Below are 72,089 nucleotides of genomic sequence, written 5' to 3' on the forward strand. Positions count from 1 at the left end.
CTGTAGTCCACACTTACCTTTGAACATGCAATTAGTTTTGCATTCCTTTTCTGAAAAAGCCTATTTCCCGGGTTAAAGACTCAGGGAAGAAAAAATAGTTTCTTCCTAGAAAAAGGCTAAGAAAAAAAGGGAGGGAAAGGATAGAAAAAAATCAGACAACAGATGTCTTCTGTTAGTTGCTCACACAAATTTTTTGTGTAGAGAGGAGACAGTGGAGAGAGAGACAGAAGAGACTGCACCTGAAATTCTGCATTTTTTGAGGAATTTTGTTTGAAAGACAGTATTATTTTTGATAAAAAATGGTTCATTATTCAGGTTTATACACTGCTGGTACGTGAACAATGGCAATGCCTATGCTGACATTTAAGGTTAACATGGAGGCTATTTGCTGCCATACTAAGCTGCATGAACTGCCTTTTCCTTCTTGTCACTGCAGCCATTTCCTCCTTGTCACTACCCCAAAACCATCCACTTTGCACTACTGATTTTTCAGCTTTGTTAGTGTTTTAAGGGATACACTGAAATTTGCATGATTCTATGATATCTGAATGTGATTTGTGAACCACTCATGTGAGGAGGGGGTATGTCAAAAGGCTGGCATCGGAATAGAGAATTTTGGGGTTGCAGCTGGTTGGCTTCCTGGGCAGGGAAGCCTAGGGCTTCTGGAGAGCAGTGCAGCTAAGGCAGTGACCCTGTGCAGTGGAGAGAAGTCTGAAGGAGGGGCTCTGGACCTTTTAATGAAGCTGGACTGAGTAGGAACGGTCAGGTGCAAAGACAGAGTGTACCAGAACTGATTTTTCATTTGACAAAGCATGCTTCTGTTGTACAGTATTTCTTCCATTAACCTCAAGGACTAGGTTGCCTGTTAGGCAGAAGCACACGAGCTTTCTACTCTCATGGATTACAGCAAGGAGCTGGGGGTTTATGTCACTTATTCTACTTGAGTTTTACACCCTGCTATTTGGATTAGAATATTTGTGCTTTTGGCTCTCAGTGGCTGTCTGTGACAACCACCAGCCATACTTCTGTTTACAGTCATTACCACAAGGCAATTGGAAACTGCAGCTCTGTGGACGAGATTATCTTCTCTCTCATGCTAGGTTTGTCTTTTACTGTTACACAGCAAAACAAACATTTGTACAGCTAATAAAACCCTTTTTTAGAGACAGACAGAAATGTTGCATCCTGGTTGGGTGAGCTTTTGATGTAGGACTCAGGTAAGACAGGTTTACCATTAATGTTGATACGGATGAGGTGATAAATGAGGGCTGTCCTCCCCCCCTTGCTGCCCACAGAGTGCTTTGCCCAGTGGTCTTTGGTTAGTCCTCTGTAATCAGACATGGAGGAGCCTCCTGGGTAATAGCAGTGAGATTTAGATAAGAATCCTGAAGCAAGAGGAGGCTGGCATCTTTGTCAGCTTCTAGGAAAGGAGAGCCTTGCGAAATGTTTAGTCAGAGGCTACAGCACTTGCCAAGGCTCTTAACTAAACAGCAATCTAGTTAGATTTCCTTCAGTTTGTGGATAAAAGTGATAAAACAATGCCTAATTTCTCAGGATCATACAATCCTTGTTTTATGAAATTGTCAATGAACAACTCCATTTTTGTCACTGAGAAATATAAAATTATAAATGAAAGAGATATATGTCTTTCAGTGTAAGGGACAGTTTTGAACATGTGCTATAACCTTGCCTGTCCCACAAGAATTAGTGTTTCATTGTAATTTTTTGGCTTGTAGAAGGAAAGAAAAGAAGAAAAAACCCACAAACTTACAATGTAGAAAATATGTGAAAAATAAAGAGCCAAAAAAAAGCTCATTTGATAAAATTGCCTTTTATTTTGAGCTTACATTTTTTATCTTAAAAAGATATTTTTGATGGCACACAGCTTCAGAAGAAGCACCCTTGCACTTACAATCTGCGGAGAATCCCCATTGATTTGTAGTTCTCTGATTCTGACTTAAATCACACAGAAAATCTTACTCTTCCTGTTTTCTAGGGAAGGCTTGACAGCACAGTGCTGCAACAAGATTGCATGTTATGAGGGCTCCATTCACGAAATAGATTTACAGAACATTAAATACAGCTTTAGTATTTCCATCATAACAAAAACTATGAGTATGCCTATATAAATACACAGTGCAGCTTTTGTGATGCGCTACCCTTTTCCTTCTTTTTTTTTTTTTTTTTTTTTTTTTTTTACACTCCAGTTCACAAGAGCATCAGTAGTGCAAATTAATGAGATTTTACTGTATACCTATCTTGTAACAAGCTCTTGGATGTATTTCAGCTGATGTGTTTGATGCCAGTGCAATGAGTTAATTTTCAATGTCTTTGTTGGTGAGGGATTTCTCAAGCTCTTCTGCAGGGTTGGATTTCTTCTGGCTTGGGATTGCAGGTAGGACACGGCTTGGTTTCAGAGGCTCTCCTGATAGACCAGGCAAGAAAGAATATAGCATATGACTCTGAGAATGTCCCCTCTTCTGGGATCTAGAGGTTGGGGCTGGTGGCAGAATGACAGCTCCAGTCCTTAAGGAATTTAAAGGCAGGGATTTAAACTTCTTATCACCCTGAGATGGTAGCTGAACTACAGAAAAAAAAAAAAAAGAAAAAAAAAAGAGAGAGAGAGAGAAAGAGTGTACAAGAATGAGAAGCATGAAATTTTTACAAATGATATGTTGTTGCTTTTTTTGAACTGTTATTTTTTGTTGTTGTTGTTGTTGTTGTTGTTGTTGTTGTTGTTGTTGTTGTTGTGTTGTATATAAATAAACCCACATTTGAAAGATGTGATAAATATATGGGTAAAAAGTCCCTGAAGTCTGTCAGGGCTAATCTTCAGCTGAAGAAAAGAATTCCAGTATCAAGAGATTTACTTCATGTTTGGTGATCCCTAAGACCCAACAAGGTCAAAGGTTTACTTTTGATAAGCACAGAATCTGTAGTTTGTCTGAAAGAGATTCGGTCTGTTCAGAGAGATTTCCAGAAGCCATTTTTTTCTTCAGAAAATGTAGGGTTGACTGAAACAGAAATATTCCATGGAAATATATTAATTTTAACACAACTTTTGTGTGTGGTAGGTGGTCTATAACCCTCTGGTAAAAACATTAGGAAGATGAAATGGAAGAGCTTGGGAAAATATCTTGGTTTCTCTAGGCACAGTCAGTCATGAAGGTAGGTACAAACATCTGCTCTGCGTGTCACAGGGCACAAGAGCAGCCCAATACAGCACACTTAAGACCGGTGCTGAGACACAAGAGCTGCAACTGTTGCATGTCTTGTGCTTGTCAACAGCCTTGTGAGAAACTGAGGATTTAGAGCATCCTTCACCTCCACCTCACATCCAGCAGTGTAACAGTGTTTGTGCTTTAGGGTTAGTACAGTTCTGTGCCTTCTCTAAAGAAGCTTGTCCTCAAGCTCTTTCAGTCAGGCAACTTGTTAACTAATCACACAAGTTTTTAAAAGGAGAATTCAAAACCTTAATGGTAGACCTCTTTATCTCTGCCTTAGACTTTGTTGTGGATTACATTAGACTCTATTCATTTTATTCACTGTTTAATTCACATGCTCTTTGCCTTGGCCATTCTTTTTTTTAAAATTTATTTATTATTATTTATTTATTTATTTATTTATTTATTTTCAGTCTAGCCATGTCAGAGATTCCCAACAAGAGTTAACACCTATTTTGGTTAGAGATCCTTCCTCACTATTCTTCACATTCGTTTTTCCTTGGTTGCAGTCTCAATCTACCTGCAATTTCCTTCCATCTGCACCTGTCATGATGAATATACAATATCAATGTTTGTGTCTGAAATGTTTCATGCTACTAGTCGTGGCAGCCTCCAGAAGGTTATCTGGATTTTCTGCCCATTTCGATAGCTTTTCCTTTGAAATTAGCCACAAATGCTTCCTAGTGGTTAGGTATTAAAAGCCATTCTCTGACTGGTATCATGTTGGTGTCCTGGTTCTTTGCATGCAGAAAGAGTTCTGCTATAAAGTACTCTGCTCAAAAGGTGACTTTCTCAGCCAGGTGTTATCATTTCATTTCCTAGTTAACCCCATTGAAAACCTGAGTATTCTTGTTTACATTTTTCCCAGCAGACCCTTTGATTATTCCTTTTTCATAGTGAGAAATTTTTCTGGTGCAAATTGAAAGCAATTCTACACAAATTAAGAACGGAGAAAAGTATCCTCTCTTAATCCTATGAAAATCGTGTGTAATTTCAGAAAAAAACATCTTAAGATAATCCAGACTTTTACTGTTTGAATAGAGAATAACATTGTAAATAAACTCTTTCTTATTAGAAATAACAGGCCAAATAATCAATTGGTATGAAGTGAATTGGTAAGTACTGCAGTCAATGTGTCTGTAAAAAGCTGGACCTTGTAAGTGAATTTTAATGTCAAAAAAAATATATATAAAAAAAATAAAAAAAATCCCCCCAGATAAACTAAATGTTAAACACATTTGAGGAACTTATAGACAGAATAGTGGGTAGAGTATCTTGAAGGCTGTAGATTAAAAAGACAGAAAAAAAGGGGTCTTCAGGATTTCAGATATATTAATCTAACTTTCATACATAATAACCTGTCTGTGCTGGTGTTTCTCAGAAGTGAGTCTTTGAAGATATAAAGTCAACCTTCTCACTGTTCATCAAACAACATCAAAAAGAGTTACTTGGGGTGTAATAATTTCCTGGACAACAGGTTTACGGTGCAAAATGACCTTGATAAATTGGAGAAATGGTAAGAAATTTAGATAATGAAATTCAGCAAAACAACATGCAAAGTACTATACTTAGGACAAAAAAAGAAAAAAAGAAAAAAAACACAATCCAAGCCACCAAAAGTACACATGAAAAATGGGAAATAGCTGGCTGGGTCAGCAACAGTAGTACAGCTAACTGGGGATACAGGCTGTGCCCAAGTCAGAAATAAAACTGCAAAGTTTCAAATAGAAACCCCGCAGCTTCTGTGCCACAGTAAAGCAGAAGCACAACAGTTTTGTCATGCAAGCACTTTTGTGCTAGTAGATTTACCTAGCGTATAATTAAGGAGTCAGAAATTTGTTCCGTTGAACACAAATGAACCTCTCTGATGTCTTTAGTGAGCACTAGAAGAGTTTTGCAGACATGGATTTTTTTTCACTATATACATGTACATTGTGACAAAGAGGCTGAAGTTCTCCTTGCCATCTTTCCCTGTACACATTACATCTTTTTTTATTTACTTATCAGGGGTGGTAATTGTCTAAGACTCACCAGATGTCTATCAGGGGCAAAGCAGAAGCTGTTTCACAGAGAGGATTTAAAAATTTGGAAGATTTTTTTTTCAGGCTAATTTCAGTACAATTCAAATTGTGATGGCCAGAGCAGGCAGTATTGTACTGGACCTCCTTGTCCCTTGTCAATTTAATGTAATTCACAGATTATGTTCAAGTTTCATTTCTGTTCAGAAGTTCAGGAAATGGCTTAGCTGTTGCTTCCAACATCAACAAAAAAGCACCATTAGTAATTTGCTTCAGTTTATATATTTATATATATTTGTGTGTGTGTGAGTACAATATAGTAGCCTGTATCTTTTCTGGCACATGATTAAAATGCTTTGGGTTCACAAAATTTTGGCATGAAAGCCAAATGCATGCTAAGAAGGCCAGTTATTTCTTTGGGGCATATGCATATGTTCATGCATTCAAAGTTTACACCTGTGTGAAACATCTCCAGAACACTTTATGTTCTTGATAAGCCTTAATGGTGGGTTTAAGTAGGGTGTAAGCAGTTTAGTTTGATTTCACCTCCATGCCTTCACAAACCCATACTCCTTGAAGAAAGGAAAAAACATCAGCCTAACGTCCATACTCTCCCCTAACATGGATCATGGATCCCTAATGCATGGATGATAGTGAAATTTCCAGTCATGATAAATAAAGGCAAAAGTAACTATTGATCCCCAGAAATTGTTGTTAAATGACCTGCAGAAATAGCTTTTTTTTTTTTTTCTTTTTTTCTTTCTTTTTTTTTTTTTTTTTTCCCTACAAGTAATAGCCCCAGTGTGGCTTTAGACTTTCTGTGCCACATGAAGAAGTGAGAACAGCAGAGAGTTCTCTTGAATTTCCATATTTGCTTGGAAAATGATTCTGGCACTGTGAGAGTGGTGTGTGATGGCTGTGAGTTTGCTATCCAGGGGTTCTTGGGAGAGTTGCAGGATGAGGTAGGAGGGGTGTTTGAGTGGAGGAGCAGCAGCATGCCGCGTAACAGTGATGCTAGGTCATGAAAAGGCTACTCATGAAGACATTTGATGTACCCCTTTGGCCCTGGAAATGTCTGGAGTGTGAGAGTTCATAAACTATATTTTAAAGTTATTGAAGTATTCTTTTCCTAAGCTACCATATAATTACTATTGTCTTCCTCCTAACCTGTATCTTTAAATATTTTTACTTGGAGGTTAAAGCATCTCTTCCCGTTTTTTTTTTTTTTTTTTTTCTTTTTTTTCTTTTTTTTTCCATTGCCCTTCCTTTTCTGGGAGATGTTTCTTCTTTTTGTTTATTTCTGAAAAGTTTCAGTTCTCTCTCTAATTTATGCTTATTTTATCTTTCCAACTCAGTGGCTTTTTTTTTTTTTTTTTTTTTTTTTTCCCTCCACTGGTTTTGTTGCATGTATTTAGCACACATCTAGTGTAACAAAAGAAAATACTAGAAAAACAAAAATGTTTGTACTCAAACTTCTTTGCTGGAACCATATGTCTGAGTAATGGCTGTGTCTGGAACAGTAATATTTTTAGGGCTGGATGGTGACTGAAATCTTGGCTCTGAAACAGTTACTTGGAAAGCTCCAGGATGAAATGTGTCATTTGTATTAACAAAGAAGAAACATAATCTATTTTGCAAATAACTTTCCTTTTCTTTTATTAGCTTGATCTGATGTTCAAGCAGTAATGACACCTGGATAAATGTGCTATGTTAGTTCATTACATGATGATTATGAACTATAATAGTTATATCTCATTTATAGAGCACTTTTTTTTTTTTTTTTTGGCATGAGACTAGAACTAAAATCCTTGTTGTCCGTGTGAATTTCTGCAAAAACACCACTGATTATGAAATCTTTTTTTTTTTTTTTTTTTTTTTTCCTTTTAGGATTTTGCTTACAACTATGTTAATTAGAAAACATAAAGAATGTTAATAAAAAGCTTGAAAACAAAAAGAAGACTTGGAGCTGGGGTTTTCAAAGCAGTTAGAAGATTTTCCTTCTCCTGAGGAGGCAGGCAATACCACCTCGGTATTCCGCATGTTATTCTTCTTCCTTTCTCACTTACTGTGCAGCAGCAGTGGAGGATTCTGCATTTCCCCTACCCAGTCTGATGTTCCCTATAAAGATACCTCTGCTGTTTCATTTTTAGTAATGTTGTCATAGCTGCAGCACGGCTTCAGAAGCTTACATCATAAGAGGCTTTAGCTTTGAAATTTCAATGCTTTCGGACCTAGCAGATCTGCAGAATGGCAAATAGCAAACTGCAAATCCTTGTTCAAAATACATGGAGGGATTTGGACTTAGTGGAGCACAAGAGTGTGAGGGCAGGACACTGCTGGGAGTAGTGTTTGTATGTGAAATTTATATGTGCATCCTGCCTGGGACACTCACTAAGTCTTGGCACTCCTCCTGTGCTGTTGGAGCAGGGTGAGGCTTTCCCTACCCTTTGGGATCTTTCTTCTTACTTCCTTGAGGATGAAGACCTGGCTGATAGTGCAGAAGAAAAAGGCTGATGCTCTCTCAGTCCCTTTATTTTAGTTCCCAAAACAGTCCGTTCTAGAATGAGAGAAGCGAATGGTTCCCATCCTTGTGCAAGAGCTGGTCCAGCTGCTGTGCTTAGGATAAAGTGAGGTCTGTCTTGAAAATCATCAAGGATCATCTGTTTCAGAAACCTGATAATCTCAGTGTTATCCTCTTTCCTCTAATTTTCACTAGCAAAAGGATGCAAAAATCAGTGTCTGTTATGATATTTTTCATGCTGTTTGTAAAAGAGCCATTCCTTATCCTGGCTTTCATCCCAAATACCCAGCCTTTCTCTGGTGTGCAGTTTTGAGGGTGTTGTCATCCATCTCCAATGACCCCTTACATAGTGCAAGTCACTGTGTTACATTAGGTCCTACCCCCTGTGAAACACTACGAGACATGTAGGTATCCACAAACCCTTCTGAGAGTGAAAAATCCCATCTCTGTGAGAATTCCAGTCTCTGCTCTGGAAAACAAATGCAACACCAGGCTTTCCTCTCTGCTGATTTAGATTATATCTGTTAGATCAGCTCCGTGGAACTCACTGGAGAAAAGGGTTGAGATCAGCAGCACAAAGTCCAGCTGGAGGTGGGCCAGTCGCTAGTGAGATACCCCTGGATCTGATACTAGGGCCAGTACTGCTTAACATTTTCATTAATGACTTGGATGATGACACAGAGTGCGTGCACAGCAACTCTGCAAACAGTCAAAATCTGGGAGAGGCTGATACCAACGATGGAAGTGCTGCCATTCAGAGGGACCTGGAAAGGTTTTTGAAATGAACTGACAAGACTCGTGATATTCAATAAAGGATATTTTGATATTCAAAATCCTGCACCTGGGAAGGAGTAGCACCCTGCACCAATGCATATAAATGCCTGACTGGGGAAAGTAAAGAAGAGGGGTCAGAATCTTCTCAGTGGTAACCTATGAAGGCAAAACAGTCAGTGGGCACAAACTGAAATACGGGAAATTCTACTTAAACATAAGACGAAGCTTTTTACTTCAGGGGCAGTCAAACACTGTAACAGGTTGCCTGGAGTGGTTGTGCCATCACATCTTTGGAGATATTCAAAACCTGTGTGGTCCTGAGCAATCTGCTGCAGGTGGCCCTGCTGTGGGCAGGGGGTTGGACTGAGCAATCTCCAGTGGTGCCTTCCAAGAAACCTCCCTCAAGCACTCAGCTGCCACTTACGGAGGCGCACAGTATGATACAGCACATGAGACTTGATTGTACTTACTTTTTTGAGCACAGTGGTTAGATATAGGAGCTAGGCTGTTCCGTACTGGAGAAAGATCTTTTATTTTGGGTTGGCCCGTGGACATCTGTTGAAAGTTTTTACCTGTGGGAGAAAAAGAGAGTCTATTATTGTAAGAAAATAGTTGTGAATAATAAGATGCACAGTAGATCTCTGGTTTCTAAAGAAAAAAAGTATTTACCAGGGATATGTAATAATAGGAAAGAAATGATTGAAGAAAGCTCTTTACATATTTAAAAAATGACTGATTTAGTGTAACTTCTGTGCGTACACTTGCTCTCATATAATATCATAATTGGTGTTTAGACATGTTCCAGTAGCCAGGTCCACATAAGAATATTTGGATGCTAGATTTGAAGAAATGTTCAATTAGACAGATTTAATTTCAGAATAAAATTGTAGAATCCTAGAATCAGAGAATGGTTTGGGTTGGAAGAGACCTTTAAAGATCACCCAGCTCCATCCTCTCCTGCTTGAGCAGGGGTCCCTCCCACCAGACCAGGCTGCCCAAAACCCCATCCAGCCTGGCCTTGAGCACCCCCAGGGATGGAGCATCCACAGCTTCTCTGGGCAGCCTGGGCCAGTGCCTCACCACCTTCTGAGTGAAAGCTGAGCTCAAAAACTTTTCTAATATTGTCTCTGCCTTTCTAAGCACTATAACACAGAGTTCAACTCCTGGTTGGAAAATCAGGCTAGAGGAAGTCTGTCAGCAGATTAGTTTTGCTGCAGATGAAATATAGCAGAACTGATACAAACAGATAAGGATTCTTATTAAACTATGTTTCTGGCAATTTGCTTTTACCAAGAATAGACACTGGAAATAGAAATTTTCTAGCTGTGGCATTTTACTGGCTTAGACCAAAGCTGACTTTGGTCTAGTGCTGTTAAAATAGACTATGTGTTAGGTGATATAATGCATTTCACTACACAAACACCGCATCAAATATTATTAAAAAAATAGAAACTCAAACTCCAAATCAACATTTTCCCCAGATCCTTTCTCCGACTTGATCATACTGAGTGGTGTTGGCATCTCTCAGATTTTTCATTTTTGTTGTCCCCAGATCTGAGGTGATCCATGTAAGGAGCCTTGAGATGTCTTCTCAAACCGCTGCTTGCCCAGCATGGCATTGCAACACAGCTCATTGCAGAACAAGCATATGTTCTGTTTGCATGCAGAGATGAAGGGAGGCACAGGCTGGATCTAGTAGAACATGTTAAGCAATAACAAGAAATGAAATGATACAAATTGCTTTGATGGCTTTGTGGCTGGTACTTGAATACATCTGTGTATTACTGGCCTGGCAAGCTAAACCTATAGAAAAGCAGTTACAGAACAGTGTCCTAGAAGTAATTACTGAAGTAATTGTCAAGACTGCTGTACAAGCGTTACTAGCTAAATGGTTTCTGTGTGCAAAGAGCTAAGTTGGTGTAGACCAGATAAAACCCACACAGAGCAGTGCATTCTTCACCTTGGCATGGAACAAGATCCTGGTCCAAAGCCTACAGCAGCTGATAGACATTGGATCATTCTTTTGGTTCCCATGGGTAAAGCTAATGTGTATTGAGCTAAAGCACGAAGAGTCTGTTATGGATGAGCTGCATCTAATACAAACAGACTTTGTTCTCCTTTTCCCATGTTTTACTCTTTATTTGGTCTTTAATATCTCTCCAAGGTAATCACAAGGTGTGTGTAAAGGTTGGTAAATGTCTTCTACACATATTGCATACTCTGTGCACAAAGAAATAATTATATTGACTCCAAAATAGAAGAAAATCAAGCCAGCTGCTCCCATTAGCAATTCAAGTTGTATTGGTTTTATTGCGATGCTTACACTGAGCACTAATGCCTTATTATGTATGTACCATTATGGCCTTGATGAGGGCAGGCTGTTTTTTTCTATCAAGAGATATATTTATTTCATAAATGGGGTTATCTGGCAGCAAAACAAAAGTACAAAGCATAATCATATTTGTGAGGCTGATATGAATGCTTGGAAAAAAAAAATGTCTACAGGTTCTGGCATCAAGTGGAACTATTCTTCTGTTCTTCCTTCCTATATGCTTTACATAATATCAGAGAAGAAAAGGATTCTTCTTTCTGTAAGACATTATCTTTGTCACCCCTGAGGGCATATTTATGATGGCATCTGAAATGGAAAAGAAGCAATTTCTAATTTCTTGATTGTAAAGTGCAGGACTGTTCACATTTTGTTTATTGACTTTTTTTTTTTTTTTCTTTTTTTACAGTTTGATCTCTGATTTTCCTTCTTGTTGGGATACACATTTGCATTATAATTTTGTTTGTTTGTCTGTTTTGTGGAAAAGCAGTGACATTATGGTGAATGTCTCGCTGTAAATCAGTTCTTCACTTTGAGTAAGAAACAGCCACATTGATCAGTGTTGCTCTACTCTTTCCTGACATGAACTGTTTCCCTTTTGACTATATCATACTGCTTACGCCAACAGACGAGTAATAATAGCCTTCCTTTTAATGTTACCTATTCAAGCAACTAGAAATTACTGGACTGCTGTACAAACCTATTAAAAAGTATTGCATTAGACCTGGCAGTTTAGTAATCTGCAGGATGAATGGGTGATAGAGGGAGGCTCCATCCGGTTAGAGGGTGGTAACAGCTGCCTTTTTGTTTGAGACAGCCCTGCTTTGTCCACGTTACCAGGAATTTCTTCATTTATACCATTTTCCCAATGAAAAGTAGGTGGCAGTGCATTTTGCAAAAAGAGATGATTGCAAAGGTCACAAATGCAAAACGTTTCAGATGGTGGCTGCCAGCTCAGCCCTGTGGCTGGCAAGGACTCCTCCTGCAATATTGGCAGTCATTTTTGTTGCAGTCCATCTCTGTTCAACTCAGCAGAGTAAGACAAAGCAGTTATTCTGAGATAAACCACTAGTGTGATAGGTGAGTCTCACTCCTACCCACAGCAACCTCTTCCCTTTGAATTTCGGGCTGGGCTAGTAAATTGACTCATCTTTCATTTCCAGGAGCACAGAAAACAGAACAAAAAAACCTCTAGAAATCCCCCATTGATATGCCAGCTGCCCTGGTAGCAGTGAGTACAAAAAGTAGCTCTGACTTTAATAAAAGGCGTGGTCATGCAAGACAATCAACACCGTGTGTTAGCTAAGAAAATATTTTTCAGACTGAGCTCCCCTAGCTTATCGACACCCACAGTCCTGTCTCAGATGTTGGAAAGCTGCGCGCAGCCCCCACAGCCATGCCTGGAGAAATAGAGTATTAACACTTCAGTGTCCACCAAAGACCAGATGCTGTTTTCCCCCTCAGCTAGGCCTCCTGCAGGAAAAAAGCAACGAGGAAATGTCTTTCTGAGAGCGCTGCCTGCGCGGTGCTGCTGGCTGGGTTGGAGCCAGGGCACGGTTTTCTTCTGATCCCTGCAAGTCGTGCAGGCACAGCACTTCTGTGCGCTGGAGACCTGCAGGCCCTGAAGCTCATACAGTAAATGCAGTTCTAATTCACTGCAAGGCAGGTGGCTTTAATTACAGGGCAGACGGATTTAAACCACACACATGAGCATGAAAAGGGATAAGCTGTTCTTTTTAGCACGAGAAAATGTTAGACAATATCTGGGTTGTGCAATGTATTCCTGCCAGACACTCTCTGCCTCCTTACATGCTTTTATTTCATTCACTTCAATGGAAGTCCTTTATGCCAGCTAAAGGAATTTTTTGTTGTTGAAAAGTTTCGTTAAAGGCAGCAGGTACACAGAAAGCTGGGCTTGCAGCAGTCTCAGGCTGCTTTCCTCTGAGAAGATAATAAACTGCCAGAGCTCTGTTCTTCATCTGGACAAAGAAAAGCTAGCTCCCACTGCAGTGATTAGAAGATTTTCCATAACTGATGCGATTTTCCCTCGTTCATGCATGTAGACTGCTACTCCTCTACTGAGTCCTAGTGCAAGTGATGGAGTCTGTTCTCAGTCACTGGCCTGTTTTTTGTTTTGGTTTTGGTCATAGGATGTTCTTTCCCAAGAAAAGAAATGGGTGGGACGGTACTTTCCCATAAGAAGTATTCATAGGCTAGCTAATTCCACCAAGAAGTATTCCCCCATAGTCACCCTCTGGTATGGTTTATCCAGTTTTAATTCATTCCTCCTCCTGCTGAACAAACAAAAGATCTCAAACATCTCAGCCTCACTGGGCCCTATTATATTTGGGTTGCAAGGAAGCCCTGCAGGTTTTCTTGTCTGCCACATGTGAGCTGAACCTTGCAGACTTCAGCATAGAAAGAATAATGCTGGAGCAATCCTTGATAGCTATATGTAGTTTGAGGTTTGTATGGTTGAGTGAACAGCTGAAGAGTGCACAGTAAAAAAGTAGTTACACCTACAGACCAGGTCTATCGAGTTTTCAGGAACTTGGCCTGATGTTCAGGAAGTGGAACTTTTTGAATAGCTTCTTTTTATGCTGCAAAACTATTTCTGGCCTTTAGTTGCACAGTGTAAAATCACCTGTCATTCTGAAATTGCCTTACCTCCTCTCATTATTAGAGAAGTGAATAAAGATTTGCTGTTCTACGTCTCTCTTTGCCTAGGAGTTACTACAGCTTGCAGTGCCATGCAGGGTTCCGTAGTGACCTGACCTAACTGAGGGTTCCTCTTGGACAGGGTTTCTGTTCACTCCTCTTTCAGCTGTAAGATAATGGCTCATGCCTGTTGAGGGGAGGTTAGATTAATTTATTGTATCATGTTTAGTCCTTGTAATGGTGTACTGGTAGGTTTGGCAATTGCTTTTGCTTGCTTCATTTTCAACTGGATATTACAGTTGGAAGGCATGCTAGACGTGCTTAATTTTGGCATGAGACTAATCCCAAAGGTAATGAAGTTGGAGACTCTGATACGTTAAAGTGAACTCCAGTGTACAGGCCATCCAGCCAGATTAATCTAAACATGGATGAGAGTCAAAGTACTAGATCCCAAATCTTGCCAAACGCTTGTTTTGAGTTTACTTCAGAATTCTGATACTCTACTTCATTATTGTTACACTGCCGTTTCCAAACCACAACATAAAACCATTTACGCTCTCTGCAAATTTAGCAACCTGAATTCAGCTATGGAAAAAACCTCAGCACAGCACATTAAATCAAATAGCTTGGGGCTGGGAGAGTGGGAAGGGACCTGGAGTCAGGTAAGTCCATGTGTGCTGTGCTGGATGGCTCTGCATCAGCTCATTTCTTTGTGCAGACATATACTGACTTCACCAGAAGCAACTCTCAGCAGAGTTAAAGATCTGAAAGCAGTACTTCTCCCTTACACATCTGCTTCCAGGGTTAAATGAAGACAGAATGCAATGGGCATGACAGTAGGTATTAACTTGCAATTCACGAAACATGTATGTGATCTGGAGGCTCTTACCTTGCTCAGGTACCATGCATGTCTCCTAATTACCTTTGTTTTTGCTGCTAGACCTAATCAGATACCTGATTCTCATAATTAGAACTCTGATGTCTACTCATATCTCTGATTTCCCACACCTAAGCTTCTTGCTTCAGCTGTCAGCTCATGTCCTGTACGTACAATATCTGCATTTTTACTGCTCAGAATAAGAGAATATCCTGAGTTGGAGAGGACCACAAAGATCCACCTCCTGGACATACAAAGAGAATAAACTGAAAAAAAAACATATTAAAGAAATGGAATCATTATGGGGCAGACTTACCTATCTTTTCTTACTCAGCTTGCCACATCAACAGAGATTGTAGGATATGGGAGATAGAGAAGAAAGAAATTACCTGATGGAGACCTGGGGAGTGAGGGAAGGCGGGGAGGGCACAAAAGCACATGGTGAGATCTATCAGAGTTTATGCCATTTATCATTTTGTCTGCAGGAGTTTTGGTACAGACTTTGTAGGAGTGTATTTGGTTAGACTCTGTGTTCCAGGGGTTGTCCAGCAAAGCCTGGCAGCTGCTTCTGTGATCCAGCAAGTCATGTTCACTCCTGCTCTTTTGAGACCTGTGTGCAAAATGGTGGTTGCTGGTGCTGGAGGAGATGCTTGAAGCTGTGCTCTGGGAAGCAGTGAGGAAGGAATTGCCCACCGTGATTGGGGGGAGGCTCTGGGTTCGGATAGGCAGAAGACCATGACAGTCTGGAGGCTTCTGTTCTGGTATGAGGTACTTTGTGTCTGTGCTCCTTCTTTTGAAGTCAGTGGTGGTCACACACTCATCCAGGATGTCTTTGCAGTTTGTGTCCATGATGCAATCAAAAGTGGTGATGATGTCGTCTACTTCCGAAGTCTCTTCTGTAGGATATCTGTCTCTGCTTCTATCTTTCTGATTGGTTTTCTGGTCCTCTTTCTTCTTTTTGCAGGAGAAGATGTTGTTCAGCATACTGAATCTTCCTTCTTTCTTTAGGATTCTATTGTTTGGAGAGGGAAACTGATGAACCAGCTCAGATCTACTGGAAGTACAAATCAAAATGTGGTGCCATTACTCAGCAAAGAATGAAATAAACACTGCCTGTGATAGACCACGAAATGGGGTACATACTGTTCAGATACATTTCTAGGGGTGGCTCACAGTGGGAGAAAATAAGGAGTCCAAATATGTAATTAACAAAGACTGAAAATGATACTGCATTACTTCACTCTTTCTGGTGGGGTTCATTGCATTACACTTATCTTCAAGCAGACTCAGTGCAGCTATCAGGAAAAAAAAACAACAAACTTTTCTGGCTTCAGTATCTACCAGCTGCAGAATCATTATCCTTAATAGTGAGGCAAGATCCAATAACAACAAGAAGAACACACAGGGATCTTTAAAACCAAGTAGTCTTTGTATTATGTCATATTAGGAAAATGATATTTCCAACAATACAGTCATTGCTAACACTGTGAGAAAGACACTACTTCACATTTCTTTTCCTTTCCTTTTCTTGCCTTTCCCTTGCTTGCCTTATTATTTTTTTTTTTTTGGGGGAGGTCACCAACCCGTGTATTGAACAGGCCTGGCACAGTTTCAGAAGACCTATCAAGATAATTACCTACAGTGGTGTTGCTGTAGTGGTTTTTAGATGAGATTTTGACTAATCAGCTTTGCAGACCTCCTCAGGCAGAGCGCAGCGCAGTAGTAGTAGGAGGAGATGTAACACTACCCATGTCTCACCATTTATAACACAGGAAATAACACTGCCTGCTGACTGGAAAGGAGGGGCAAGCACAAAGAAATGTGATGATAAATGTCTTTGTAAGTGTGTGCTCGTTTACCAAAGTTGTAGAACTGAAATGAATTAAATGACAGCTGCTGAAACCTGAGAAATATGAAGAAAGAGGAAGATCATAAGCAATGGTAAAAGAATTATATCTTTTTTAACAGAAAAAAAAACCAACAGGATAAGAAGAGATAATTGAAGTAGAGAACTGAAGTAGTCTAAGAAAATAATCCCAAGCCCTTACCATGAACATGAAAATTTAAAATTTATTTTACTATCTGTCTGGCAAAACTATTTTTTTTTTCTTTTCAATCTATCTCTCTGTCTGATTACATGAATACACAGCCAGTGTGCAGAGATTTCAAAAAAGCAGAGGTCATATAACTAAAGGCTGAAAGATAAATCTAAAGGCTGTAGGATAGATTTTGTGCACAAAGGTGTCTGAGCAGTAGCTATACCCACATTGTCTTGGTTCAGAACCCTCCACTGACTGGCAGACTTACACTGTAACCACAGTGATGAGTCTTCAGTAGATGACTAATTCTAACGTTGCTATCTTTGTGGAAAATTTGGGTTCAGTATTGCATATGAATTGAGCCATCACACAGGGCTCAAACCCCTCAGCAGCATACAGAAAGTAATGAATTTATTTTCTAGTCAGTGCTAATATGAGCAAAGTGTGAACTTTTCCTTTACCTGCTCTCCTGAGACAGCAGCTTGATGCACGCTGTGTGACCACAGTACATTGCATATGTCAGAGGAGTGTTTTCATTGATGTCTCGAGGGCTGCTGTCTATCCCCAGCTCTAGCAGTGTCTGCACACAGTCAGCTTTCCCTGCTGCTGCAGCCCAGTGCAAAGGCGTCCTAGGGAAAATGGGAAAACATCATTAAAATAAATTAACAATTGTGCTATGTAAACTGTTAGTGACACAATGAGGTGTGCTCCTATGCTACTTGTCCAGATTCACAACATCCATTTTACGGAATTCTTCAGCAATTTATCCCACATTGATGTAGTTCCCAGTAGTAGGAATAAAACCATAGACCAGCATCTGTCTACGTGCATCTGTTTGGCTGTAATAAAGGTAGATATGGTGCTGAAGGATGCCAATGCATGCTATATGATAGCATCACTTCCACTGCTGGAGCTGTAGAGTGGGAGAAGCTTCTGAGGTTCTCAGAGCAGAATTTGAAAAAAAATCTTTGTAGTGTCCACCACAGAGGGACAAGCCCTTCTCATCTTTACAGCAAACACAATTAGCCATGGTGGGCATGAAGGCAACAGGAAAAGAAGCCTCTCCAAAACAAGTAGAAGGACTGGACACATCTACCAGGCTGTCATTGTCTCTGACAATTTTTATGTTCCTTGGTGGGCACAGACTGGACAAGGTATAATTGTCTTGAATTTAGAGGGAGAATCAAGCTGATTTTCTTATTGGCAGTGGATGCTCATCTTTCTAAACTTTTGTCCACTTTCAAAATTGTAATACTTCACTCTTGTGAAATCTCTGAAAGCACAGAAAAAAACACAAGGAAAATGTGCAAGAAGAAAGAATAAAATTGACTTTTCTGTGCCCTTTCTTGCAGTCACAGTGATTTCAGATGGGTGCAGTCAGAAACAGCATGGAATGGAAAAGTACTGTGTATTTGTATTTAACAGCTTATCTTTTCCCTTCTTCAAGTGTGATACCTTCTATGGAAATACCTACGAACACGTAATAGAAGGTACTTTCTTTACTGAACTCTTAACTGTAGTAGCTCCTCCCCTCCCTCTTCTTTCCACAGAAACAGAGCCTTCTCTACTACGCTTTCCCAATGTTTAGAAACTTCTCCAGAACTCTGTTGATTTTATTTCTGTTCCATTTTATTGGATTTTTCCATGAAGAATGCTATTATTTTAAGTACCTGAAGACCTAAGCCAAGAAAACTTTGGCTTTTGCTCCACTGAGCAGGATAATCAACCCAGACTGGGCAGTTGGGTCTATTTGCATTAATTAACTTTGCAGCAAAATTCCAAGGGACATGGATATGGTGTGATACAGGAATTTATGATACAGTGATTTCATTTCCCTTGTGAGAATAGAAGGCAAAGGCTCCCTGGTCCTTCTAGGAATGCTGTGTTAGCATCTGATCAGCAACAAGGGAATGTTGCCGTGTCTTGTATGCAAATAGCAGCAGGATCACAGCTTCAAGATGTAGGATCCTGTTCTATTGTTTTGAGAAGAATGCCCATTTTGATTGAAAGAAGTTAAGTCAAGCAGTGACAAAGTCCTTTCACATATAGTCTTATCATTTCCTACCAGAAACACAAAGTTAAATAACATTCCTAGTAGCCAGTTATTATACTAGATGTGAGCAGGAGTGCTTTGCCGGGTTTCTGAGCAAACACAGTTTTCTGTAAGTGCAGTTCATTAACTAGGCCATGGCCTGTGAAACAGGAAACATGATTACAGAATAAACAGACCTAGTCTCAGGTTAATAGAAAGGAAGCAGCAATTTCAGTTTCAGAGTTTCCATGGTTACCTGTCATCCACATCAAGGGCCTGCAGGTTGCACTCCGGGACTTTAGCCAGCTCGCTGATAATATCACTGTAGCCTGCTGCAGCAGCAATGTGCATGCATGTTTTGCCATTCTCATCATCGTAGTTGATTATTGACGGTCCCTGGTAGTGGTCCAGGATGATGGAACAGAGGATCCTGTTGCCACTCTGGGAGGAAGTTCAGAGAAGAAAAGCATTTTACCACGGAGCTTACATCAAACTGCAATTTCTCTGCTAGAGAAGACTAAATACAATAACAGTATTCTGTTTTGTGTATACCAGCCTCCCCAGGTATGAAAGCCAAAAGCTTCCAATCTCCTGCTGGGAATTGGTTTTTACTTTATGAATTTCCTAGCTGCAAAAATAATAAATAATGTACCACTGCAAACATCTCCAAAAGTTACAGAGTGTAAATTACTCAATAGCTTTCTCAGAAATAGCTTTTCTAAGTTTTGCTAAGGCAGAGTCTGGAACAATATGAGCCGATATTTTTCATAGAAATTTAACATTGGAAGGGACCTCAAAAGACTAACTCATGCCTGTAAGCCTGTCCAATTATACGCGGAAAAGCCGTACCAAACATTTGCTCGAGTGGTTCTTGAAACCACCTGCTTCTTAGCAAGTTTGCTCCAGTGCTTCAGTATCTTAACAGAAAATTTACATTGTTTTCTAACCTGCAAGGGAAACTGAACATTTTATATCCTATCTTCGATACAAAGTGTGTATATATATACATATATATATATATTTAACAATATAAGCAATAGACTGTAAAGGTCTTTCTAGATCATTACATTCAATCCCTGCAGTCACTTGTTGCTATGTTATATCATCCCGTTCATGAGCGTAATGTGTCCATTAGAAGCAATTAGTTTTCTGTCCCCACTATTCCCTATGGATGGCAGTTGAAGAACTTGTTTGCTTTAATGGCTGTATCTCTAATTTCTATTCATACTCATGGTTGGTCTATGTCCCTTTATTTTTGTGCCATCATTATTATTTAGATTAAATACTTCTTTCCTCTAACTGGTATTTATTCCTCAGATGTATTTACAGAAAACCATAATATCCCTTCTGAGCTATTCTCTCGCTGCTTTAATAAATCAAGATCTTTCCAATTTTCCTTGTAAAATATACTTTCTATTTTCTCTTACATCATACTAGCCTCTTTTCTTTTATGTTTCAGTTGTGTATCCTTGGGAAGGGGTGAATAAAATTGTATCTAATATTGTTGAGATATATTGTTGAGAGATATTGTTGCCAGGTTTTTGTACTAGATCTAGCTCTTCCTTGTTTCGGTTAGAAGTGCCTGTTTTGGCATGTCACAGAAAAGCATTTGCCTTATTCACAGCTGTATCCCATTAGAAAAAGCTCCTAGTCATTTTAGAGTAACCCTTTATGTCTAGGTACTTCTCTTCCCTAGTCATTTCCAAAAGCAGGGTTTCTAGTTTGCATGAAGAACGTCTATATTAGTACCCAAGTTCATGATTTAAATGATCTATGCTATTCAGTTCTGTCCCATTGGTATTATTTCAGATTTCAAGGTGATCCCACTTTCCCTGTATGATATCCCCATTTTCTTCTGTTAATGCTTTGCTGCTGTTATTTTGTTTGTTTGTTTGTTTGTTTTGTTGTGGGCAGACTTCACCAGAAAGCCCCTGTATTTTGTGCCAAGTTATCATGAAGTATTAAGCAAGACAGATTTCAAGCCTTGTCCCTGAAGGTACATTCCTTCCAGCCTCTGTTCAGCATTAATTATTACTCTTCTTGATCTTGGAGATACAAGTACTTTTCCCCTTTATTTTCTAAGATGTCTACTAATTCCAAATATTTCTTTGAAAGATGGTTAGTAATCCAGCTATAAGTGAAGCCTCTTCTACACATTTTCCCTTCTCTTTTAGGATGCAGATTCCTGACATATTTCACAGCATGGATAGAAGAAATCCTGTGGCTTTGGAATAGTTAGGACCCAGAGCTTCTCTGTCCAGATAAGAATTCCATTAATTTAACAAAATGTGTCCCTTTGAAATCAATAATTTTATTTTGTATGTACTTTGTTTATTTGCCTATTCAATTTAGAGTCTACTTACGTTCATGCCATACGAGCTTATTTTCTATGACTAGGCATGCTAAAATTGTCATTAATTCTTCATTGTCTGAATATCTGATGAAAAAAGTGTTGATCTTTATGTTCAAGTATACCTAGGTCTCATGAATAACAGTTGTTTCTATTCTCCAGTTCCCGTGCCAAAAGTCAGTGCTGTCCATACTAAAGTAATTCTGCAGTACCTTACTATTTCAGCATTAATGCTCTAATGATGCTACCATTCCTCTAACCTCACACTGTCTTGCTAAATCACAATTCTACATCCTGCACCTACAGTTTCCGTCCCTTAATATTCGTGCATAACTCTTAGAAATAATTTCTTATAAGAAATTTTCTACTGTTCTTACTGGCGTTTTATATATTTACACACTGTTTTGTCTCTCACCAATATTCCATTTTCTAGACTAAACAAACCATTTCAACCTCTCTTGATGGGTCAGGTTTTTCAACCCACTTATCATATTTGCCTTTGGCCTCCTTCCAGTTTGTCTACAGTGTTCTTCAACCATGGCACCCCAAATTACATAGTTATCCAGCTGTGGTTTCAGTTCTGCCATAAAGAAGGAAATTGCTGCTTCCTGTACCCCACATGTATCACACTTTTATTAATATGTCCCAGAACGATGTTTGTTTGTTTTGCATCAACACCACAATTTAAACTCCTAGTCACTTTGTAACCCACTAGTCTACTAGTCTACTACTCTTCATTTCGTGCAGACATCTCTCACTTTTCACAGTTCTGTACATGGTACTATTTTGTTAATTTCAGTTCATCCCTACAATTTATCAAAACCATTATGAATTTCACCATGTTCCACCAAACACATGTCCCATCATGCTTGGTGCCCCTCTAATCTGCTTCTACTTTTGGGTTAAATACATGCTTTGCATTTCATCACATTGTTATGGAACAAATAAAAACATTCTTATGATAAGTTTCCACAAAAGAGACAACCTAGGAGTCCTGGTGGACTCCAAGTTGAAGATGAGTCAGCAGCGTGCCTTCGACACTGAGAAAACTGATGGCATTCTTGTCTGCATTAGGCAAAGTATTACCAGTAGGTCAAGAGAGGTGATCCTTTCCCTCTGCTCAGCCCTGGTGAGGCCACACCTGGAGGACTGTGTCCAATTCTGGGCTCCCCAGTACAAGAGAGACATGGACATACTGGACAGGATCCAATGGAGGCCATGAAGATGATGAAGGGACTGAAGAACCTCACCTATAAGGAGAGGCTGAGAGAGCTGGGATGCTCAGCCTGGAGAAGAGGAGGCTCAGGAGGATCTCATCAATGTCTATAAATGCTTGAAGGGAGGGTGCAAAAAGGATGGATCCAGGCTCTTTTCAGTGGTGCCCAGTGCCAGGACAAGGAGCAGAGGGCACAAACTGGAACACAGGAGTTTCCATCCAAACATCAGGCAGCACTTCTCTACCCCAGGGTGAGGGAGCCCTGGCATAGGTTGCCCAGACGGGTTGTGGGGTCTCCTTGTAGATCTTCAAAAGCCACCTGGACATGGTCCTGGGCAGCTTTCTCTGGGTCTCCCTGCATGAGCAAGGGTTGCAACAGGTAATCTCTAGAGGTCCCTTCCGACTTAAATAATTCTGAGATTCTGTGAAGGCTCTGGTGGGACTGTCCATGAGGTGTCCACATCCAAAGCGTATTTGAGCTGTCCTGATCATGTCACATGGGGAATATGTAATGTATGGTATAAGTCCCCATGTTGATTTTGATTGTATTACCCTGTCATGTTCTTCCCCACTGGGACACACTATTTTTGGACTGAATTCTGAGTCTATTATAGCAGGCTGTGCTTATACAAATTGTCCTATGGACTTCTTCATTGTGATGTACTGCTTGAGGTAGAAAGGGACAAAGAACTGGACTTTTTATGATCACTCTATTCGCCGCCTGCTTAACAAGCTTTCCATACCATGTGATGAACTTTATCTTGTTGGCCCTTTTCTAATATGTCTGTTTTTACCAGACGGTATTACACCGATTTATTGGAATTCTAACATCCCATATCCAATAGCGTCTTATCTGAGGAAACAATGATAGTTTTGAAGATGTCTGTTAAGCTTCTATCCTGTTTTAAAATTCCAGTAAAGTTTTTGTTTGTTTGTTCAAAGTCACCAAAGACTATTTACAATATTTTGAATGTTCTTCTGAAAGAAATCTGTGGCCAACTGGTCTGTGGCTTCCCAGCTCTCTCTTTTCAGGAGTGCCTTCTTACCTTTACATTTATCTTGGCTTTTTTAAATTGCACGCAAAATTCTCGTGAAATGCTTACATTTCCCTTATTCTTGGATTGACAGCTTGAAGCTGAGGTCACCAAAAATGTCATCTTCCTGTGGTAAATTTACTATGAACCCACAGTACTGTTGTTAGACTAGGATGTTCAGTGGTAAATCTACCATAGGAAAATTACATGTTTTTTTAAATCTTATTGTGTGTATCTCTATATTTCATCATCTTCTTCTTTTTTTTTTCTTTCATTTTTTTTTTTTTGTTCTTCCTCTGCCCTCCCCCCCTCCCCTCTTTTTTTTTTTTTTTAAATTCAAAACCTTTTCAGCATTGTTCTGAGATTAATAGTTATTTTTTGGTTTTGTGTTTCTATCTCATTCTGTGGGGATCCCAACAGTTTTGTCCCATCTCACACCCTTCAGCTTCCAGCCCTTATTCATTCCCTTGACAAAACTTTCTTAGGTAACTCATCATAAAAAACTTAATCAAGAAGAAATGTCCTAAAGCTTTGATACAGGTGCCCTTGAAAAGCAAATTCTCAATCTACTTTATACAAGATTTTGTTTGAAACATGTGTCATCTCCAGACAGTGGTTAACAACAAATTCACAAATGTAAGGTTCGCTAGCTATCACTTTTGCTTGATTAAAACCTCATTTTCTTTAAACTGGTGAATATAAAGTCCAGCTTCTGACAATTGCATCTCTGCTCTCAAAACAAGAAAATAATTCTTCAAGAAATATCCACTGTACCAAATACCATGAGGAGAATCCTACATATTTGGGATGTTTTTCTTGTTTTGACTTTTTTTTTTTTTTTCCTTACCTGTGTCTGCTTAATTTATCATCATCTTCACTACAACCTTTTTTCTTGTACCTGGACCTTGTGCATGCCCAATGGATGTATAGAACTATAATTTTATTTGTGCAGTTTATTGTGACTTCTACAATATTGTGCCACAACATTGCATTTTATTCTGCTAGGTCTTCAGTTACACATTGTACAATGTTTTCCATGTTCACTGCGCTGTATAGGGGATTATTTTTTTCCTTTTGTCAGAATACTCTGGTGAAGTAGATGTTACAATTTCGAAAAGAGAACAATCATGTGAAGGGAGTGTGCTACACTGGCTTGTGTCTACCAGGAATGTACATATGGGAAGGGGACAGGAACAAGCTATGGACCACTTAACTGTTTTCAGGAAGCCCTGACAAGTGTTTTTCTTCTGAATGCCTGAATGCCTCTATGCAGTTTAAAGCCTTCCTATAGCTATATTTGCTAGATAGAAATTCCCCACTAGCAGCTCTTATCTTGCTTCTTAACATTAGCATCTCCCTTTAGGGCTGCCTGTGATTCACCTTCTTCCATCTTCCCTTCTTTCAGAATTCCACACTTGTGAATCCAAAGCTTTGACTTTCTCTTTGATGTCTTTCTTCTCTGACTCTGAACGTCTAACCATCATTTCACATGGTTTGCAGCAGCAAGCTGCTATGGGAGATAACTTGTTTTCCCAAAGAAAAACTTTAGATTATATAAAATTTGCAGTCATACTTCTGGCTTCCTCCTGGAAATCATCCTTGTGCATCATGAGGTGCTGTTTGAGTTGTGTGTTACAGAATGCTGTCTGTTTTCACAACGCTTTTATTTGTCCTCATATCCCTCACAGGCACACACTGTGCATTTTAATATGAAATTGACTGTAAGAACACCAAGAGAGCCCTAGAAGAAAATAAGAAATTTATTTTCCTCCTTTGCTGAAATGAAGGCATGTGAGCCATTTCAAGTATTTGTTGAGCAACCCATTGCAAAAATGTGAACAGGTAGTTTGCCTGTGGATGGCTTTCTTTTTTAACTCCAGCTGAGGTTATTACATTAGTAAATGCCTCTTCCCTTTCAAAGCCACATTTTTTTCCTTCTTGATTTAGAAATTCAGTTCTTACTGAAATCAAATGCCAGCAGTGTGTTATGTCATTACCTCTACTGCAAGACAAGTTCAGAATTTCAGCCTAGAATAAGTGCAAGACCTTCACTGTGAAGGAATTTTCTGTTTTAGATGTGAGACGCAGTGCCTGATGTTTTAAACGTGGAGAACATCATACTCAAGAGCAGAGACATGCTGCAGCTCCTACTGCAGGGAGAAGCCTCCATAAAGCTGGCAGCTCGGGTTGCTGGGTTGAAGGGTTTTGCGCTCACGGGAGCTTTCTCTCATTGTTAAGGACTTCTAGCATCCCTCCTCTGTACCCTGGATGAGTGAAAGCTCCTGAGGAACGGGAGCATGTTAGCTCTGTGTCTGCTGCTGCCATGCCCTGGCTGCCATGTGGCTGTGATGGCAGTGGAGCACCAGTGCAAGAATTTGGAACACCCTGTGGTTTCTCTGCACTCAGGGGACAGGGTCAAATGGGCCCTGTGCTGAGGGAAGGAACAACCCGTAATACCATCGTCAGCTTTCCTCCTGCCAGTGACGCTTTGCCAAGAGCTGCCTGGAAGCAGCCCAGGCACTTCACAGGGTGTGTTTCTGATGGCAAACCAACATAAATTAACAACAACTCTACTGACGCCGTTGTAGTTACATTGGTGAGACACAGCCAGCTCACAGAGAAGCTCATTTGTCTTCTCCTAACCCTAGTGCTTCAGCCTCAGACACCCACTGAGACGGCGTCTCTTGCCGACTCGGAGCATCCCAGCTTGGCTTGAATTTGTGGTACTTTTGGAAAGAAAACGTGTTGTTGTCGTACGGGATACTTTGTCCTGTGGTCCTTAGAGCACTGCCTCTACTACAACAAAGGGACAAAGTGTTCCTTAACATATTTTTTATCCTCTCAGCAACCTTGGTGGCTGTTGGAAGGAGCTACCAAGTGACAAGGATAGTCACAGAGCCTTACCTGTGTGGCTATCATATGTCACTGCCTCTCTCATCCTCTCTTTGCTCAAGCACAAACCTTAATGACATACTAGCCAAGTCTCTCTGAGAATTTATTTTCACTTGGACTCTTCCATAATAACCAAGTATGATTTACTGTGCACTGTGCCTATGACTAAAGTTACTTGGCAGCTTTCCCCTGGTAGTACATTGTTGTGAGGACTGATTTCTCTGGATGAGCTGTTTGTTTATGTGCTCTGAAAAAGGGGTCTTTTTTATTTTTTTATTTTATTTATGTTTTTTTTTTTTTCCTGCAGTAGCATAAGGATTTATTCCTTACTGCTATCAGAGAAATGTAAATCTTTGTCTCCCAGTGCTTTTTGTAAGGCATAGGAGATTAGAGCATTTATAGATACTGAAAAGGTGTGTGTGCACATTACTCATGTTCTGGCATCCACTTGCAGAGTTACACAGAGACTGTGCTAAGAAGAGGTCTGGCAATTATCCTGCACTTACCTACAGGTTTTGCCCTAATCCTGCTAGCCTCATTGGGAGTTTTGCAATTGATTTCCTTAGAAATTTGATTGGCACAAATAATTGTATTATGAACAGCATGTTCGTACTTGAAGAATTTACTGTTTAACAATTAATTATTTTGGGCAAAGGCAGTTTTTCTGATAATCAGGTTGTACTGATGAGTTTGTATATCGATATTGTACACTTCTATACCACACAGAAGTCACAGGGGCCTTCAATTTACAATCTGTCATAAAAGGAAGTGGAAAAATAGGTCACAGCTGCAATAGAAATCTAAGTAGCACTAGGGAATGTCCCTGGGCATCTGAAGTCAGCTGGCCATACTGTAAATTTTTTTAAGTCTTCCAAATTAAAAGCTCCTGATGGTATTGGAGCATGTTTGTTTCTTACTCAAAACCAACTTTTTGAAATCACTTTTCTTCCTCATTTTGCAGCTTGACAGCTCACTCTATAGAGCCCCGCTGCTATGCAGTGGCCCATCCTCCATAAGCAACAGCTTTACTTTTTTGTAAATATATGACAATATTTGCACAAGAAAGGGATTTCTTAAGGTAATGGTTAAAAAAAAATATAGTGAATCTATTTTTTTCATTCATTCCTTGGCAGTCAAAATTGTCTTTAAATTTTAGTGACTTAAAAAAAAATAAAGTGCTGCTCTCCTTTTATAGCTATCTCTAGAAAACTGCATGAAACAAAGAGAAACCACATCCAAATTTGCAACAAAAGAAATCTGCCTGAAACCTCCCAGACTGTGAAAGGTGCTCAGTTCATGCATCTTTTCTGGCCTACTTCAGCAGCAAACACATCTGCCATGAAGAAACACCCACTACTTTTTAAGAGGCCTGAGAAGTTTCTCTCTGAATACTTCCAATATAGGCAGCCCACAGGAGAAAAACTGGGGTGCTGGGCAGAGAGGATGGGTGCAGAATGATGCCTAGAGACAGACCTAGCCCCAGCCACCACTGCCTGCTCTGGGACCTTCCTCCTGCCCCTGGGCTGGGTGTTTAGTTTTGTCTTTTGCTGTCCCCTGCAGCAACAGAGTAGCTAGTTATTTCCTAGATGTCCTGAAATGCAAGTGTGCTCTCACCTCGGAGACATTACAGAGAGGCTGCCACGTCTTTCCAGTCAAACACAAAAAAGTAATTGTCCGTGCTTTTCTTTTACAGTGTGTGTGAGTTATACAGGTATTTCTTTACAGGTATTTCTTTCTGCTCTCAGGAAAGGAGGGAATTAAATAATTCATTTGTTCCTAAGAAAAAAATATCCCAAGATTTTTTAATTTTTTTATTTTTTTAAATATTAGCACTGCAAATCAAAACATAAATAAAAAAATCAGAAGCTCAGCTCCACAAGGCAGAATATTATATTCAACAGCTTCTTTTTATCTTAGAAGTTTTTTTTTTTTTTCTTTTTTTACTTTACATGAAACAATCACTAGAAATCTTGGTTTGATTGTTTGTTTATTCTTAAAATGAAAGCTGATATTTTTACATAATCATATGACTTTGGGAGCCAGAGTGTTAAGAAAGAGACAAAGAAACTTCTGGTAAAAACCATAGGAAGTGGCAAGACAATGCAGGGAGACTATAAATCTTCCTAGGGTAATAGTGTACTGTTTCTAGGGTACTAATAATACCATTATGATGTAGTACTATAGAGCATGCTAGTGTATAATAATATATCATATACTGTATTTTACAAGGATTTCAATGACATCATTATCTAGGACTCTTAAAAAGGCTTTAAACTTAATTCCAGTATCAAGTAACAGGTTTTGTTTATAATGGTATGCTTCCTTCTGATTACAGCAGTTATTGCTGATTGGAATGAAAAGAGAGAAACACCTCCTAAGACACCCCTACTATAGCCCTATCTGTACTGACTTGAAAATAGTGCATGTGTGAAAGATTTGACATGAGGCATTCCCACTTCGAACCAAAATGATTTGTGTTTTCGGCACTGATGCTGACACATTTGCACTGAAGACATGAACTCGAACAGCAGGAAGGTTGAGCTTCTCAGTACAGCAGATCTTGGTGTGGGCAAGGTGTCTTTAGGGCTGGGACTCGACAGACCCTGTCTGTCTGGTGGAAAACCAAGTATCAAACATGTGTTCTTTGAAACAGACAGCATAGAGCAATTATTCTGTATGGAACACATGTGAGAATTCGATTTTTGGTGGTGGATGATGGTTTTTACGTGGTCCTGCTCTGAGTTTCAGTCCAGTGTGCACAAACTGCCTTCTTTTCTGCAGTCTCTGAAACAAGTTTCTGTGTTATGCCTGGTCTTCCCCTTACTGAGTTTTTTAAAAATTAAATTAAACACAAGGCCCTATTCAGACAAAAACAACCCCTGCAGCTGTTACTGCTTGAGCTCTGTGAGTCTCTTGTGCTCCGAAGATATAAAAGCAATTCTTAAAGGAAAATGAGTCCCTTTCCAGTAGCTATGGAAGAGGTTATTAAACATTGCTTGACACGGTCTTCTCAATGAGCACAGCCCTGCCTTCATCTTTTGATCTCCAGGGGAAAACATTCACTGAGCATATTAAAAATTGGTACGTGGGAATGATGATCACATGCAGCAGAGCTGTAACAGCAGACAAAGCCATGGCTGTCCACAGTATCTATTTCTCTTGGGCCTAATAGAGCAAGAAAGAGCAGTGGCTGAAAATATTTCTTCTTGGCCAAGCCTGAGTAAGGGAAATGCTAGCAGATCTATTCCATGCTCTGGTATTTGCACTAGCCCTTCTTGACCTATATTATGAGAAATATGTGGATGAAGGACGTAGTTTATAAGGCTTCATTGCAGGAATCTGTCAAGAAGAGAAAGGGTCTCATCCTACTCATATTTTCTCTTACTTCTGGGAGCAGCTTAGAGGGAGAAAGAAGAGTGATTTATGATTTACCTCCACCTGGGGCAAAGTGGGTTTTGTGCAGCTGCAATTTCTCCCTTTCTTAAGAGTTGTTCTGCACATTTATGAGAGAAAGTGGGAGGAGCAAGCCTAGAAAAAACACACAACGGATTTTAGACTAGATACCTTTAGTTTCCGAAGACAAAAGAGTAAAGGAAGTAACCGAAGTTCAGACTGATCAGGATTAAAGAATGAAACTGTTGGTGAAATAACACCAGTTGCAGAGGCCAAAATATAACTCAATTTCAGAAAAACAAAATTTGAGCCTATTGTGCCTGAACCATCTGTGGGAGGCTGTGGTTGAAGGAAACAGATTATTCTTTCTAGATGTCCTTACTCATTTATAGCATGTGGCAGTTCAGAGATTTTTTATTTCTTTGTTGGCACATATTTTAAGATGAGTTTACTTGGACCAAAAGGTGAGGATGCAAATATTTAGTCATTGTAGGAAAACGTTACTGGATTTTTATTCAAGTTCTATTTTTGCTTCTCTGTTGAGCAGGTGTTTTGAACACTGGTACTGGAACTTGTTATGGCAATTGAGCAAGTACAAACATGTTTGTATGATTGCTATCCTTTCATCTGGGATGTTTTTGCAGTAAAGCTTATGCATAACTTTTTAAACTACACTATTTTAGACCACTTGCTAATAAGCATATTACCAATTCTGTAAGAGTGTTAAATGTCATATGCATTTATTTACCTATGTGTTTTTCTTCTCCAATGATCTCCCACATCATTTTTAGCAATTTGACTTTTTTTTTTTTCTTTTGCATGGGAGATAGGAAGATACAGCTCAGTGGGAAATGTGTCTGTCTCCCCATCCTCCTTAATTTCCACAGAAGCAGGGGCTCAACCCCTCTACCAATTGTTCCACAACTATTTATTTTAAAGGATATTTTAGATCGCATTTACATTATTATATTCTCAAAGATTGTTAGAAAGACTATTTAAGCTGCAGATTTCTACAAACCTGATTCAGTGAAAAAATCTAAGCACATGAAACACTCTTGTAGTCCCAGTGAGATAAATGATAACTGTTCAGGGCAACAGAGCTCAGTCTACATGAAGCACACCTTGCTCTCTGGAGCAGGTCTTAGATCCTTGTCCCATGCCACTGGCAAAATGCTGGGGGTGTTACTGGACATTCTTAGCATCCTTTTTTCTCATTTCATTTAGGACAACACAATAGCCGGCTCAGTTCAAGCAACTGCCTGATGAAACCGCAGCTGTGTCTCACCTGAACGGCCCAGTGCAGCGCGGTTTTGAAGTCTTTGTCCACCAGGGTCAGGTCTGCTCCCTTGTGCAGCAGGGTCTGTGCGTGCTGGGGCCTGTTGTGGAAAGCAGCCCAGTGGAGTGAAGTCATTCCCTGAAAGCCACAAACCCAGAGAGCAAATAATGATCATGCATGGTAGCTCCCTTCACGTCTCTTTCAACTACAGATAAGCTAGACAGTTCTGAAACCATTTTGGCTGGACTGACTCTTTCCACTCTGTCTTGACTTGGAAAGATCAGTTACAACTTCTGAAATAATTATTAAGAGGGAACCTAGCAATCATCTTTTTGGAGTCATTACAGAGTATCTATACAAATATGAATGTTTCTTCCATGCCCATCTAAAAAATGCATGGTCATCACAAAAAAATGACAGCTGGGGAATGGTTCCTCACTGCTAAGTTTATGTTCAGTGAGAAAGGACTATTGTAGGCTGGTGCTCTGTCATGACACCATGTGATACTTATCTTAGGCTTTATCTTTGATTCAAAATAAGTATTATAAGCTAGAATTTTAGCTGACACTATTTAGCAAGCTAAGGAACTGCCCCAGTGATGTCAACAAAAAGACACACAATATAAGCATCCCATATTAACTGTTTAGGAATAAAACAAAGCAAATGTTAACTGATTTACCTGCATTTTCATTCCAGTTTACCTGTGTCTAGTCAGTCTCAGTAGATTAGAGAATTCATGGCCTGTAATATCACCTTGTCATCAACACTGTTAAACACACTTATAATTTACTCTAAAACCATAATATCAAAGACTTTCTGCATGAAATTACAACAGCAGCATGTTTTTTAAAAATTGCTAATGTTGTTCAGATGAGGTAACATTTTACTTTGGGGAGGTGCTATTTACTACCTGTTAACACTGAAAATGTATTTTAAGGGTCTTTTCTGGGTTCTAAAATGTTAAAAACAAAAAAAAAAATGTAGAGTGGAAAAGAAATGTAAACTTGACATGGAAAACCATAAATCCAATTGGCAATAACCCAGATAAAGCACAAGCTGTAAAGCATTCAAGCAGACAACTTATCAGTGAAATAATACTGGAAGTTGTTAGCAGTATTTTTTATGTAAAAGTTTGAACCCCTCAGCTTTCATTTATCAGGTATATTTTCAAGTCCTTACATGGCTTAAGTATGGATGATGACAAAATACAACAGATGAAGAAGAGCAGTTTTGGTCTTAGCTTGGTTTTACAAAGCTTAGTCATAAGGGGTTAAGTTTTGTAAAAACAAAAATGAGGATGAAATCCCAAACCCACTGGAATTAATGAGAGCTTTGCCACTGATACTGGTGGACCAAGATTTTGGTATTTCGGACCAATTACTGTTGACAGACACCCAATGTGAGGCTCTGAAGTGAGGTTTGAGTGGAGTGTTTCCAGACTGGACATGGGTCCTCACAGCTAACCCTGGAGAGCAGGAAAAGTCACTGGAAGAAGGGAAGCTACAGTGTACTAGGCCAGCTTCTCAGCATCTGCTCTCAGTCTGTTGATATGGACAAAAGGGCAAAATCCTTGAAAAAAACAAGTTTTTCCTTGTTCTTGTCATAGCCAGAAGCAGCCAGCTGTAAAGTAAGAGTGTAAAAACTGTGTGTAGGCACCAAAGACCTTCCTAGTGCGGGGTCAGTAGGAGATGTTTAGCGAGAAAATATAAGAAGTAAGGCTCAGTGTTATACAGTCACACAACATTTGGCAATCTCACTTATGACTTCTTGTGCCATCCAGACCTCCATGTGGTAACCACTCATTCTGTGAAAAAGTGCTTCCTTTCATTTTCTTCATATACATTCACTGCTGCCTGATAATTTCTGTGGGTGTCTGCATTATTTTAGATGTAAAAGACAGCAAACAGTCATTCTCATCTTCTCCGTGCTGTTCACGATGTCGTGAACTTGTATTATACCATCCCTCTGACATAGCTGCCATCCTGAACGTCCCATTGTAGTTAGTTTGCTCTGGTTACTGACCTACCCATGAAAGGAAGCTATTCTAAATAATCATTGTAGTCCTTTTCTGTTCCTGTTGTTGTATACGCTTTTTCGGATGACTCTTGTAGCCGGCATTCAAGGTGCAGGTATACCAAGAATTTAGAGCGTAGGGCTGCTTCCTGTTTTGGTCTCTTTTTCTTTTCTAATAATTAGTGTTCCACGTGTCCTTCTGGAGTGCCCAAAAGAGTACAGAGTTGAGCTGGTCGGAACAGCACCTCACACGTGTGGGCAGGCTGCAGTGGGCGATGGCTATCCAGCTTATGCCCATCTGCTTTGTGCAAGGTGATAGCACCCTTGAGTGGCATCTGCAGTTGTGAGAGGAAGCCTGAGGGTGATATCAGAACTGTCAAAGCTGTAGGGCTCTGAAGATCTAAAAAATGTAATGTTAAAAATAAGAAAGCCCAACAGTTGCACATCTATTAAAAATAAAGAGTAATAGGGGACATAAAAGGAGAAAACCAAATACTAAAACCAAACCAAACCAGCAGTTTCATAGATGGGTGCAATCCAGTAAAAGGGGACCTGAAATAGCATTCAGAGGCTGCGTTTGCCCCTGGGAAATATATTGTGATACTGCTTTTGCTCAGATTCTAGGCTTTTTCAGGGAATGTTTCTTCCCATTGTTGTCTCACAAAGCTTCACAATAAACCCACAGAAAGCCTCAGTTGTGGAAACTATGAAACCTCCAGATGTATTTTTTACCGTTTGTGTGTTCATGCATTGATCAGTGTGTTTTTCTCAAGTGTAGATGGGAAAACTGAAGTGTTTTACTTATGCCAGGAGAACAGCTTCATTAGCAGAAATAATTTGTGAGGTTCCACACTTTTCAGAAAACATTAATATTCAGGGTTTAGCAGTGACATTTGAACAAATAGCATTCCCATGCCAAATGACCTAGACTAAAAGTTCCAATTTGCATTCAGTGATGCATCACAGCAAACCATTATGGCTTGAAATTGTCATTCATGGTTACATGCAACTCATTAGCAACATAATTCTATGCCAAGACAAACCATATGTCTGGTTTAGGCTGTTGTAAGTGGGGTCTGCAAACCATCCAGTAGATAAGGAAAACTCATGGGAAGAGAGAAAATTAGCAGCCCTGTGGTGGTTCTGGCACCATGGAGAAGAGAAACACCCTTGAGCAATTGCTAGAGCAAAGACAAACACAGGAAAAGATGTCCAGAGTCTCTCTTGTGCCTTGGCTTCTTTATCTGGAGAACACATTTGGGAAGCTGACACTCTCCTGTGTACACTGTGTGTGTACATGCAGGGCCAAGTTCTTTAAGGATCAGAGTAACCTAGCATAAATTCTTGTTCCTCCATGCTTGTTCTGTGCAATACCAGGTTTCTGTTATTTTTTCTGTGAACAGTTAGCTCTTTAATGATAGGGCGTTTGGAAAAGGTGAAGATTTAAGCCAGGTCCAACTTAAAAAGGATCAAAAGTAATTTATGTCTTAGCAAGTGAGTTAAGAGACTGTCTGAAGATATCTCAGAGCTGGCAGTATATGGAGAAGTGTTATTAGTGTAAAGGTGCATCATTGTGGGAAAAATGTGATAGGGTTTCAGAGTTCAGCAACAACATTACAGAAATATCTGACTTGTGCATTGTCTTACCATAAAATTGATAGTTCAGTGGACTCTTTCTGAACAGCATGAACTGTATGATCCCAGAGCCTAGGACAGTGACTTACAGAACAAGCTCACTCACCTCATTGTCCTGATGATTAATTTCACTAAGATTTGACTGCTGCAGAAGCACATTCAGGAGCCTGTGGAAGCAATGACATAATCAGTGTGCTGTGCTCCTGACTAAACCTGAAAATTCGACATCTTTTGAGAAAAAAGGGCATGCAATTTCAAGAAAAATCAGTATTAGTAACGGGCACAGGTCAGAATCTTAGGCCTGCACTTTGTCGTATTAGAAAAGCAAATGAGACTTTATGGCTTATTGTCAAAACTTTGTGAATCAAATGCAGACCCACTAGGAAGAATTCTTATGTTGATTGCTGGGGTAGAATCAGAATACGTAATGCTATACATGTGTGCAGTTTTGGGCAGCAATACCTCATCATTCTATTTCATAAAGTTTTAAACAAATAGAACTATTAATGAACTGTTTCTAAAATGATTTTTAATGCTCTGTAACTCTCAGAGTAATGTGATATTGTGTATGTGTTTGTATGTGTGTACCTGCATATATACTATATATTTATACACACCTAAACCAATAGCATTTGGCAAGGCCTTACAGTTTTTCTGCTGGGACAGAGCCATTGTTATGGTATAAAACATAGCAATGCTTCGGTTCACCTTCTTATTGAATATCAGACTACAAACACTCCCCTCTGGTGGAGGGAACAGTTACAATAAAAATGTCACGTGCAATATTCAACTGCAATAATGTTTTTAGCACTGCAGAGTTTTTACTATTCCTTTCCTTATGGCATCCTGTGAAGATCTTCTGAAATCACCATAAGTTATGTTTCATAGTAGGATGATAAGTGTTTGGATCATGTAGAGGACCATGCAAATGAGTCAGAGCCTCTAAGAAAGCCAAATAGTATATAGCTGCTAATGTGGATGTACTGTTGTTCTGAGTCTAGGAAAAGGAAAGATAAAACCTTAGTGGATCCTTAGGTAAGACCACTATGCAAAACTGTGCTTACTCTGAAGGTGTAAATTTGCAATAAACCTTCAAAACATGGACTTTAAAATACACTCTCTTTTGCAAGGAGATTAAAAGACAATGAAGAGTCAAGGTGGAAGCTCTGATAAGTGTACAGATAGTGCACAGATAAATGCATGCAGTCATGCATTGATTGCCAGGAGACTGAGTGAAAATCTTTTGCTGCTTTTTGTCAGGACAATCTTCAACAACTTCCAGCACCTTTTCCAGATCTAACTGTGTTCAGGTGTGTTCATCAGATCTAGTTGATAGTGTTGCATGTGAATTTGTTTTTTCCTTTTCTTATTATTAAAAAAAAAAACACAAAGACCATTATTCCAAACAAAACAAACAAACAACAACAACTAAAAACTGTTTACAAACGCTTAGGGCAAGTTCTGCTGGTGAATCTCTTATCTGTCTGGTAATGCCATCATCAGGTGCAAGAAGTTCAAATTTATTTATTTATTTATTTATAAACTAGAATATCCCTTAATGGTGAAGACTGGGCAGATCCCAGTCCTTTGTCAGGACTTAATATCCATTTACATATGTATGCTGTCACATTTAAGAAAGGGGTGTTAGACCTCTTTTTTGAATCACGCAACCAATGGCATAGTGAAGTCATACTATAGAAACTCTGAAAATTATGATTTAGGATTGTTGTGGATAGTTTTTTAAAAAAGTGATAGGCCAGAGACTTTTTGTGGTCATTAACTCAAAACAGAATCTCAGAAATTTACTATCTGAAGACAAGTCTGAGTAAAAACGTACTGGTGTGCAGAGAGAACGTGAGATAATAATATGCTGTTAAAACTCCTTTATCACACTGTTATATAATCTGTTACATGGTTCTGTAGTTTAATTCCAGATATCATCAGTGAAACCAGTGTAGGGAAGGACATATCGTTCTTTGAGTGTAAAACCTCTTTCAACAAACTTTGGCTTACTTATTTGCTCAGACCAACAGCAATGCTACCACTCACATGTGCAGATATTCAGCCATCCCAACTGACATTTCTCTGATTTCTATTCTTAAAGACAGAATGGATTCCCTTTCCACCTTGTCTCTTAGGCTCTGTGGTACCTGCATTGAAGCATATTAATCAATTATTGGAATAATACATGAACTGGCTGATCACAGTCTCTGGCTTTCTGTGTGGTCCATGTGCTGGAAACAGCACATGGAGTTTTAGCAGGGGACTGCCAGCTTTTAAACTCAGCTGAAAAGGCATTTCATAGCTCACTGCTACATATACTTTTTTAATAACGACATGAGACTCAGGAGTGACAATGAGCACGATGCAAAAGCCCCTGCACAGTGCTCCAGGCATGTCTTCTGGGCAAGGGGCAACTCCAGCCAGGAGGAGACAGAGGACAAAGAACTGAGCAGCTGATGAATTCCTGTTTAGAGCAAAGGTCTGCCTGTGTCCATGGAGAATACGAAAAATGTTCAGGGAACCCTGCCTGCTGCTGTTAAAGTAGATTACTGTTCCCTTTCAAGTAGCAGCATGAGCAGTGTTGTACAAACATTGTCTTTCTGTGGAAGCTTTGTTTAATGATAATGTTTTCATACTGCTGCAGAAACCTTAAACTATTCTCTCCAAGTGATGCGTGAAAAGCAATGATGAAGGTGGAAAATGAAGTAAGCTGTTAAAAAAGGCCAGAGAGCAAGATCAGCTGAAATGCACAGAGCTCTGGGCAGGCCTGCTATGGTGACAATGACAAATCTATAACCTCAGTGATAAAGTCACGTGAATATTTAACATCTACTGAATGTTTTAACTGTCTCTGATATCTTTCTGTTCCTCCAAACATGATTTACTTCCTATTTTTTTAAGTGAATTTATTAGTAAGTACAAATCAAGACTTAATATATGTTAAACCTTCCTATTATCACAGGCTAGAATGAGACACAGAGGACCTCTGTTGGAACTTCCTCTCAAGAGGCATGCTTTAGTTCTTACCAGTAGGAGTAGTTAAAAATGAGACTTTCCACCAAACCTCAGCTTCCCCTTCACAGCAGGGGCTCTCAGAGAGATTGTCATGTGGAAAACTTTTCTCATGCTGGCCCATGTTACTTGGAGGAGAAACCCAGAAATAAAGAACTGGTTGTAACATTTCTTGTGGAGTGGTGCCAGAACAATCAAGGGAAACTAGAGTTTCAACCTTTACTATACACATATATTTCAATTTTACTATTTCTCTATTTTTTTTTCTCCTGCTGTTTTTATTTTATATCAGTCTCCTCACCTTGCTTGACTATGTACCCCTGTCATAGAAGCATTAGGCAATGCTTTTCCTCCTCTCTGCTCATATGACAGCCTGGTACGGGCTCCCCATTGGGCTGGGTAGATGGTTTTGGGGACTACCTGTTGAGATTCAACCAGAAAATGCTGGTGGAGCCTGGGACATACCTCACATCAGGCTCTGCAGTAGCAGCATGTAGTGGCAACCTCCCATTTTTATCAGGTATGTTCTGCTTAGCACCGTTTCTGAGCAGGCTTACACAGCCTTCCAGCCATCCCTGAAAAAGAAATTATAGCATGTCAAAGAAAAAAGTAAAATGCATTAGGCTAGATACTTGCTTGGTGGTTCTAACATTCATATGTGACCCTAGCTGTTTCTGCCTCCTGAGGAAATATACTTTGTTTCTCCAATATAGGTCTCTCCCTACTCAGTATGGTTTCTTTTTGTAGTCTGTCTCAGAGTAACTCACCCATTGATTTTTATGGAAAAACTTCTTCCCTTCCCCTTCCCTTCCCTTCCCTTCCCTTCCCTTCCCTTCCCTTCCCTTCCCTTCCCTTCCCTTCCCTTCCCTTCCCTTCCCTTCCCTTCCCTTCCCTTCCCTTCCCTTCCCTTCCCTTCCCTTCCCTTCCCTTCCCTTCCCTTCCCTTCCCTTCCCTTCCCTTCCCTTCCCTTCCCTTCCCTTCCCTTCCCTTCCCTTCCCTTCCCTTCCCTTCCCTTCCCTTCCCTTCCCTTCCCTTCCCTTCCCTTCCCTTCCCCTTTTTCTTTTTTTTCTTTTTCTTTTTCTTTTTCTTTTTCTTTTTCTTTTTCTTTTTCTTTTTCTTTTTCTTTTTCTTTTTCTTTTTCTTTTTCTTTTTCTTTTTCTTTTTCTTTTTCTTTTTCTTTTTCTTTTTCTTTCTTTTTTCTTTTCCTTTTTTTTTTTTTTTTTTTCCCCTTTTCTTTTCCTGCAGCTATGGCAAGCAGTGAATGAATAAACAGTGATTAAAAATCTGCTAATTCCTGTATCACCAGCAAATGCTACACATATTCCTGCATGTGAATTTAATTATGCTAGTTTAAACCATGAACAAGAGCACTTAATCTTATTTCCTTTATGAGATTTTAGCAGGGAAGGCAAATCAATACCAAAGAGCCTCAGAGTGTGGTCTTACAAACATTGCTGCAGAAGTTTGAATTAGTGACAATGGTAGATTACGAACAGCTCCAGAACAGATGGAATGAATCAGTTCTTGGACTAAAACCTTCTATTGATCACCTCAGCAAAACAGCATGTAAACAACCTGGTTGCAATTGCATAAATTTTTCAGCATATGCTTAAATCACAGGGAAGTCAAGCATGTGTTCAAGTATTTTCTTCAGACCCCTGCAAGCAACTGATAAAGACCATTGCCTCCTGTATGAGCTATGTTGGATCAACATCTCCAGCATTCACAGAGGAAAGTCAGAACATCCCTGTTGTGGTTTCTGGTGGAAGTACAGGACTGCCGAATGCTGCATGTGATTTTGAACATGGAGCTCTGCTGAATTCAGTTCTCTGGACTGACATCACAGCCAATGCTCTCTAGACCTCTGATTATATCCATCACAGAAACTGAAATGGAAACTTTGAAGCCTGGGTGGCTTAAATCTTTTCCAGTCATTTCTCTTTTTCCAAAGAATATTTGTTCCCCTCTGGGAAAAGAGGAAGGAAAAATGGAGCATGACACTAATTACGGGATTTTTTTTTTTAATATCTGGCAGAGGAAATGTTTATTCTCAAGTAAGGGAGGCATGACCCTTGCACTGAATAAGTGTCTGCGAATAAGAATGTTTTGCTTCTTTCTACACATATTTTCTGGCTGAATGTCTAATAGCTGAGCAGAAACATTGTTTTTGTCTTGAAATTGCAGGAATAAACTAGATGCAAGTGATGAGACTTATTCAGGCTGCCACTATATCTGTTTAAATGTACTGGCAGTCATCCAGCCAGAACTCATATCAAGCACTATGGGTAAACATTCCTTCCTCCTTTCTTTCCAATGAGTTAAGAAAGCCTATGGCTAACCCTTCTGCCCAACTAACCTGGTCCCCATCCTCTCCCTCAGATCTGAATTCCCTCTAGTGAGGAGGAGCAGACTAAGGAGAAGAGAACCATCTTTTGGCGTTTCTGACAGGCAGCACCACATCTCCCTTCCCAAATTTCTTGATGAGATTTCTTCCCCTACTGTCACTTGCATGTTGGTTTAGTGGGGGGTTGGATTTGCTTAAGAACTGAGTATCTATGCTGATATTTGCAGCACCTTGAACCTGGCCATTCAAGGTCCAGGGAAAACCAATGCCCTAGGTCATGGGGAGTACAGGTAAACATGCTTGCTGGCTACCCAAAGTTGAGATAGGAATATGTTTCCTACAGCATGAAAATCTGATACGGAGGGTGAGGTGGGAGAAGTTAATCTTCGTATTAAAGCTGGGAAGGAGCTTCAAGCTCTTTTCCAGTGCACAGGAAACCAGTGACTCCTGAAACCACACAGAGGACCTTCACTGCTATCTAGAACCCAATATGTTGTCTTTTTTTTTTTTTTCTTTTTTTTTTTTTTTTTTCCACTTTGTAATACAAACAGAAATCTTATTTGCTCTACTTATTTCCTTTCTTCACTCCATCTATCTTTCCATCCTCCTCCCCCAAGACTTGGTACCAGATAAGTTGCCACAGATAGACTGGTACGTCCACAAGCATCTTGTGTGTTAATATTGGCTCCCATCTTCAGTAAAAGCTTCACGGTATCGACCTGGCGTCCTGACACAGCATGCATCAAAGGTGTGCAACCTGGGGAAGAAAGTCAAGTGTTCTTTTACAACTTTTATTTTGTCAAAGCCATAAGAGAGATATATTTTGTTATTTGTTGATGTTAGCACTGGCAAATTAACAAGTCCTTTCTCTCACGATTCTCCAACAGCTCTGCTCAGCTTTCTTTCAGGCAGGAAGTAACTCCCGTGCCAGCTAGATTGCTACTGATTACAGAAAGAACATGACTTCAGAGCAAAAGCCTTGTTTCATGAACTTTACGTCTGGAATAAATATTGTTTTTCTATTGACACGTTTCCCATACAAATTATTGACTTTGTACACCATTTTGAAGGCTGATATTCTTCAAAGTGAATAGTTGCCAGGTTATGTTTGGCTAATTTTTTCGAACCACAGCTTTATTTTGTGTTATGTGTTCAAAAGAGGTATGAAATCAAGCTATGTCTTATGCAAAGCTGTATGTTTTTGAGATGATGCTTTATGTAGACAACATCTTATTTTAAAGACTGGATTTGCCCTGGAGTAGTTTCTTTTCTGCCATCACGAGAACTTATTTTATATTCTGCAAACCATTCCTGTGCTGGAAAGAGACTGAAATCTATGTTCAAACTTAATAATCAGATTTATTTAATACTCCATATTACAATATAATTTAATTGCTTCCCCTTCCTTCCATTCTGTTAACTGCTCAACAACAGCAAAGTCTTTCCTGCATAATCTGACAAAGCAATTTCAAGTTACTAAAATGGGAATAAATTTGAATGTTAGAAGCCATAACATGCAACAAGGCACAACTGAAGAATAATTATTCTGTCTGAATTCAGTGAGACCGTTGAGCAAATAAATACACATTACTCAAGCTAAGGTTATGCACACTCTGCCATATGTGTAGGATACAGCCATATTTTCTGTCTTGCAAGACTGGTCTTAGTTACATTTTATATACAACCTAGTAAACAACTGGAGCTGGAGCTGAAATGCTTCCTGTTTTTAATCAGTCTACCTCCACTCAGAGCCCTTCATACTGATAAGGATTTGAATACATGGTGTTAATATTAATCCTTCTAAAGAAATTGCAATAAAATATACTCTTGACTAAAAAAAAGATTTTATAGAAAAAAGGTTGCAGAGATCTGTAGCTTTAGTAGACATGGAAAATGGATGCATATAAAACTAAGCCATGGGAGAGTGCTTTGTAACAGTGTTATATAGAAATCTGAACAGAAAAGAAGAGGAATGCAGTCTCACAGATTTAACAGATCAGTTAGTTCATTGCATACGGTACAGTTAGCCCTTTGGCAAAAAATCACATAACAAAATAATTTCAAATTTGATTGTACCTGTGCACATACTTTTAAAGTGCAAATTCCTGGAAACTTTTACTCTAGAGATGTATAGAATTTATAGGATTTAGCTTTGATAAAAATATTCTTCATCCTTCCTTGAAAGGACAGCAGTTTCTCAAGCACCTTTCTGAAGAAGATAAATTCTTGATATGGTTCTGTTTGGTTATGTCAAATCAGCTTATTTTTATTTGTAAAACAAACAAACAAACAAACAAAAACCTTAGAGTTACAGGGGAAAAGAAATCTCTAAATTATGCATTTCTAGTGGATGTTCAAAAGAATAACTCAAATTTCCCATATTCTGCTACTAAGCACAGTTTTCTAAAGACAAAAATCAGGATTTAAGAATGAAAAGTTTAATTGGAATCTGAAGCCCCTAATCCCCTGAGAAAAAGCTCAGCCCCCGTTTACCCTCACTGTCGCAGCACTCCAGGATGGAAGGATCTTCTCGAATCACTGCAGTTAGTGTGTTCACATCACCATTAGCTGCTGCTTGGTAAACTACAGTCAGGTCAATCTCTTCTGCTGCATCACCTATACGGAGGAGTACATCCATGAGTAAGCAGAGAGCAAGTACGAATGATTAACAGTGAAAATAATAGCATGTTTCACTGAATGTGTGTGAATGTTGTAGTGGGTTTACATGGCAAGGTTTTGGTAGTGGGTGGCTGCAGGGATGGCCTCTGTGAACAGAGCCCCAGCAGCTGCCCCATGTTAGGTTAAGGGCCAATTTCAGCCAGCTTCAGAGGCCCGCTGCTGCCCAGAGCTGAGCCAATAAGCAATATTGTTTGTGCCTCTGGGAGAGCGGATTTAAGAAAGGGAAAAAACCCTGCTGTGCTACAGCAGCTTGGAGAGCAAGGAGTGAGAGCCAGCCCTACATGCAGCCCCCCCGGGGCAGTGCAGCAGGAGGGCAGGAGGTGCTGCAGGCAGGCAGCAGCAGTTCTCCTGCGGGCTGTGCAGGGAGAGGCCCCTGGTGGAGCAGGCTGTCCCCCTGCAGCCCATGGGTCCCACATGGAGCAGATCTCCACGCTGCAGCCCCCCCATGGGTGGAGGAGCCCCCGCTGGAGCAGGTGGATGTGGCCTGGAGGAGGCTGCGGCCCATGGAGCAGGAGCAGGCCCCGGGCCGGAGCTGCAGCCCGTGGAGAGGAGCCCACGCAGGAGCAGGGGGTCTGGGGGGAGCTGCCCCCACCCGTGGGGGACCCGTGCTGGAGCAGTTTGCTCCTGGGGGATGGATGGACCCCGTGGGATGGAGCCGTGTGGGAGCAGTGCTTGAAGAGCTGCTGCCTGTGGGCAGCCCCCGCAGGGTCACTTGGGGAAGGACGGCATCCATGGGAGGGACCCCACGGGGAGCAGGGGCAGAGAGGGACAGGGAAGGAGCGGTGGAGATGAAGTGCTACTGACTGGCAGCAACCTCAATTCATCCTCCCTCTGCACCACACAGGGGGAGCAGGTGGAAGAGGGTGGATGGAGGAAAGGCGGTTTTGGTTTCTTTCCTTTGTTTCTCACTTCTCTAGCTTGTTAGTAATAGGCAATAAATCTTATTATCTTCCTGTGCTGAGTCTGTTTTGCCCATCACAATAATTGTCGAGTGACCTCTCAGTCCTTATCTCAACCCTTGTGCCCTTTTTATCATATTTTCTCTCCCCTGCCCTTTGAGGAGGGGGAGTGGGAGAGCAGTTGTGGTGGAGCTCAGCTGCCCACCTGAGTAAAACCATCACAGCTCTGTAACTTGAAATGGCATGAAGTGTATGCAAACAGCACAGTGGCTTTTCTTAGTCATCTGAAACTTTTTTCACCATTAACTTCTTCCAAAAACTGTCTGACATAGATGCTGAAACGGCGTAATACAACTTGTGGAAAGTTTCCACCTCTTATAAGAAATCGTACTAATATTAATGTGACGTGAATTGAGAAACAATAAAGTAATAACTGAGCTAGCTCATTATATTACTGACTACACTTCTGTGAGATAGGATGACATTGGAACACAACAGGTGTTTACAGTTTCAGTATTGTACCTTATTTTAGTCAGCTGTGAGCTCTTTCCACTGGATGCTATGCCCTAGGGAGAGACCCACAATCCTATCACAAAACTTGACAGTGGTTTGCTAAAGAAGGGGTGTACTTTCTTCAAATACTTATTTTCACAGAAAACATTGATAATCATCAAGAAGACTATCATCAGTAGATTGGGAGGGCACAGTTCTATACATTTTATTCTAGAGATGGCAGAGAAAAGCTGATTGCCAAACAAACCTAAGAGCTAAGTAACAGTTAAGGCTAATAAAAAGAAAAACAAAACAAAACAAAAAAAAAACATTTTAATGATATGTCTTAGACCCAAGCACTACTGTAAAAACACCTCATTCCTCAGTTCCTGAGAAGATTTTGGGGAAAATCTGAAACAAAGACCAGAGCAGTTTAAAATTACAAGGTCTGTGACAAAGGGAGACACAGAGCCTGTTTAAAACAGGGAGGGATGCAAACCACCAGCAGTCCCCCAACACCCTCAGTAAATCTGTGCCAATGTGGCATTTTTACTGTTCCCCTTGACTTATCTAAAAGCACAGCTACCTGCAAAACAGAAGAATTAAATGACAGAAGGGCATGGTTATGTGTGGGAATATATTTATGTGCATGAAAATATCATTGATATTTGGTGAGATTATGAACTAATCTCAAGAAAATTAATTTTATTTTTAGAAATAGGCATGGACCATGTACCAATATGTACTTAAGTCATGTATTCAAATTTAATATTCACAAAAGCACATAGGGCTATTTTGGACTAGATTTGCAGAGAAGACAAAGGAAGTCCCTAACTTGTGAAGCAGACAAAGGGGACAAATCTGGTGAAAGCCCAACAGCTAAATTAGCCAAATTAGTTTCAGAGGCACTGATAGCTAAACACATCACTGAGATGATTAATTTAAGGAGAAATTATATTCCTGAGTGGTTTAGAAGCTTTACCAGGCACTCAACGATCAATGACAACATTTACTAATTTTGCTTGTTAGGCTAGGTTAGTAAATATGCTTGCATGTCAATTTCTTGCTTTTATATGACATTTTATAATTTAGAAACTCTTATTGGAAGTAAAAATGATTAGCTGCCAATGTTTGGCAATGCATTCTCCATTGGGATTGGAATTCTGAACATACTTTTCAACTCTGAGAGTCACACAGGTGACCAATGCGGAGCATGTTGCTCTCTTTTCCTTTTCCATGGAAAGCACTGAGTTTGAAGCTGCACTATTTTTATGACTTTCTGTCTACTGAGTTTAAACACAAGTGATTATTTTTTGTGGCTCTTGCAATGGAAGGAAAACCTTCACAAGCCTGTCTTGTAGGACCAGACCCTGAAGAGATTTGGGTTGCTAAAGGACTGAATGAGATTTTCCTTGTTTGTGGATTCTCTTTTACTAGTAACATGCTTCTAGGCTGCTCATCCCATGTTGTGCATGCCTACATTTCCTTTGGCTTCAGGTGGCCATTAACCTCTTAGCACCAGGAGTCTAATGAAATATATATACATTTTTTTGGTGTAGGGTCAAATCTGATGTCACAATGAAGTGGTCTAGGTGTTTGGTTTTGGTCAGCTACGGTCTCATCCTTATTTTTGAAAGAGGAATTTCTGATCTCAGAAAGAAGGTACAGCTGCAGTGTGATGTACTGTTTGCCAAGGCTGGAGTCAGAACTCAGAGCACAACTGTTGTCCCACCACTGCACCACCTTGATAACAGGAGAAAGTAAAGCTAATGCCTAAATCACATGAGAAAGTTGATTAAAGGAAAGACAGGTTAAGTGATTGATGACTTTTCCTTATGGTTGTGTTTTCTGGAAATAGCATAAATACATAAAAAAAAAAGAAAAAAGAGATGTTTAAAGAGAATTTGAAAAGTGTTAGTACAGTCTTTTTAATATTACCACATTGATATAAATTATATTAAACATTAAATATATATATATTTGAGTGAGAAAACATCTCTAAAGATAATTTTAAAGTATTTGCCACCCTATTCACGCTTGTGTTAACATTTGGCAGGTGAACCCTCATTAGCTCCACATGGGGCTTTGCAACCCAGTGTAATTGCCCACACAAGACCTTCTGTGCCTGGGACACCATCATCACTCTCTGCTTTAAAACTTGGAAATGCAATCAACTCTTACCTGGGAAAGGTAAGTATCTCAAATCTGGAGGTCTGATTATGAGTTTGGGAAAACTAGATAGCTGATATTTAATCTGCCTTCACTAGTGCAGAGGTTCCCATTTCATCACTACTCCACTGAAGTGAATTTCCTTTCTTTTTCTCCTCTAATTGGTCTTTTAAATTACATGTTTGGTAAATTTTGTAAATTAAAAATGCTAACTTAGTTTCTGTTCTAGTAGAGAGTCTATCACTCAACAAATTGATCATTTGGCCCAGAAGCTCTGACCTGTGTGCTGCTCAGAGTGCTTGGAGGATCGGGGGACATGAAGAGCCCTTGCATCTGGACAGTGACTAGTGCACGAATAAAGAAGGGACTTTACCACAGTGCCCATTAATCACGTTTCTGTATCAAATCAGATCTGCAAACTGCTCTCACAATTGTTAAACTCGGCAAACAGGTGTGAAAACAAGATCAGGTCTGGTACTTAAAGTGGACTTTGCAATGGGCTGGGTTACAAAAGGGACAAGGCAGGCATTCAGCACTGGCACTGCTTCCCTTGGCCAGTCTGGAGGTACCCAGGAGGGACCAGCTGAGAGCACTGAAAAAACGCCTCTCACAGCTGCATGTGGTGGCTATCTTGTGGGACTGGAGCAGAGAAGATGCTGCTCGCATGCGGAAAGAAATCATTAGATGTATGGGTACAGACAGTAGATCAAAGGGGTCATCATCTCCTTTTATCCATTACACATATAACTTTTATTCTTTTTGCTGTTTTGCCTTGTAATAACCGTTACATTTTCCTACTGTAAGTCTGGAGTAGAGCAATCCAGGCAGAAAAGAAATTCTCCATCTCCTGAGCAGAAATTCTTCATCTCCTGAGCAGAACAGTTGCTTACCCAGAGGGCAAGGTAGCAGGAAGATTAAAGGCATGGATGCACACCTGCACCTGGGACACAGATTCCCTCTACCATTTTTCATTTAACTGAAGCCAAAATGCTTTCTCCGCTGTGGCTTTGCTGTCCTCAAAGCAATTGTTCTCCTATATAAGGAGAGGAAGCAAATTCTGAATGGTGCATGAACAAGTGAATGAATGGATGAATGAACAGATGAATGAGTTTTCCTTGCACCTGCTCTTAGCAGAACATGGACCTCATGCCTGCTAGGAGACAGTGGCGTGAGTGTCCAGGGTGTCTCTAACAAGAGCAGTGTCTCTGGTGAAGGGATAGGGCGAAAGAGACGTGGTGTTCTGGTGCTTCATAGGGACAGGGAGCAGGGAAAGCCAAGGGGTCCTGGGTGGCATTCACCCTGGCTGCACTTGGCTGCAGGTGATGTGGTGTCTCCTGTTTCATCTTCCTCCAACTTACCCTGTCCAGGAATGAGGGGGTCTGGCTGCAAAATTTGTAGGGCCTTTCTCTTGGCAGAAACCTTCCTGGGCAAAGGAGGAATGGTCTGGAGAGTGGGCGTTTTGGGAAAGTGACAGTGAGGCACTGAGTGGCTCCCTCCTCTCTTGCTGGGAGCTGGGCTGCATCTTGGGGCACCAGCATCATGAGCCATGAAGGGACCACAAACAGCCAAATGCCTGGCCCTCTGTCTGCAAATGTGTTAGCTTTACTTTTTTTATTGTCTTTCAGTTCTGTAAATGCCAGTGAGCACTGGTGCTGTTTCAGATGCATTGTATTTTGGAAAAATACTGTGCCACTGGTGAAAGGAAGCTTCAGGAAGGAAGAAGGTCCAACTAACAGCCAACATGTGGAGCATGGGGAGGGAGAAACAACAGGCTGGCACAGCAGTGCTGTAGGAAGGTCTGGAAGAGCCTTAAAGAGCAAAGACCAAATGGCATGCAAGGTTGTGACGTTTTCTTTCATAGCTAAAATGCTGAGAAAGCACCAAACTTAAAAGACAATCTATTTGAAATAAGCTGCAGTATTAAAGCATGTCATTTGTTCCAGATAAGATGAGTCTTTGGGGATGAAAGGAGGTGTATAAAGAAACATACCGAATGATCACAGGATTTATAGCAATGAAATTACACTGATTGTGACACTAACACTCCTCTGATTCTCATGTGAAGGATGTCTGCTTTACTTGATTTGTGATGACGGTTGATCTGTTGTTTAGTAAAGTGAATATTGGATGTATGTAAGTGCTCACTTCCTATTGCATTGTATTTCAAAATCTAAATTAAGTCATTGCAGGTTAGCTTAGTGTACATGGTGTGGACAACTATAGATTTAGCCCTGCTAAAAGTCACTATTTTTTACAACTGAAAGATGGATGACAGGATAATTTATGTTAACTGGGGAGAAGAAATATTTATGTACATAATTTACTTCCCTCTTTCATGCAAACACACCCTATTGCACCTCATCTCCCCTCCCCACCCACCCAGTAGCCAAACTCCTGTGATTTTCCAGGGTTTATCATCAGGACACGATACTAGACAGCTATGTGATTTCAACAAAAAGATGCTGCCTGGTTTCACCAAAAGACAACGAATCCCAAACACGGACTGAAATGCACCACTGTGATCTCACTTTGCTGTGATTTTTACCACTGGAAAAAAAAAAAAAAACAACCCTTTGCATCCAGTGGATGCAGTTAGCATCCCCTTCTCCCAGCTCCCTGATGTCTCAGGTAATGGGATGTGCCTCTCTGGATATACGGGGATAACCTATGTCAGCAGTGGCAGGCATCTCCTGGTCTTAGCATGATAGCGGATGAGTGCAAATCTTGGAAATTGTAACTCTTTCTCTAATATTACAGATTTCCTGGTTGCTTAACAAAATAATAACCTGTGTGTGTGCCTGCCTATGAGTGTAGCAGTCCAAGGATTTGTCTGGCTCCTCTGTTTACACGGCAAACATCAGAAGCCAAGTACAGCACAGCACACATTTGAATGGCACCTAACAAGTACTGAGAGGGGAGCAGGGTCTGATAATGTCTTTCTGAAGCCCCATGTTGCTACTGCTATCACTATTCATAGTAACATAAGCTATTAATGAGTGATGCCACAGGAAGTGTTGCAAAGAGGCAGTGTGATTTTCAAGCCTGGAACCTTGTTTTTTTGACCTGTAGCTGAGAGGAGTTTTCTGGTGGGTGGGTTGGAGAATGGGATTGTAGGGGAGGATTTATTGGGCTGACAGATACTGATTTGGTGTGCTTGATAGCTAGTCAGAATTATACCTTTTTATAAATTGCTCCAATGAGCAGCGTGCTCCTTCTCCTTAAAAAATACTCTTCCTGCTTAAATTGGTAATGTGTCATATGTCAAGGACTAACATGCTATTTAGCTAAAATTCACCGTGCACTCCACATCTCGAATAGAGCTCTCTTTGTGCGATAACTAGTGGTTTCAGTGTTCCCTTGCTGTGCGCTGCCTGCTCCTGCAGGCGCTCCCTGTCCTCCTCCCACGCAGTGAGTGGGGAGTACAGGCACTGAAGTCTGAGCCTCTGATGAGCCAGCAGCTCCTGCAGCGGTGGTGGAGAGGGACAGTGGGTGTACCTGGAGGGGGGTATTGCTGGGGAGGTGCTGTGAGCAGAGTGTGGCCCTGGGGATGGAGGACAGAGCTGGGTGGACACAGGGATGGGGTCGGTGTGCACAGAGTCCTGGCAGGAGGAGGGGAACAGAGTAGAAGTCCTGGGACGTACTGACAGATGTTACCTCACAGCTCTCTCTTTTCTATCCGGATAAGTGTTTTGGATCAGTGGTCTCCTGCACTGCTCTCTGCTCCCTTATCCATCCGGAGACCTCACTGCTCCTTCCCCAGCCCTGGTTTTGCTCCAGCCTCACAGCCCGCACCACTTCCATCAGCTCTGTGCCCATCAGCCACCCCACAGCACAGAGCAAGGTGTCCCCTCACCCTCCCCAAGCTCCAAGCACAGCCGTGTTGGGGTGCAGCATAAAGTGCCTGCAGAAGGAGAGCTCAAGGGCTGCTAGGTGCTGCCAAATCTCAGTCAGCCCCGCACCTCTGTCCTTTCAAGGAAAATGTCCCAAACATGACTTCCACATGTTCCGTGAGTACCTGTCTGTGTTTCCGTGGCATGCATACGTGCCTCAGCCTGTTTGGTGTGGGGCCAGCATGGCTACATCAGCTTTGACTCTTTCCAGGCATGCACTGGAAACTGGAGCCACTGCATACAAATGATTTTGCAAGCTGACTTAGTGAGAAATTTGTTGCAACAGAGATAATCAAACAGTGACTGCTTCCTGCTCTGAGAATGTGAAAGGAATACCACTCTACAGAGGGAAATACCAGCTACAAGAGAGAAAAGCCTGTACAGGCAAACAAATACATGAAATTCAACCATTTAACTTTAAAACAGATGATAAAGTGACATTAGTATTTCCATAGCAACCTTACTATGTAGAAAATCTTCACTTTGGTTCTTTAAACTATATCTTAAATTCATAGTTATGGCAATACTTACCGATACAGCTAACATTTACTGAAGCAAAGTCAATCACTCATCACCACCTAGTCCTCTCAGTGTATACAAATAAGTAGATTAAGAAAACCAGCTTTTCTTTATTTTTTACTCCATTTTAAATTGCTTTGATTGCTAATGTGGCAATTGTTTTATAAATATATATATCCATAAAAGCACCAATATACAATATAAGCAGTAAATACATGCACTCGTCTCTCAGTGTTAGGCATATGAGCAATCAAATGCTGTAGCTTTCCTGCTGAAATATTTATCTTTAAAAATAACTCTAGCTTTAGGCTGAAATATCCATGCCTGAAACTGATGGAAGGGATTCCCTCCTGTGTAACAAAAATAGATCTCCATGAGACCTGATCTTTCCCCAAAATTCTCGCCATTCATTCTGCCAAGTAACATTAGTACATCTGCCTGGGAGGACTACAGATTTTTGAAATTAGGAGCAGTGACTTACCTTTGTGCTGATCAAACACGGATGAGGAACTGAAATCCATTGTGATCTATCTCATCATTTACAACCAGACCAGGCAAAAAGCATCTCTGGGGTTTCCAGGGAGGAATTCCACATATTAGAGCAAACAATTCAGTGGTAGCTGTCACCCATCTTCTTGTCAGAGAATTAAACTTGCTTTATGTTTGCATGTTGTTGTCAAAGCAAGGACATGATCATTAGCCTGATGGGAGCGGAATATTCTGTTTGCTATGGATGCTCTTAAAATGACATCCCTAGAAGCTCAGCCGAGCTTCTGAAAAACGTCTTCAGTGAGCAAAGCTGCCTGTGAGCATCTCTGAGAGATGCTGCAGCTCTCCCAGCCTCAGCAGCAGAGTGCTGCCCGTAAACAAGCCTTCAGAGGGTGAATGGGACTGTGCTGGCACACGGAGCATGTGCAGAGCTGCGGTGCAGCCTGGGTGCTGCTGGCCTCGCTGTGCTGGTCCAGCGGCATGTGCTGCGCTCACCGACTGCCCTGATAGGGCCACTGCCTGGGCCACTGTGTCTGAGGGTGGCTATTCACATCACGTTTTCAGAGGTTACCTATTTCTTGATTTAACCACTCTATGCAGAACTTAAAAAATCAAGCCATTGTCATCTTAGTGTTTTAATGCCTAATTAATGGACAAGATGCAATGAAAGGACCGAGTAAGTAACTGAGGAGCACATCATTGTTGCTGAAGTAGGTAGTGATACTTCAACAGTGCAGTACAACAAATATAGGAGTTCAAAGGATGCTCCAAACCCTCCGTGTCTACAAAACCAACAGCAGATTTGTGTCTTCAAGCTATTATTTTGGTTGGGCCTGTGCTTCCCTGAGTTGGGAACTCAGCCTGTGTAGTGTAAAGAGGAGGTGATCCTGATGAGCTTTGCTACTTTGAGCAGAGGATGTATTTAGCCTTATAAAGCAGGGAGGTGAGTATAACAAATATTCAATCTGTCTTACATTTCACATGCGAAACTCTAAGTTGTAGCTGTGACATGTCCTCCCTTCTCTAGTCACAGTTTTATCTGGCCAGGTTGAGGTTGTGTGCATGGCAGAAATAACAATAAGTAACAATAAACAGGCTGATTTGGTACATACTTAGAGCAGAGGATCACCAGGTCTTTTCCTGAAATGCTGCCAGTGGGCTGCTGGTTTGGAGGGATAAAGGCAAGCTTTCCTAACACTGCTGCATTGGAAAAGAGTTGCCACTACTGCTGAGGAAGGCGAGCTAACATACAAAAACGATGGAAGGCAAGGCATGTTTGGTCCAAGAGTTCACAGAGGGTCTACACTAAAACTGTCCACATTTGGTCAGCCCTAGACATTGTTCACCCTAGTGAATATATTCTGCTGCATTGACTGACTCCTGTGGCTACAACAGATCCTAGAGACATAACTTACATGTAGGCACAGTAGGAGTTGTATCCGCAGCTGATTCACATCCCGGACATCTGTGTCTGAACCTAAATCCAAACTATTTTTTTGGAAAAGATTGTATGGTCCAGGAAGCAGTACAGCCTTGACAGCTTGAAACTGCTGAAATTCCCCAAAATGTGACAGTGTGATCTGCTCAAGGGTCCTGACCATGGAGAGCTGTGTGGTGGGACTGTGGGGCAAGAAGCTGGCTCCATTTTTCTCTTCTGCTGACTTGTTCACGCTTGGATCATCTGTGGCTTTGTTACAGTGAGGAGGGATCCACCATGTGGCAGCTGCTGGTTGTGCACAGATGTGAACAGGGCATGTCTGGGGTTACGTGGCAAGGTTTTGTTGGTAGCAGGGGGCTGCAGGGGTGGCGTTTGTGAGCAGAGCCCAGCAGCAGCCCCATGTCCTAGCAGAAGGTGTTTTAAGTTTGCTTTTAGTTCTTACTGTTCCAGTCTGCTGGTGTTGCTTAATATATGACATTAATCTCCCTATGCTGAGCCTGTTTTGCCTGTCATGATACTTGTTGAGCGATCTCCCTGCCCTTATCTCAACCCTTGAGCCCTTTGCATCGTATTTTCTCCCCTTTCCCTTTGAGGAGGGGAGTGAGGGAGCGGTGTGGCGGATTTCAGCTGCCCAGCTGGGTGAAACCACCACAGGTTTAACACAGATGGTCAGCATCTGTCACCTCCACCAGGAGGGTGGCTCGGCTGGTAGCCCTGGCTCTCACCTGGCTCTCAGACAGCCCACAGGTCCAACACCTCGGTACTGCTCAAAGGGCTGTGGCCTCTGTGGCCTCCGAGGAGGAGAGGCAGGAGCTGGAGGCAGGTCTCTTGGGCAGCCTGTGGTTTGGACTGCAGGTTATCACACCCTCTGATCTTCAGAAGGCCCCATAAGTGGCTCCTGCTTCCTGTGTGTGGCAAGAAGCTCTCTGTCCTTTGTGTGCAGTGTTTCTGCTCAGTTGCATCTCTGCATCCATTTCTCACCCCAACACTGCCAGTCCCCTTGTTCTGCCTTCGCAGGGCACTCAGAGCAGCCGTGTATGCTCCTGTTGGAGCACTCCTAGGAACCAGCAGCACCAGGGGTGAAGTGTTCCCCTGCTGTAAGACAGAATATTTCCTGTACTTGCTTCCCTGCTTTATAAGGCTAAATACATCCCCTGCTAAGTCAGTATGAATTTTTGCCCTGGACATCAATAGAATGAGGACGTCTTCGAAGGTGCAATTTTTTTTATGTATCACTAGCATCCTCTAAAGCAAATTTAGCAAAAAACAAATCACACCTGAGAGACTGTTCTGCAATTATAGTAGACTGTCAAGCAGTAACTGCTTCTGTGGGTATTGTTTTTCCAAATTATAATCTATGTGCAATGAATTAAAGCAAATTTTTGTTTTTGCTCAAAGTGTTGGGTATGGGAAGGAGTTGGGTATGGAAAGTCTCCCAGTGAGTTTGTCACCCTTACCATTTAGCATCTGTCTGTCTTATAGAATAGTTTGGGTTGGAAGGGACCTTAAAGATCACCCAGCTCCAACTCCCTGCCATGGGCAGGGACATCTCCCACAAGCCCAAGTTCCCCAAAGCCCCATCCAGCCTGGACTTGAGCACCTCCAGGGATGGGGCATCCACAGCTTCTCTGGGCAACTTGTGTCAGTGCCTAACCACCCTCACGGTAAAAATTTCTTCCTTATATCTAATCTAAATCTACCCTCTTTTAGTTTAAAGGCATTCCCCCTCATCCTATCACGCCACCACCTAACAAAGAGTCCCTCCTCAGCTTTCCTGTGGTCCCCTTTAGGCACTGAAAGGCCACTGTACGGTCTCCCTAGAGCCTTCTCTTCTCCAGGCTGAACAACCCCAGAGAGTCTTATTTGAAAATCAGATTGAATTGAAATCTGAATTTTGACAGAACCTGGGACCTAAGTTCATATTCCGTGGTAATAAGACATCAACACAGGCCTTGAACATTACTCCAACAGTGCTCTGTTCAGATGGCCATCAGCCAAGCCTGAATCTTCAGATAAAGCCTGTTGACACCAGAGTGGATGGAGACAGGTTAAACAGGTTGTGACCACTGAATGTGTCAGAATTTATAAAAGCTCCAATTCTGAACATTCAATTCATGTACAGTGGAACATTCCAAATTTTTTTTTTCAGTAAAATTACCCATCGTACTGACAAAATTTTATCAGCTGACAGAGATGTCTTCTGAAGACTTTTTTCCAGTGTTGGAAGCAGCTGAGGAACCCTGAACAAAAAGTACAGGATCCCTCTCTTTACCTTCCAAAGACTTCTTTGTGGAATTTCCAGGTCTGAAACTGCATTCAGTGCCTCTGGTGTGGTGTAAGGTCAGTTTTAAGAGACAAGGAATAGGCCAGCCAGATGTGCATGTGGAGCAGCAGAAGGGGTGGGTGTGGACACCTGTCAAGGCAGGAGAGTCAAAGTACAAAGTGTCTGCCCTGGGAGCACATCTGTGTTTGTGGCACCAGGGAGCTGGAGCTGGGGAGTGCCATGGATTGCACAGGTAAAGGGAAATTTATGTTCAAGCCTTTGAATGATGACGTATTCCATTATTGCTTGCTCTACAAGATAACATAAGGAAAAAGGAAGGTGTCTGCTCCAGATCAGATCGTACATTATTTACCTCAGTCACTACAGTGTCTAAACTGGTGCTTGCCAACAGCTTTCTGGTGAACTGCAAGACTAGTGTGTAGTGATTCCTCTGAGCCCTGTTCTGGTCAGCCCAGGGCCCTGCTGAATGCAGTCTCCAAAGCAGCCCTGTAATTCTGCAGAGTTCCAGTAGATGGTGGGGTCTGATTAACACTTGGCTCTTTGAACCAGCAGAAACAGCTCTCAATCGAGATGCTTGCATTGTTTTTCTATTACATTCTTTTAATCAGAGGAAGAAAAATTCATTTGTGGGAAAGCAGTAATCTCTGTCATTATGCTGTGCATTAAGAATGCCTGCAAATTAACGAAATTCCATTCCAGATATCAAACAGCAGTACAGAGCATGACTAATCATCTACGAATGGTAAGCTTTGAGAGCCTCTCTATAAACCCTCGTGATAGTAAGGTTTCATTGCTAACACACATGAAAAGCTTAACATTTTTTTAACATATACAACTCCAAAACTCTATTTTAAAGCAGGAAAATTGTCATTTAGAGGTAAATTTAATACAAGAGGGCTGAAAGCAGCATTGGGAAGCGTGCATCAAAAGGACAAGTCACTCTGGCAGGTGTATCTATGTCTGTATGGTTAGAAGGCAAACTCCAGCATTGCCCACGAGAAGCTGGTGGGGCTGCCTCCATCCCAGCAGGTGTGGATGTACACATTGGGAATTGCTGTCCAAGGCCACAGGCTTGCTGGGACAGCCAAGTCAGCTCATCTTCCTTACTGTATTTGGAGCAATAATACCCAATGGATTGATTCTTGATCCTTGCTATGAGGGTATTCACACCTTTCTGCTTCTGTGTTCTTTCTGTGGTAGTTTTGCTGTAAGACAGGAGAGCTGGGCTGGCAAGGAGAGCATCCACTGCTTTGGGAGAACTGCCTGCTGCAGCAGTGGCTGTGTCTGCACTGTGCAGGGGGACACTACGTGGCAGTGAAACAAATGCAGGCAGGTGAAACTGCACAGAAAACAGGAACTCCCAGTCAGAATTCAGTTCGGAGAGGAGCCAGGTCATTACCTGTTTCTGGGCACTTTAATATTATGTGAAAGGCAAATATAAAACACCCAGGCCAATTAACTTTTCTTGTAGAAACAGTAGGAATACATTTTTTTTTCCTCTCACAGTGCTATTGTTTCACATGAATCCCCTCTGTTCCTCATTTCTCTTTACAACATACAGATACCAGCCACCCATGCCTCCTCTTCTCTCTGTAGCAAGCCACGGAAGCCCACACTGTCTTATTTAGCCTAGTTTCTTTTAATCCCTTTCTCTGCCTCTTAATGCAGAAATCAAAGGACAATAACAAGATCATATACCAAAACGATAACTTTACATAGTGTTCTTTCTAACAATTCCAGTTATATATTGGTGGGTGTTTCTCTGCCAGAGTAATTACATGTTTTTGGGATGCTGGGTCCTTCAGTGAGAACCCAGAAATTGCTTCCAGCTCTTCCGCAGACATCTCAGCACCTCACTGCTGATGTATCATGCTTCAGGAAAGTTATCAAGGGGCACAGTGTAATAGTGGGGGAGTTGTGAAGCCATAACTACAATCAGTGGCAAATAATTCACATTTATAAATGGGAAAGTAAAGAGGTTGCTGGAAAGAAAGAGTAATGTAATCAACATGATCTGCCTTTTGACTGGGCCACATTACAATGATGGTGTCACTAAAGAGTTGAGCAACAGATTTTACAAAGTGGCAGGATTAAATGTTTCCCTCCTCCATTTATGTCCTGTTATTGTCCTCTGCATTTTTTCTATTTATGATTACAATCTGGAACCAGTTCATCTTTTAAGTTGCTGATAATTTTTCTGCTGTGTGTAAGTTTTCTGTGCAAACTGCTTTTCTACTCCTGCCTAAGTTACTATTGGTAAGTGTGATGCAAAGGCAGATGTCAGATCATTTCTTGTTCAGCTTTAGCAATGACCAGAGTTGTCCAGTTCTAAAAGAGTAAATAACAGGTAAATAACACAACACATCTGTATAACGTTACATCAGAAACTGCTTCTGTGACTCTCTTCAGTGTGATTACAGTGAATTCTGTGACACAGAGTGAATGGGATGCTGACCCCTGTCTGTTTGTTTCTGGGGTAATAAAAGATATGTGCCTATTGAAGTCTTCTTTTAGCAATATTTTACATTTCATTGCCAGGGTATGTTAAAGCACTGGATATGGGAAGGGAAGGGAAGGGAAGGGAAGGGAAGGGAAGGGAAGGGAAGGGAAGGGAAGGGAAGGGAAGGGAAGGGAAGGGAAGGGAAGGGAAGGGAAGGGAAGGGAAGGGAAGGGAAGGGAAGGGAAGGGAAGGGAAGGGAAGGGAAGGGAAGGGAAGGGAAGGGAAGGGAAGGGAAGGGAAGGGAAGGGAAGGGAAAGAAGTATTTGTGACATACAAACTGCAAAGTGTGGTGTAAAGGACTTAATCTTGAATTCTTTACATACCTGAGACTCCTGTTGTTATCTCATCCCAGATTGTGGGCCTTTTTTAAGCTTGAAAGTTGATAAGTGCATTAGTAGCAATGAAGCACACAGGTCTGAAGTTTGGTATTATTACTCTTAAACAGAAGAGGCAATTTAACCATGTGCCAATGAAACTCAAACAGAAATGCAAACAGCTGGTATCTTGATTTACTCACTGTCAGAATGTGAAGGTAAGCAGTTCATGCCACAGCACCAGAAGTAAATTCAGAAGCAAACCAAGCTCATTTGCAAAACAACAATATCATTTTGAAGACTTACACTATTAGAGGTATTGGAAGAACATCATATCAGCAACCCAGCCGGACTCCAGTTTGCAGTAGCGCTTATTAGTGCCTTGATGCAGCCAGGACAGTTCCCAGACTTATAAGACTCTTCATGGACCCCTCTCCACCTCTACAGTAGATGCTGTATTTATTGTGAAATGATGGTGGTACTCAGCAAGAACAGGGTCCTTGTTGTGTCAGGCAGGGCTGAAACCCATCCTGAAACCCTGTTTGAGACCCCAGACTTTTCAGGCTCAGGGACTCTGCTCCTCTACTAAATTACTGGCAGCATGGAAGTGGAACAAATAATGGTAATAAAATCCATAGAAAGGAAAAGATCTGCACATATAACTTCACTGATTTTAAATGTTTGAAAGGATGTTTGCAGTACGGCTGTTGTAAAATTTGCTCATTTCTTAGCGTGATCTCTGCTGTTGCTGTGCAACAGAAACGTAGGAATCATTTTTTGCTACTGAGAAGTGGCTTTTATGTAATTTTTGAGTCTCAGAGGACCTTTCCTGAGATTACAAAACCATTCCAAGTAGGCCAAAGTGTGGCCTTAAGCTGTGGGGGTACTTCAACTGCCAAGAGAAACTGCAAGCTCATCGGGATTATTTGAAAACTTGTGCACATTTGTTCTGCTTACTATGGGCAGGCATGAACTTGCTCGATTTGTGCTCTGACAGAAAGTCAGGCCTGGTTTGTCAGCTCAGGCTCAGCTTCACTCTAGTGCACTCACACGTTTTTCAGCTCAGATGTCTGTCCACTATATCCACACGTGCACATGGAGACAATAAGCACCAACTGCAACATTTCCTCTGTAAGTATAATAGAAACCTCCAGATACGTTGGCAATTCACAGATTAAGCATGGTAAATGTTTTTTCCTAAATAGTCCCATGCTCTGGGCAAAGTGCAGCAAGATATGAACTGAGGAGGTGCTGTGTGATCTCAGTGCACAGCACTGAAATTTTAGGCCATTTCTCCTGGAAAAGGTAAGTTTCTTCTTGACTCCACATGGGCGTGGGAGGAATGGAAACAGGAGAGCAGAAGAGGTGAAGTGCCAAAGGTAGCTCCAGCAAGTGCAGCTCAGCTAAAACTTGAAGAATTGCTGTTCAGAAAGGGGCCAGGGCTGCTCCTTTATGGCTTGCTCAAGGATACATGGCACCACCAGTGCAAATCCAGATGCAGAGCTGTGGCTTTCCCACTTTATCCCAGGGAGTGACAACAAAATAATCCACTGAAAAGCTACCACTGTGTAACCAGAACAGTTTTGCACTGCTCCAAACATTGGAGGGTGCCAGCAGGGTGGCATAACCATGGCACGAAATGAGGCCTTGCAGTGGCACAGCACGGCCCCACTCAGGGCAGAGCTGGGTGCTGGGGAGAGGCAGCAGCCATGCAGAGGAGCACAGCTGGGCGTTGTGCTTGTTTTGCCATGGCACCATAGGTGACAAGCAAAACCACACAGCTTCCTCCCCACCCTGCTGAGCTGCACCAGGCTGCCTTGCCAGAGATTAAACCCGTGCAGACCTTCCTGGCACAACTGCTGCTCTTCTGATTTTTTTTTTTTTTTTTTCAGCAAGGGGAAAGCATTTTTTTTTTTTAATGTTATTTATTTATTTATTTATTTTCAGCCTGGTTTGGCAGGCTTCAATTTAAAAAAATCTTAGAAAAGAGTGAAGTTAAGGCAAAGGATGGAAGTGTGGTACCTTTGAAAATGGCCACCCACCAGACACACAAGCAGGCATCACAGCTTCTTTGGAGATGTGGCTGGTAGGGAAATGTCTTTGCTGCAGGTGTCTGTCTGAGAAGACAGCTTTCAAGGCAGAAAATGCCAGCGACGACGATGCTGGCCCAGCCTGGCCCAGCCGAGCTGCAGCTGCAGGCGCATGGGCTGCCAGCTGGGGTCAGGGACGGTCCATGCTGGTGGGCAGTGGTGTGGTCCTGCAGCTGGCGAGGCTCTCTGCAGGCACCCCTCAAACTCCTGGGAAGGTTCACATGCCTCCGGGATCCTCCTCGTCCTGGGTGTCTGCCTGGGAGCTAACGAATTGTATGCGTGTGTGTATGTGATCTTATTTTATTTATTTTTCACTTTTCCTAGCCAAGATGCATTCAAGGCAGGAAGGAATTATTAAGAGGAAAGTGAGCCCTTGACTCCCCCAAACACCTCTTGGGTGCATTCTGCAGCCCCTGGGATGTGCCAAACACTTGCAATCCTCTCACACAGTCAATTTTTGTGGCAGTACTGCGGCACCCAGCAGCAGAAGGGCAATGGCTAAAGGGAGGTGGTCATGGGCAGCAGCCTTTCCTAACTGGAGTCACTTTATCAGTCTGTAAGTCTCAAGCTATGAATTATAACATTATCAGGAATGGTTAGGGCTGTATGGTTGTAAACATAGCAAGCACCTCCACTATTAGAAATAGAGAGTCTTATGGAATAGGCACAGATAATTTTTAAACAGAGAAAATGACGTGCTTAGTTTGTATCTGTTATCATTCAAGTTGGCTGAATAGTAAAGAAAGACCTTTGTAAATTTTGTTTCTGTTTCAGAGTTGACTGAGACTTGTGAGGCTGTTTACAACCCACAACTGGTTTGACAGTATGTGAATATGAAATTGTCACATCTGCAAGTCATGAAAATGTCATGTCTCAATATGGATGAATGAGAAATTTCAGATGGGCTTTATTGTTCTGCCATTCTAAAATATCATCTGTCATCTACTTTTTTTATTTTTTTATTTTTTTTTATTTTTTTTTTCTTTTTCCAAAAGTGAAAAGTACACACAAATCTTCTATGATAACTCTGACCTTGCAGAAGTTTATGCAGGCAAGGCTGTAGCTTTACACATCAATGAAGCATTTTAGCAGGTTCTACACCAGGCCCGTAGATGACCACTCAAACAAGGTGAACAACAAGTAGTTAACAGTCATTTGCCTAATTACCTTTGGAAAATCATACACACGTGCACACAACACAAATCTATACAAACATACAGTAGGATCCTTACCAACCTTTAATTGGGAGCTGGAGTGGATTATAGTTCACCAAAAATAATATTGCAGTGGGGTCAGACACAGAATCAAAGGAGATCTGTATGAAATAAAGCCAGATAACAGACAACCTTATACTGAACTTGCTTAATCCAGGGAGAGATTTACTGGCGGATGGTGGGGAGAGGACAGGAGGCTGACCTTCCCCTTAGATGTGGCACATGCTTCATGTCACATACACAGGGAGCAGCTGTGCAGTCTCTCCAAGCCACGCTGTGGTTGCAGTGAGCTCTGTATAATCCACGGCAGATTTGTAACTCAGCCCAGGTGGGGCTTGTGAAATCTCTTCTCCATCACAGCTTCGTCCGGCCAGGAACTGTTGTCTAAAATGAAGATAGTGAACACAGACACACAGCCCAATTGCTGAAGCTACTGAAAGTCTGTGTGTGTATCTGGAAAGATGGCTTATCTGAGCAAGGGCTTCAGGAGCGCCCATCCACATTGCATGATGGCTATCTTCAAAGATACTGAGACTGCAGGAGCTATGGTATCTGTGAGACCAGTAGGCTGTCATCTCTAGGGTTGTAGGGTTATTGGACTTGCAAAAGCTTTTGGATTCTATGTGATCCTAAAGTACTTGTTTAAATATTTTTCTCCTAGTAATCTTGTATTTTCAGAAACAGTAATTGCTATTCTCTACATTATTCCTCAGTGGTGATGCTCCTTCTGCATAAATGTTCCTTAATCCAGCAGCTGGTGCAGATGCTTTGAGTTTGGTGGAAGTCTGCAATAGTGAAGAACAGCAAGATGGCAATTATTATTATTATTTTTTTCAGTAGAAACAAGCAATTTTTCTCTGCCTTTCACATTTGAGAACCATGAAATAGGATAAATTGAGGGAAGTTATGAGAAGATCTTCCTGAAATAAATACTGCAAAAGAGGAAAAGGGTTATAGATATTTCTATGAGCATTTTCTCAGGTGGCCACAGGGTCAATGCAGAGCTGAGGCAGAGCAGGTTCAGCAGCTGCTTAAACATGGGTATGGATTTATCTAGGCAGGTTTGCTAATGAATCAATCAGGTTTTGACAGTGATGAATTTAGGCCAGTAATTAGTAAAGCGAATGAAAAACAGCAGCCATAGGTTATGGTATAAAACACCTGCCATTAGTATCTGTCATTATTCCAGAAAGGCTTCTCAAGTGCCTTGGAGCAGGTTTGCTTTCCTCTAGTATGAGGGTACTCAAGAGAGGAGAGGAGATAAACTTCTTTCTTAGACTGTAAAGAGGCTAGAAAGCTTAGCATACTTAAAATTGCTTAGCAAACACCAGCAAACTCTAGTTTATGGTAAGGCCCTTTCTTGTGCAATCTGCTGCCACATTTTGCTTTGGGCAAGGAAGACAGGGTTTCACAGTGCTGTTATCGAAGGTGGAACAAATATGCCCCCAGGTGTCACTGGGCCACCCACCATGTGGTAGAAACTGTATGTTCTCAATGTCAAAACAAGTAAAGCCAAAGCTGCAAGAGATGAAGGGATATGACATACCAGTTGTTTTATGGGATATGGCACTCATCGGGCCTTAATTCTGCTTGCACAAAAGCTGATAGTGTTGCAGCTAATGTGATGTTATTGTCAGTATTTTTGTCTCCTGGGTGCTAAGCATCTCATAAACATAACGCAACATATGTTTTTTATATATACATATCTGTGTGTACATATGTATATACCCACATTGCCATAAACATTTACACTCGTATATAGTGGCTAACCTAATCTATATGTCTAATATATAATATATATAAATGAGATATGTCTAATATATAATAAACTTATTTGAGATGCTACTGAGGGCATATAGGATGCTGTGCTTCCCTATGAGTCTGTTGTGAAGTCTCCTATTTCTTTTCATGTAATGTTATTTGTGAAGATCTTTCAATGTAAAAAGCTGGATTTAATATTTGAGAACAATTTAAAATCCAGATTTTCTTTGGATCTGTGTTTTTATTCATCCCATTAAATGTTGGTCGCCTGGACAATTTAATCTGGATTATGGTGTCTAATGAGATTAGTTAGATAACACGTTTTGTTAATTAGGGTGGCCTGCCCACTAGAGTTTTTCTGAAGGGTATTTTGGTGCATGAAGCAGGATGCTTTGGAGGACAAGGCACTGTGTGAGACTAAGGTCAGAAGCAGTATGCTGCAGGGTATATGAGAGGGCAAACACGATTGTTACTTGGAAGTGCTTTTTAAACCAATCATTTAAAAAGGCACAGAAAGAAAGAAAGAGAAAAAGAAAGAAAGACAGACAACATACATACTTTTATAGGAGTAGCTGTATCTATTCAATTGATGCTGAAATGATAACCAGTCAGGATTATTTAGGTTGGAAAAGACCTCTAAGATCACCAATTTCAATGAAGACCAATTGTACCAATTAAATCTGAAGAAACGAAGTGAACAGAGAGTGAAGCCAAAAAAAAAAAAAAAAAAGAGGAGAAAGCTCATTTTAAAGAAACTACTAGAAAATAGCTAAGTAATTTCTTGCTCTGAATAGTTCTGAGTTAGAGGTATTTGCGTTTTGCTGGGCACCATGGCTGAGAAAGATTAAATTTGGTGCACTTGAGACCCACATACATTTTCTATCTACTTAGAGTTTTTCATCACATGAAGTCAAGTCTTTTTGTATTTCCCAAGCAGACAGAACATCTGATTCTTTGCTTACCTGATTACTTGCTTAGGAAGAAGGACAACTCAAAATATTGGGATGAAATCGTGTGAAGTAAAATGTAGGCTGGATATCTGGATAGATGTCACGGTAATAAGAAAAATTAAGCTGTAAAAGAGTCTGATGAAAGCCTGAGTGTCATTTGAACTAGAAAGAACAAAGCTGCCTGACATATATTGTAGAGAACCAACCTGCATTCATAGGGAGAGACAAGATGATATCATACATCTTCATCATTTATTTTCTAACATCTATAATCTGTGATAAAACATACTTCTATGGAGAGGGGCCAATATTTTGAAGCCTAGGTATTTGGATCTAGTTTAAAGAAGTATTTATCAGTAACAGGGAATGTTTCCAAAACTCTAAGATACGATGCAAAAGGAGCAGAGGGGTTATTGTGTTAAATAGACAGACCATGCTTAAAAATGCAGGAGCAGCCCAAGAGCCCATGTCTGCATGGAAGTTAGCCTTACAGTACTCCATTTGCAGTTGGCTCCTGTAACAAAAACCCACAATAAAAAAAAAAACAAAAAACCCACATCATAATTAGAGATAGCAGGGTATTTTTTTTTTTTTTTTGTAATACTGATAGTTGTATCCAAAGCCTCTAACTCCAGCCTGCATGTGGATCTTGCAAAGCATGTGATGGTTTCAGAATATATGAAGACAAAGATTTTTTAGCACTGGAGTTTTATCCCTGCATAGTTACAAGAAAGCATAGCCACCTTTTTCTAGTATCAAAAGAATTAATAACAAAAGCTGCCAAGAAAAAATATGGCCTCTGGCTGCCACATGACCAGTGTAATCATATTGTTAGCTGCTGGCCTGAGTACACAACCCACATGAGAATGAGAATATGTAATAGCCTCGAAGTTTTTGTGCTCATAATACCATAGCACTATTTCCCCCTCAGCTTTATAGACATGGCAATTACAAATAACAAAAGTAATGTGTGTTGCAGGAAATTATAGACAAAATTTCCTTATACTCTTTACATTGATTTTTTTTTCTTTTCTTAAATAAAACCTAGTGTGTATGAGGAGAACATAATTAAAAAAACTTTTATTTGTCTTACATAAACTTACTGATTCTGTAAAATCCATAAGAGAACAAAGATGAATTGACGATTAAACATAACCTCAGCCAGTTTAAGAAATGAACATTTGCAAGCCATGTCTTTACAGGGAAGGAGATGATATCTCCTGTCAGTGTGGAAGCTCCCAAAGCATTTATCCCAGATTCAACCAGATGGGTAAGCCCAAAGTCATCACCTACTGCTTTCTGTTTACTTGCCTCAGCTCTTCAGACATGTCTAGCCAACATGAAAGAGAAAGATGCAATTTTCATCATTTGAACTTGGAGCTCTCTCTTCTCCTTCTGAGATCAGCATGAGTTGTGTGTTTATTTGAGGCAAGAATACAATATATGTTTTAATCTCACTCCTGGTACACATGTAATGGGTATTTTATTTTATTTCTGACATCTCAGCTCTGGGTGCCTGCAGGAGACAAGATGAATGACCAGCTGTGTCAGCAGGCATGGCATTCGGCGGGGTCATGGCACCCGTCTTCTGTGCTGGCTAAATCCTCTGCCATATGACTCAGTGGCATGAGTCACAAGCTACCCTCTGAAACAGGCTAACCATTCTTATCTGTATCTGTGTGTTTCATTTGTGGTCATAATACTTATTATCAACTGTGAGCTACAAGTGTTAAGTGGTTGCTTACTGTTTCACTGTCTGCACACATCTATTTGCCTACTAAAAACTACATAACATTGCTAAAAATAACTTGGAAAAGAGTGAGCCTCATCACCTCAAAGCTATTTAAAGACTGATTTTACATCTTCAATATGTTTCAGTTTAAACATGTGAGATACCTTAAAATGTATGGCTGATTTCCCCTTATTTTTCCAGCAAAGGAGTAGTTCCAAGGTCAAGTGCTTTCATATATTAATGGGGTTCTCAGGTGTTTTCTCTAGCCAAGCTATCACAGCATAACCAGCCATAAAATATGTTTCAGTTAATCATTGCTCGAAACACATTTAGCAGTCACTTGTATTTTACAATGGAGAATCTCTACATTCCCTTCAAAGTTGCAGTTGATACAGAGAACAGTTAAGTTAATAATGCCATGCTCGGGGGACACTTGACAAACAAAATTGCAGATGGGAAGCCTGGCCTGACTTCCATGTGTTTCTTGGAAGCCTTTCAGAAGGTTGATTATAACCTAATGAGCCCCGTGCTGTAGTCTTTGAGAGAAGCTGGAGTTTCAACACATGGCGGTGGCCTCGGTTACTCACAGCTTTTGTCTGAGGAAGGTGAGGAATCAGCTAGCTTAATTTAACCTCAAATAGGGAGGGGCAGGACTTTTCCTGCCCTGCTGGTGTGGTTTGCACCATGTTTCTGGAATCTGGCTAACACCTTCAGCGTGAAGGGCGATTTCAAGATGTCATGATACATCAGCAAAAGTTATTAGAGAAAGAATGTGAGCTGGCACCTGTGTTAATGCTTCCAAGTAATTAAAAGCATTGCTACAACCTCTCTGGCTTCTATAACAATCTCCAGGCTTGAGCCAGAGCTTCTGCTTTCCTTTCTGCCTGCCTGCTTTGAGTAACTCCCATCCCACCCTTCTGAGCAGTTGCGGAGGAGACTGTTTTGGCTGGAATTAGACATCCCCAGATGGTACTTTAATGCTCAACACCTGCTACAACTCCCTCAGTACTTGTTATCTCTGCCACAGCTTTTATACATGCCTTTTATCAGATAGTTGGGTGGAGGAGGGAGAGGAAGGAATGCTCACCGTCCGGCTCAAAGCAGATGCAGGGCTGTGGTGTTTGTGCTGTGCTTCACCCACACATGAGCAGCAGCACAGGAACTGACAGCACCCTGGGTCAGCACTGACTCCATTGAGTTATTTTTTTCTGTATGCTGATTTAAGAGACACTGAACACTCACAACTCTGGAAAAATACATTATTTAGCTTGTTCAAAATGACAAAAAATTTCATGGAGTTATTCTCCCTTCCTCTCTCCATTACTGCAGCTATCAAAGACATTGTGGACCACTGCTCCTGAAGGACTGCCAAAATGAAACAATGCCATGCTTACATTAATTTTAGCGAAAAGACCTCGTCTGTGCAGCTTTCAATATCTACCTTGGGGCTCTTCTTGGTCCAGCTGCGTCTTTTAAACTACTGCTGAGGACATGACTGACGGTTCTACAGCTCACAGGAATAAAAGCCCAGCTGCTTTCTGAGGTAGTCACTGAAAAAAAATGATCAAATTAGTGTAGTGGTCTTGTGTTGTAATTGAAAATTTCTATTAAATCAGGATCTCACACTGCTAGTTCCAGATGGGCAAATATGTATTCGTGGTTGGAACTGAGAAGATGTTGGTCTGGTCCTCCTGATAGACTTTGTTTATTGACTTGTGAATATTACTAGATTGATTTTATTTCAACAGGATATGGATTCATTGTTCCCCCTGATCAAACAGCTTCTCCAGAGTGGGGTACATCCTCAGCTGCTGCAAACCAGCCTACCATCACTGAAGCTATTTTATCCCAAATCAACACCTGGGGTAACCCTAAACATCCCAGATTTGACACACATCAGATTGTGGATGAAATGTACCCTTCACCTCTGGACCTCGCAGCAGTCAGTTTTGACTGTGTCTTGTGCACATCAGCAAAAGGGCAGCAATCCTGTGAAACAAATCCCCATTACTTACCAGCAAAGAGGATAAAAAGGAAAAGGTCCAGAAGGCTGGGAGAGTGCGAAATGCTAGCTGGGCATCTGCTAAACTTTCAGTACATGTTGTCCAGTCTCTTGCAAGCTGATCAAAGTGTTTTGTTAATGAAGACAGCTCAAACAAATTTTAATTGATAAGAAATGTGTTCAGAAGAAATTTGGCATAAGAACCATAGTTCTGTTAGAAAGCAGTCATAGCCTGGTTTTAGGGTTCCCAGGACATGACAGGGAGTGTGAAATGACAGAATATCTGACATAGCCAGGTTGATACTTTAATATCAAAAAACTTTAAAACAACAAGTTTCAGGATCTGCTCAGGGTATGCCTCTTTGGACCATGAGGTTTGTTATTTTTGATCTTTTTATAAATCCTTTATCAGAAAAAAATATTTTCCTTCCATACATTATAGCTCCAAACAAAATATTCTGCACAGACTAACCTATCAAGTAGTATCCAGTGTACATATACATAACATAGTAGAGTTATGAAAGGATTGTCAGGTGGTTTTCTTCTAGAAATTCTGTTTTATTTACTTCAGAAATTACCATAGAATGCCAGCCACATCAGAAGTAACTTGTTGGTGAGTACTGGTGCTGTGTGCCACTGTGCAGACATAAAAATGAGAGCTCAGCTAGTTTACTCTCTCTCTTAGATTAAGTTGGTGAAATAGTGACTCCTGTGACTAGTTATGGTTCAAGATAGCATCCAGCAACTGCTTCAATAGAAGACATTTTACTTTCCTGTAGAAGGAAATGTTTGGTAGCTGGACAAGCTACTTTTATATTATCTTTCCTGACCAGGGGAAATTCCTGAGGTAGGGTTTCTATCCTGGAACAAGACATTGGTGTTGGGCTGAGATCCTGGAAGAAAGCTTTGCAAGGCTTGTAATCCTTTTTATTTCAGGGTAAGTATGTGCTTGCAAATAAAGCAAGTTGTACTTAGAACTCTGTAGATGGGATCTATCTAACAAAACTATGCAGTAAATATTTATTTGTACTGTAGTTACCAATTTCTGAGCTATTGTCTATAAAGCCAAGAGAGAAATAGACGCTATTAGCTCACAACTCATTTCATCCTTGAGCAAATGTCAAAAGCATATCAGATGAATGGCTCTCTTAACGTTTAGGTTGTGTGAGAAATACAATAGTTAGAATTGGAGAAACAGGAAAGAATACATGTGCTCCTTTTGCATGACTTCAAAGTAAAATGAAATCAGGTCCTTATGAACTGTCAACACTAAAGCATTTGTGATTCTACTGCGTCCCTGGGCTCCAGTCCCAGTTTTAAAGTCTCCACACACTCTTGCACTAAGACATGGATTCTATGAACATCTATGGGAATTTCCATTGTTAAGGACTGACATCAGTGTGGTATCATCATTTATTTATTTTAATATTATTTTTTCAAAGATGCCGCCAAATTATAATGACATTATCCAGGTCTCCTGAAATCAGAAAAGACATACCATTTATTTCAAAACATTGTGGGAGATCAAATCTGAAATATCAAAAGGGTGAGCTCTAGCACCCATTAGCAAGCATTATTTTTTTCCTGCATTTTCTCATGTAGTTTTCTTTTTGGGTGACCTACTGCAATTTATGCAGGCTTTTGACTAAACATATTTCAAATGTGCTCTTTCTTCAGGTTCAGTGACAAAAAAATACATGATGATGGGTTGTGCAGGTTTGTCTTTCAATCAGGTTAAGTCAGCTGAGCAAGGTTAAGATTACTGGAAAGACCAATACACTTGAAGGCATGTTATCTGTTATCACTGGAGTCACGTGTGAAATACAGGCAGATCCTGAAAAGTCTTTGTGAATTTCCAGAATAGGTTGATTAAAAATTACTTTGCCTTTGGTTTACAGTCCAAGCCAAGATAACCTTATCTCTCTGGAGGTATGTCTTTCACCCTTCCAACTTCACCTTTTCCCTTTGTCATGAATTCACTAAGCTTGACGATCTCAATATCTAAAGACAAATTCCAGTGTCAATAGGGTATCTGTTGTCATGTGAACCTCACCTTCTCAAGGGTCACTTTAACTAATGCCAGTAGATATCCGTGAGCTTCTTTTTTATGCTTGTTCAATTGCATGATTTTTTTTTTAACATATCTTTAGCATATATTTTTAGTATTTATAATAAATAAGGTGTTTATAAGTGTATTATTATGTATTCCTTCTGGCACTGGTTTCTGATTTCCCAATTTGTTTGCTACCAGATGAGGGCATGCCACATCCAGTTAATTTATTTCTGAACTACTGGTAGGTCTCTTAGCAAGTTCATTGTGATTGACCATACATTCATTAGCATGTAGAATTATTTCTTAATTCTTCTGTGCGTTACGTTAACAATTTACTTTATCCAAACATTTATTATACTGGAATTTGCTAGATTCACCTGAGAACCAGAGTGAGTCCATGTAAAGTGTTTTTATTCCTGTTTTCCATCCACGTTCTGTACATCTTGATTTGCTCTTTCTGCCTTGACTTTGTGGGTGATGAAACTTGCCATATTTGTAAGTTTACTTCCGTGCTCCCTGGTGTGCTAAGTTAGTTAGCTTTCAATAGGATTGCAGCACTTACAAAACGAACATGTCAGCTATATCTAAAACAATTTCATCTGTTATTTGGCTTTTGAGAACATGAAGACACAGATACTTACTAGGATGAAGCTGAAGTCACCTCTGAAGGCCAACAAGCCTGATTTGAAAGCACTTTTTGTTCACTAGATACCCTAGGCCTGAAAACGATTTAATTTGTCTTGAAATAATTCCACGAAAGTCATAATGAAGGAGGATATTTACTTGACCTATAAATCATTTTTATTGGAATCTACTTAATAATGGTTGGGCAAATCCTGAAATGCCTACCAAGTCTATAAACAAACAATTTTAAATCTTTGCCTCAAGATATTCTCCTCAATCACAGTAACTTCTGGATTTGTCCAGGCCCTAACAGCTTGCATGTTTTCATTCATAAATACAGACTGGTGGTATGCACACTCCAGTGTGTGTTCTAAAATACTCTGGTGCTGAAAGATACCATATCTGCTTTTAATGAATAGTCTGAAGGTCCTGAAAGGACAATGAAATAACTGAGTAGGTAAAGTTCAAAAGAAGACAAAAGAGTAAGGGAAAAAATATATAGTAAATGCACCTATTGATCACAAATAGCTGTTTCTCTCAAGTACTTCCAAAACTATGAATGTCTCCTTGCAGATCACAAAATAGCAATATTACAATAAATTATGATGTAAAATCTGCATTGTTCACTGAACTTGGCCGGGACTTCACTGAGTTGCTTCATTCCAGCTCAGGACCTATTCTTTTCAGATTAAAGAGCTATTATAATTCACTGTTGTTTAAAAAGAGTTTAATGATATCTGTTCTGTTTTCTCAGACTATTCTGCCTAGTGCAAGTTATCAAGAAGCCAAGCCTTCTTGCCCTAGCTGAAAGATCAAAGATATAAAATCAACCAGCTTTGACATAAACAAGAGGCCATATTTTAGCTAAAGTTTTATTTGAAACTTTACCTAGAGAGGAATAGCCAAATGGCTGTGATTTTTGCACGGTGTACTACTACACTCTATTTGATTGAGCTGCAATACAGTAATGTACATGGACATATACAAAACCTGTATTGGTTCCCAATCAGCTTCTTACCTCTTTTCCATTTTAGTAAATAATAATAATAGGCTAAAAGTAGAGATTATTTGAGGTAATGGTGTTTATATATATATTTTTTTCTGGCACTGCCTCAATTCATCATCAGTGTTGTCATCATCACCTCCACTATCGTAAACTGTCCCAGTTGTGCCTGATATCCTTCTTCACTCATGAATACTTTCACGTAACCTTTTCCCCACACTTGTCTGTGGTCATTGGCTGAGTAGATCTGCTTTGTCGTGTCCTTTTGTCAGGCTCTGTCTACTTTGCAAAGAAGGCAGAGCTGAAGAATGGTCTAAAGCAGGCCTTGACGAGCCATGTTCACACACTGAATGTGACCCTGGTGTCCTCTGGGTCCCACTCGGTTCTTCTGGCCCATTGAGCTGTTGTTTGTGTGCTTTTGTTGTTTTCAGTTCGAGGTATTTGAAATAATACAACTCCTGTTTTGTACAGTGATGTCACCAGTATGAAACTGAGGTGAGGACACAAAAGCTACTGGGGTAGAGTTTGAGAAGAGGGTAGGGTGGAGAAAGCTGAAACTTACACACTTACACTTAAATATGCAACCTAACAGATTCCTAGTGCAGTGCTATAGATACTGCCTTCTTTAATGCTCCTCTATTCTCATGGAGGAGAGGCTTTTTGTGTACAAGCATTGTGCTGGCTCTAAAAATAATAATTTAGCTCTTTGATGTCCCACAAATATTGATTTAATTCAGAAAAAGAACCTCAATGAATTACTTTTCCTTCTGTTCTGGCAGGTTTAGCCCCCAAAAGAGAGCTTTAAGCTCAAAGGAATGCACTGTTATTAATCGTTTCTGGTTGCCAAACAAGAAACCATTGTTATTACTCTTTCATCTAAGTTTGCCCATACTGCTCCAAAACAGGGTCTTCTGGCAGTGTTGTGTGAGAAAACTTTCATCTTGACTTCTGAACCTCCTGAAGGACTCCACAGCCACTTACAGCTCCAGATCTGTCCTGCTAAGCCAGCCTGCTAGCAGGGGTCTCTCCTGAACCCACAAGCAGTTGAGATCATACCTGCAACTTTACAAACAGCTTTTCCAAGCCACATGGATATACATGTATCTGTCAAAGCCTGCATTCACAAGGGTTTTTTATTCCTCTTTCTTCTCCTGTTGTATTCATTGTTCCATAAAATCCAAGTATTCTCTAGGTAGATATTTTTCAAGTTGCCTTTTTTTTTCTTCCTTTTTTTTTTTTTTTCTTTTTTTGTACTTGTGCATTTGGATGCACATAACTAACTGTACAACCCTCCAACTTCTCTGTTTTTTGAGCTCTTTCTGCACTTTCTACTCATGCATCTGCATG

The 72,089-nt window shown here is 40.7% G+C and overlaps 1 protein-coding gene across 2 annotated transcripts; it reads right to left on the minus strand.

Annotated features, from left to right (window-relative positions):
* Positions 1 to 1,800: 1,800 nt before the first annotated feature.
* Positions 1,801 to 51,199, minus strand: ANKRD55 (ankyrin repeat domain 55). 2 transcript variants are annotated; one of them, XM_027446766.3, is made up of 11 exons: positions 50,770 to 51,199; positions 42,134 to 42,256; positions 40,267 to 40,397; positions 37,762 to 37,871; positions 34,388 to 34,448; positions 30,643 to 30,771; positions 18,729 to 18,913; positions 16,902 to 17,069; positions 14,791 to 15,455; positions 9,008 to 9,109; positions 1,802 to 2,584 (listed from the first exon to the last, which is right to left on the minus strand). In XM_027446766.3, exons 1-11 carry the CDS (start codon positions 50,807 to 50,809, stop codon positions 2,316 to 2,318), a joined length of 1,983 nt encoding a protein of 660 aa, XP_027302567.2. In that variant the 5' UTR covers positions 50,810 to 51,199; the 3' UTR covers positions 1,802 to 2,315. The 2 variants fall into 2 exon arrangements, with proteins under 2 accessions (XP_071887515.1, XP_027302567.2); XM_072031414.1 differs by lacking the exons at positions 42,134 to 42,256; positions 50,770 to 51,199 and having other exon boundaries at positions 1,801 to 2,584; positions 40,302 to 40,397.
* Positions 51,200 to 72,089: the final 20,890 nt, after the last annotated feature.

The sequence above is a fragment of the Anas platyrhynchos genome, chromosome Z (assembly GCF_047663525.1).
Source record: "Anas platyrhynchos isolate ZD024472 breed Pekin duck chromosome Z, IASCAAS_PekinDuck_T2T, whole genome shotgun sequence".
Lineage (NCBI taxonomy): Eukaryota > Metazoa > Chordata > Aves > Anseriformes > Anatidae > Anas > Anas platyrhynchos.

What these genes read in the sequence shown, in the direction of transcription:
- ANKRD55 (XM_027446766.3), bottom strand. Translation starts at nt 50,809, where the DNA reads ATGGATTTCAGTTCCTCATCCGTGTTTGATCAGCACAAAG. An exon ending in ACTGCAGAGCCTGATGTGAG is followed by an intron (nt 34,449 to 37,761) that starts GTATGTCCCAGG and finishes TTGCTTCCACAG; the next exon opens with GCTCCTGAATGTGCTTCTGC. An exon ending in GCCCTTGATGTGGATGACAG is followed by an intron (nt 17,070 to 18,728) that starts GTAACCATGGAA and finishes CATTTTCCCTAG; the next exon opens with GACGCCTTTGCACTGGGCTG.